This window comes from Pleurodeles waltl, chromosome 9 (assembly GCF_031143425.1).
Source record: "Pleurodeles waltl isolate 20211129_DDA chromosome 9, aPleWal1.hap1.20221129, whole genome shotgun sequence".
Classification (NCBI taxonomy): domain Eukaryota; kingdom Metazoa; phylum Chordata; class Amphibia; order Caudata; family Salamandridae; genus Pleurodeles; species Pleurodeles waltl.
In genome coordinates this window covers 1,148,802,949-1,148,875,037 of record NC_090448.1, presented here as the reverse complement: position 1 = coordinate 1,148,875,037, position 72,089 = coordinate 1,148,802,949, and the positions used below count along the sequence as shown (strand labels likewise).

General features: G+C 44.6%; 1 protein-coding gene across 1 annotated transcript; it reads left to right on the top strand.

Moving 5' to 3' along the window:
• Nucleotides 1–46,260: 46,260 nt before the first annotated feature.
• ERH (ERH mRNA splicing and mitosis factor) lies at nt 46,261–70,400 on the top strand. Its single transcript, XM_069208973.1, has 4 exons — nt 46,261–46,492; nt 55,750–55,837; nt 59,868–59,988; nt 69,856–70,400. The coding sequence occupies exons 1-4, from the start codon at nt 46,490–46,492 to the stop codon at nt 69,956–69,958; spliced, it is 315 nt and encodes a 104-aa protein (XP_069065074.1). The 5' UTR covers nt 46,261–46,489; the 3' UTR covers nt 69,959–70,400.
• Nucleotides 70,401–72,089: the final 1,689 nt, after the last annotated feature.

Genomic DNA, 72,089 nt, shown 5'->3' with positions numbered 1-72,089 from the left:
ATCCAGTTACTTTTCTTTGTATTGTCTTGCTCAATGTTCGAAACCCCAGAACCACTTGGAAAGACACCACTGGGCAACTGAATAGTAACGTGATGCTGTACGAATGTTAGAGTGGGTGCAGTACAAATGTCAACTAAAAAACCTTTCCCTACAAGTCCATACTTTAGTGGCTATCACTTTGCCTCCTTGATTTGTGCAGGCCCCATTAGCCTGCACCATAGGAGCATGGTGTTTTAGTTGAAGTCCAACAAAGGTTAAATTCGACCACTGACACCTAAAGGCCTCCACTCTCTCCAAACAGTGTGAACTACAACAAATGGTCTTAGCTTTAAGACCTTTGGCACAGAAGCTTCACTTTCGATTTTGCTGTTGTTAGTTGAAACGTCTTGAGCAACCATGCCATGTAAAAGACAAAAGGTCTCACTATTCAGTGCTTGAAATGGAAATATAAAAATGCAGGTACTCACTACTCCAGAGGTCATTTTGTTACTGAGAAGTGTTGCCAGTCTCCCATTAAAAGTACTGTACCCCCGCTGAAAAGTGAGGTACTCTCTCTTTGAAATTAAAGAGGTGTCCATACTCATTGCCTGGAAGGACCTCACGTTTAAAGAACCATCACTAGTCATTGCAGACTGCATCTTAAAAAAAGAATGGCGGATGTGCTGGGTTCCTGTTCTAGGACTGTCTTGACATGAGATGTTTGTTGAGTAATCAAAGAGTAAATATGTATGTTAATCAAAATGTTGTAGGAACATATCACTGTCTAACTCCCTTAGTAGACACTAACCATCTGGGCCAGATTTAACACTGGTTATGCTGTTCGCATAAATACCAATTATAATATGAAAATTAACATTTTCATACCCATTAGTATCCATGTGTATGAAGCCCCCAAATCAACTTATATTCACATCAAACAAAGTGGTAACCTTCACTAAATCCAAATACACGGGCACTGCTTAACAGTGCCATTTTGTGGGAAGGCGTTTGTATATTATCCACAGGCTCCCACAGAACTTGAACTGAGCATCACCTATAGCGCCCCTAGCTTTAGGCCATTCATGCAACCTCAACAGTAAGGTTTCTCAAAAAATTGTAACTGAATGAAGTAGAGAGACAGGGCCATTACAGTCTAATGTGATTTCATGTAAATAAACTAATACCATTCAGTAATGGGTTTCAGACCAGAATCAAATTAGTTGCTTTAAATAGACTGAGTTGGGTCCATGTGACACCAAACCTAGTAAAAACAAGAGTTAGTTAACGAGGCGATCAGGGATGTACCCTACAAATGTTCCAAAGGGATACTGAGGAACCAGTAAAGTCAGCATTGTTAGTGTCTCCCAATGTTTTGGCCTGCAAAATCAGTGGGAAATGAAGGTGATGTGTTGTGGCTTAAATGCAAACATCACCCTGTTCCCTGCATACATGAATTGGCGACTGAATTGACGTGTGCTGGTAACATAGCTTGTTTTGATTTAAAAGCTGTGTACCATCTGGCGCTTCTGCGTTATTCCCTATTGACACATCACTTGTTTCAAGATTGGTATTTGGACTGCCACCTCTTCAGAAGTCTTCATACCATGTATAGATTGTTCAGGAGTGTGAAGGGTGTGGCAGCCTTTCAAACTTCAAGTCATTGTTTACGAAAGAAGCCAGGAAGAACCCAGTGTGGCTCTATGTCAGATAATTTGCTTATAATGATATGGCACTGGAGTGTATTTTTGAGTCCGTAAGTAGAGCTTCTTTGACATGATATGTTAATGGACAATCCTATGCCCTCAGGAAGAGACTAATTGAATGGGATTTCAGGTGGCAAGACTAGTGAGAGTGCTAATTACTTAATTAGGTGATTTGGGGGGGGAGGGGATCACCTCCTCGGCCATGATTAGAAAGTTCTTGCAAGAGGCAGGGATTGCCCAGCACTGTACATCTCTTTATTTCATTCAAGCCAATGGTGTAGTGGAATGGGACAACCACTATTTTAAGGAACATATGGCTTATGAGCATTCTTAGTTCAATATCATACAAACAGTGTGAGGGCCATTCAGGATGCTATCACCTTCTGTTATGGCTATGTGTTATATGAACCCCTTCGCTGCCAGGGCTTTTTCCCTCCTGTACCGAGCCTTTTTTTGGCTATTTGGGGCAGTTCGCGCTTAGGCCCTCATAACTTTTTCTCCACATAAGCTACCCATGCCAAATTTGCGTCCTTTTTTTCCAACATCCTAGGGATTCTAGAGGTACCCAGACTTTGTGGGTGCCCCTGAAGGAGACCAAGAAATTTGCTTTTTTCAAACAAATGGGAAAAAAGGGCTGCATAAGAAGGCTTGTGGTTTTTTCCCTGAAAATGGTATCAACAAAGGGTTTGTGGTGGTAAAATCACCATCTTCCCAGCTTTCAAGAACAGGCAGACTTGAATTAGAAAACCCAATTTTTCAACACAATTTTGACATTTTACTGGGACATACCCCATTTTTACTATTTTTTGTGCTTTCAGCCTCCTTCCAGTTAGTGACAGAAATGTGTGAGAAACCAATGCTGGATCCCAGAAAGCTAAACACTGAACAGTAGACAAACTTCTGAGTTCAGCAAGGGGTCATTTGTGTAGATCCTACAAGTGTTTATTACAGAAAATAACAGCTGAAATAAAAGAATATTGAAATTGAGGTGAAAAAAACAGCCATTGTTCTCTACGTTCCCTGCGATGTCAGATTTTTTAATGCAATATACCGTTACGTCAGCTAGACTCTTTTGGTTGCGGGGATATATAGGGCTTGTAGGTTCATCAAGAACCTTAGGTACCCAGAGCCAATAAATGAGCAGCACCTTGCAATGGGTTTTCATTCTATACCAGGTATACAGCAATTCATTTGCTGAAATATAAAAAGTGAAAAATAGGTATCAAGAAAACCTTTGTATTTCCAAAATGGCCACAAGATAAGGTGTTAAGAAGCAGTGGTTATTTGCACATCTCTGAATTCCGGGGTGCCCATACTAGCATGTGACTTACAGGGCATTTCTCAAATAGATGTCTTTTTTTACACACTGTCTTACATTTGGAAGGAAAAAATGTAGAGAAAGACAAGGGACAATAGCACTTGCTGTACTGTGTTCCTCCAAGTGTCCCGATAAAAATGGTACCTCACATGCGTGGGTAGGCCTAGTGCCCACAACAGGAAATGCCCCAAAACACAACGTGGACACATCACATTTTCACAAATAAAACAGAGCTGTTTTTTGCAAAGTGCTTAGCTGTGGATTTTGGCCTCTAGCGCAGCTGGCCCCTAGGGAAACATAGCAAACCTGCGCAGTTCTGAAAACTAGACACCTAGGGGAATCCAAGATGGGGTGACTTGTGGGGCTTTGACCAGGTTCTGTTACCCAGAATCCTTTGCAAACCTCAAAAGGTTGCCAAAAAACACTTTTTCCTCTCATTTCGGTGACAGAAAGTTCCGGAATCAGAGAGGAGCCACAAATTTCCTTCCACTCAGCGTTCCCCCAAGTCTCCCGATACAAATGGTACCTCAGTTTTGTGGGTAGACCTACTGTTCGTGAAAGGAAATGCCCCAAAACACTATTTGGACACATCAAAATTATCAAATACCAAACTACCTGTTTTTGCGGGGAGGCACTTGCGCTTTTGGTCCTGTGCTCAGCAGCCATCTAGGGAAACCTACAAAACCCAGACATTTCTGAAAACTAGACACCCGAGGGAGTCCAGGGAGGTGTGATTTGCGTGGATCCCCCAATGTTTTCTTACCAAGAATCTTCAGCAAACCTCAAATTTAGCTAATAAATCAAATTTTCCCGCATTTCTGTGTGGGATCACTGCACCAGGACAAATTTAATACCACCCAACGTTCCCCTCAGCCTCCCGGTAAAAATTATACCTCATTTGTGTAGGTGGGCCAAGTGCTTGTGACAGGGAAGAGCCAAAAACATGTTGAAATTGAGGGGGAATCAAAGCGGGTCCAAAAGGGCAGTTTGAAACTTTTTTAGGCTGACAAGTGCAGCAGAATTTTTATCGGTATAGATGAGACAATGCTGGGTGGTAGGAATTTTGTGGGTTCCTGCAGATTCCGGAAGGTCCCATCACAAAAACGTGGGTAAAATGTGTGATTTCCAGCAAAGTTGGAGGTTTACAGGGCATTCCGGGTAAGAAAATGGTGCGGGTGCATGTAAAACACACCAGACTGGAATCACCCAGATGTTTAGTTTTCAGATGTGTCTAGGTCTTGTGGACTTTTCTACATGGCAGCGTCCCAAAGTACATAAAGTGCAGCCCTCACCATTCCAAGTGGGACGATTTTGAGAGTTAGCCAAGCTCTCATGGCCCAAATGTAAAACTAAAACCCAAAATAATCAAATGTCTTCTTGCTTGCTGTGGGATAAGATGTTTTAGTGTGCGGGGGAGAGCTGAAAGACTGTTACCCCCTTCAGTTGGGTGGTGGCATAACCAGGCCCATACTGGTTGGTAGCCACCACCCCACTATTGTTTTTTAACTCCCTGGCATCTAGTATACTTTCTGCCCCCCGGGGTATGGATCAGGGGTAATTGCCCCATCTGCCCACTGGTGGGCAGAACAACTTTGGTCCCATTTATTTGCGGTCTTATTTTGGAGAAAAAAAAATAACTTCCCTGGTCTGTGGTGGGCTTTCTGCCCACCCACCCCCCTTGGGGGCAGATATGGCCAATAGTAATGTGTCCCCATGGGGAGCGACCCTTACCCAAGGGGCTACCCCCCTAGAGAAAACACACACATACACACACACCAATCCCTGGTGACTAAGGGGTCGCTCACCACCTCTAAACAAAAAAATATATATATATTCCTGGCGCCTAGAGGTAACAATAGGCTGATCTGCACCTGGGGGGCAGAAATGGCCTAAAATAAATTTCCCCCAACCCCTCCGCCCCCCGGGAATCGACCCTTGCCTAAGGGGTCGCTCCCCTTGCGTGTAATTGGCACACAAAAAAAAATCCCAGGTGCCTAGTGTTTTGTTTTGGCCTAACAAAAATCTGGCAAATGAAATGGTCTAAATACAATTTGCCCCCCCCCCCAGGGGAGCGCCCCTTGCCTAAGGGGTCACTCCTCACCTCTAAAAAACAAAACAAAAAAAAATTATCCCTGGTGCCCAGAAGTTTCTGCCCCCCCTGAGGGCAGATCAGCCTATAAGAATAGGCTGACCTGCCCCCGGGGGGGGGCAGAAATGACCTAAAATAAATTCCCACCCGGGGAGCGACCCTTGCCTAAGGGGTCGCTCCCCTTGCGTGAAATTGGCACAAAAAAAAAAAAAACTTCCCAGTGCCTAGTGTTTTCTGCCCCCCTTGTGGGCAGACTGGCCTCATAAAAATAGGCTGGGGGCAGAAATGGCCTAAATATAATTTGCCCCCTAGGGGAGCGACCCTTGCCTAATGGGTTGCTCCCAAAAAATGATCCCTAGCACCAAGTGGTTTCTGCCCCCCCCCCCCGGGGGCAGATCGGCCTACTAACAATAGGCCGATCTGCCCCCAGGGGGGCCGAAAAGGCTTTAAAAAAAATTGCTCCCCTGGGGACCGACCCTTGCCCAAGGGGTCACTCCCCTTATGCCAATTTCCTTTTCACAATATATCCCTGGTGTCTAGTGGGCATTTCAGAAGCTGGATCGCTTTATGCCAGCAACCAGACCACCACTAGTTTGAGTAGTCTGGAAACATACCAAGAGCTCACAAGAATCCATATGCGAGGACTCTGAACTCATACCTGTTCTCTCCACATGAACTGCTGGAATCAATGGTGAGGCACAAAAAGTGCAACTGGTAAACATTGTTTAAGTCTTGTTGTAACATCCATTTGTTCTGTCTCAGTAGGTCTCTTGAAAGATGGATTTTCTTGATCTTGAAATATGTGTATACCAGACACCCTTTGAATTCCTTCAAAATTATGAGGTTTATCAAGGTTATCCCCCCCCCCGCACAAACACTTTTTTGTGCAGGGATCCTGCTAACCAGGCACCAGCACCAGTGTTCTTTCCCTCAACTGTACCATTGTTTCCACAATTGGCACACAGCTAAGACCCTTGTAAAAGGTACCGGTGGTACCAAGGGCTCTGTGACCAGGGAGGGGCCCTTAAGGCTGCAACATGTATTGTGCCACCCTAAGTGATTCCTCACCAAACACATGCACACTGCAATTGCAGATTGGGTGTATTGGTGGGAAGAAAAAGTCAAAGTTAACATGACATCCCTTTCAGGATGCCATGCCCACAAACCACTACCTGTGGCATAGGTAAGTCGCCCCTCTAGCAGGCCTTATAGCCCTAAGGCAGAGTGCACTATATCACAGGTGGGGGCATAGCTGCATTAGCAATATGTCCCTTCAGTGTCTAAGTCCATTCTTAGATATTGTAAGTGCAGTGAGGCCATATTAGGTACATGGGCTGGGAGGTTGTCATTACGAACTCCACAATTCCATGATGGCTTCACTGAAGACTAGGAAGTTTGATATAAAACTTCTCAGCACAATAAACCCACACTGATACCAGTGTTGGATTTATTGTAAAATGCACACAGAGGGCAACTTAGAGATGCTCCCCATATTTTAACCAACCCTTTAGTGTAAGGCTGACCAATCTGTGCCAGCCTGCCACTACAAGACAAGTTTTTGAGCCCATGGGTTGAGAGCCTTTCTGCTCTCTGGGGACAGGAACAATGTCTGCTCTCGGTGGAGGTGTTCCACACCTCCCCTCCTGCAGGAACTGCAAATCAAAGTTCAGGCCTCCTGTTATAGTGCCCCAGGGCACTCCAGCTAGCGGAGATGCCCACCCCCCTGGACCAAGCACCACTTTTGGCGGCGGGTCCGGCAGGATAATTAGGTAAAACAGGGAGGGGTGACCACTACAGCTAGGACCACCCCTAAGGTTTCCAGAGCTGAAGTGACCCCCCCCCCCTTGAAAAATCCTCCATCTTTGTTTGGAGGATAGGGACCAATAGGGTTAGGAATGTGCTCCCCTCCCCAAAGTGGGTGGGCACAGGAAGGGTGTAGCCACCCTCAGGGACATTAGACATTGGCTACTGCCCTCTGACCCTTGTAATGCCCCTAAATCTAGTATTTAGGGGTACTCCTGAACCTAGCTCACCAGATTCCTGACAACCTCAAGAAGAAAAGAAAGAAGCAGGAAGAAGGACTGCTAAGCTGACCCCAGCATGTGTCCACCCAGGGTTGACCCCTACTGGCCAACACAATAACACCTGCAGTCTGAAACCAGAGGACCCCCCAACCGCGACTGGATCAGGAGAAGATTCCTAACGCCTAACTGTACCCCTGAATCTGCAGCCCCCAGGTCTTGGGGAATCCGACCGACAGTTCAGCAGGCAGCCCTCCTTCTTGTCCGGCCTGTGGTTTTCCGGAACCAATCCCTTGGACCCAGCCTGCAGCATCTTTTGTGATCCCCGGGCCCCCCCTATTGGAATGCATTGGGCGCCCAGCTCTGTGTTGCCACCCCTGTGCCACTGAGGGTGTGTGTTTGGTGCCTACCTGTACCCCCCCCCCCACCACCACCACCTGATGCGCAGCTAAACCTACCCAGGTCTGCTGTCAGAAGATGCGGGCACTTACCTGCTAGCATATCTTTTCCAAACACCCCAATTTCTCATAGAATTGCATTGTAAACCCAACGCCAACTTTGACCTCTGCACTCAGCCGGCCCTGTGTTGTTGGTGGTGCACTTTTGGGTCAACCTAAACTTTAACCTATGGACATCCTAACCTCTGAAGACTGAAGTTGTAAGTCGTGTACTTACCTGTTAACTATACTAATACTTTGAAAAATTGCACTGTCAACTTTTGAAATAGAAAATTGCTACTTACGTGTAAACTGCTTTAACTGCTAAAACCAAACAAAGTACATTTGATACTTATGTTTGATACCTACTTACAACTGTACTTACTCGCAGCAAAGTTTTTCTGGTTCTAGTGATAAAGTAACAAAATATATTTTTGCTATATAAAAACCATTGGCCTGGAGTTAGTCATTGGGTGTGTGCCTCATTTATTGACTCTGTGTACAAGAAATGCTTTGCACTACCCTCTGATAAGCCTAACTGCTCGACCACACTACCACAAACGAAAGCATTCGTTTTATCTACGTTAGCATCTGTTAAGCCTCTGGGGAACCCCTGGACTCTATGCACACTATGGCGGTTATTCCAACCGCGGTGGGCGGCAGTAGCCGCCCGCCTGGCGGGAACCGCTGAATGACCGCACCGCGGTCAAAAGACCGCGGTGGCCATTTTGGCTTTCCCGCTGGGCCGGCGGGCGACCGCCAAAAGGCCGCCCGCCGGCCCAGCGGGAAAGACCCAGCAACGATGAAGCCGGCTCCGAATGGAGCCGGCGGAGTTGCTGGGGTGCGACGGGTGCAGTGGCACCCGTCGCGATTTTCAGTGTCTGTAAAGCAGACACTGAGAATCATTATGGGGCCCTGTTAGGGGGCCCCTGCACTGCCCATGCCAGTGGCATGGGCAGTGCAGGGGCCCCCAGGGGCCCCACGACACCCGTTCCCGCCATCCTGTTCCTGGCGGTAACAACCGCCAGGAACAGGGTGGCGGGAAGGGGGTCGGAATCCCCATGGAGGATTCCCTGGGCCAGGGGAAAACCGTCAGGAAACCGCCGGTTCCCCTTTTCTGACTGCGGCTTTACCGCTGCGGTCAGAATGGCCCAGGAAGCACCGCCAGCCTGTTGGCGGTGCTTCCGCGGTCGTTGGCCCTGGCGGTCGGTGACCGCCAGGGTCAGAATGACCCCCTATGTCTCATTTTGATATAGTATATAAAGAACCAGTTTCCTACAGGTCCGACATGCTTCTCATTCTTTTTACCAGCAAGTGGTTGCTGAAAAAGTAATTGTTTGAGAAAGGATCTCTAGATTACTCTTTTGTCCTTCAGTCTCTGTACTTCCTGGTCTACCACGTCCTATAAAAAAACAATGGGTGCAGTCTCACCATACTATACTGGGTGCCCTAAAATTATATTCTTAATTTCTGATCTGTCTAGAGTACTCTGGCATCCGAGGAGATTTCTCACCACTGGTCCAGGCGTTCTGCTATTTCCCCGCCCCCGTCTTACAAGGGAAGAAGATAGGAATCTCACCAGCAATATTTGGGTATGCTGCGCCACCACCACTGCTGAACTCTCATAGTCTGGACCTGGCTCAGGATGGGAAGAAGGGGTTACATTTCTGCTGGTCCTGCCAACCTCTTCTAAAGTTCCAGACCCTATGGGAACAATCCAAATGGAATGTTCCCGCCATGCCCAGCCTTTCCAAAAACCTTAAAGGTAAAAACCTTTTTGAGGGAGGACTTCACTTTATCTAGCACAGGGAATATCTAGACGAATTAGACGGATTTTGTAATATCTCATATGAAAGTATTGTAAAACAGATTACCCATTGCCTTTGGCACCAATATACGGTAAGTTTTCCCAACTTTGTGTCAAAACAGAAAATTGAAAATCTACACTTGGCAGAAATAGTGCAGTTTTCTTTCTGAAGCATGCAAATCGCCCTATTGGCCTATCCTGAGAGGATCTCTGGGTTCTGGCTACCTTGATTCCTTGGCCAGCTTAGCCACCTCCATACTCTTCGCTAGGGGTCCAGGAAGGTCTAACATTTCGGCAGACACGTAGGACCTTTCCGTACAACTCGTGGCATCTTTGGTAATCTTCCCTAGGAACATCATATTTGTGTCCAGTTCTGGTGTGACTGTTACTTTTGCCTCAATGTAGGGCCTATGGAATTACACCTAAAGGTGATTCTGCACCTTCTATCCTGTGTATCAGCACAGATCTGTGCTGAAAATAATAGGTCACATAGGGGAAGGTTCGACACCCAGAAGAGCAGAGGAGTCTAATGTTCTAGGGATCGAAAAGATAATTTGAAAGATACCAGTCCTCACAGTGATTTGCCAGCTTCTTCTTGAGATTTTCGTTGCACACTTCCTCCTGCCTGGGAGGGATGCCAGTTCCTCACTGTCTTGGATCCCTGCGCTGAATCCTCAGATGTCCCTGCATCCACATTAGGCGGCTCCTAAAGGGCATGAAAAAATCTTGGCTTGAAGAAAAGGAATTGTGACAAGATGCTCACATTTCGTCTTTTTGCCCTTAAAAGCCAGGAGCAGAATAGTACAGGCTTTCCCCTTTTGAGCTTTTATTTGCTCATAAATCCAAACAGTATTGGAGATACCTAGACAGGTACCTAGACAACACAAGGAAACCTATTTAAGAATATGTCGACCAGTTGAAAAAACACAAAGGGAAATTGCGATAATTCGTCAGAGAGAATGCAAAAAACGATCAAAGAGAATTAAAACAAGACTATGATAAAAGGGAAAAACTGAGACTGAGAGTTTGAGCTGAAGCACCGTGTGCTTCTCTTTCTTTCCTTTCCTGACAATAAAATGCTAAGTCAGTGACATTCAACATAGGAAAAGTTTGACGGATGGTACCATCAGCCACGATAACTGTCCATTTAACATTTCAAAAACAATTTTCCAAAGTTACAGTTTGTTTTAGAAAAACAAAAATAATGGTTCCAACACTCGGGGGTGGGGGTAATTATTGTTTTTGCTGTTGCATACTGGCAGGCTTGTCCTGGCAGTGACTGACAGGAAAAAAGACTACATTGTCTACCCTAAATAAAGCGGATGGTGTAAAGTCCTTCCTCTGATGGCCCCTACTCCCTCAGGCCATCGGAGGAAGTATTCCATGAATGGAGCCAATGGCGCTTCATTGGTGGCATACTTAGAGCCTGCCCAATTCTAAATGAGGCACACACACCAAGGTTTTAGTGTTTACAACGGAGTACAGAGTACACAAAACTCTTAAGCCCTAAGTCCAGTGACATATCAGCTAGAATATTCTGAAAGAAAAAAGAGCCACAAATTACCATATTAACTTGATGAAGACATGGGAAGGTACTCCACCCAGAGGTGTAAAATTGACTAGTTTTACCTCACCTCCGAAAGTGGGTGTTAATGTTGATGAACAATTGACAACTTCTGAAACAAAGGTAATTTAAAAACTTATTAAAAAGTTTTCTAGGTTTTCTATGAAATCAGGGTGTCCTCCTTTGATACAACACACCATAATTACAGAACCTGAGAAGGTTGTCACACAAAGACCTTTCAGAATTCTGAGGGAAAGGAGGGCAGCTATTCAAAAAGAAATCTGGAAAATGGTGGCACGAGGGGTGAGAGAGATGTCTAGTAGCAAATAGAGTTGCCCAATAATCCTAATCGTCCTTGTTCCAAACCCTGGTGGCTTTCAAGCAGGTTAATCAAGTTTCCAAATATGATACATATCCTTTCGACCCTAGAGTAGATTAAATAATGGGCAGGCTAGGAGAATCTTATATCATGTCTTTATACCTCAGTAGAGGGTACTAGCAAATCCCTCTAAATCCCAAAGATAAAGAGAAGACCGCATTTTTCTCCCCTGACAGGTTTTTACAATATATGGTACTTTCCTATGGCTTCTTGGGGCTCCAGGTACTGTCAAAAGCCAGAAAATACTCATCAGAGCTGTGAGGCTGCCTACATGCATGACATTGTTGTCTTTAGTTCATCCTGGTCACAACAGGATGTCTTTCCTACTCTTAGTAAGACCAGACTAAAGATCAGCACCAAGAAAAGCAAATTAGCAGCTCAGCAAATTAAGTATTAGGGTGGGTTTGAGCAAAGGTCTTATTGTAGCTGAAGAAGAAAAACTGCCCTATAAATGAGCTTCTTTTCCCTCCAGCTCAAAGAGGTATAGAGGTCTTTCTGGGTCTTGTGGGGTATTACCTTAGCTTGACCCCCAGTTTATCTCACAGAGCAGGTCCAATAAGGGGCACTTTGGAGAAAGAAAATCAAATTAATAAAAATTGGATTCAAGAAGCCCACCAGGCCTTTGAACATCAAAAGGAAATTATATTGTTAAAACCTGTTTTCCAATCGCTCAATTTTACTAAACCTTTCCTGTTATAGACGTACCCCTTTGGGTTGGGTGTGGGAGTTGTCTTATAGCAAAAAGATGAAACAGGAAATGAAAGGCCTAAACTGTGCACCAGTAGGACGAAAAATATTCAGTTATTGAAAATGAGTGCTTAGTGGTTAAACAGCTCATTGAAGCCATAATATATTATTTAGAAGGACATGAATTTATCCTTCAGCAACAACATAACTCTTCTATACCCACAGAATCACTCTATAACAGCACGCAGACTAGCACACAGTGATCCATTGATATTATATTTTACAGTATTCAAAATAAATATAAATAATTGGTCCACAAAATATTTAAATCATCATACTTGAAATAATGCATACAACTAACCGAAACCCATTTTTTTAAACAAAACCTATTATTTAACACAAACGGAAAGTGCAAGCGGTGTTACAGTGTCCTACCCCTTTTTCCATCAAAGAAACTCAAAGCTTCTTGGGATTTGTCAATTTCTATCGGCGGTTCATCCATAATTTCTCTGAATATTGTTCTCAGATTTCTCGATTACTAAAGCAGGGGAATATGAATACAGGATTTCATTTGGATCGGTCAGCAGAAGACGCCTTTCAGGCTTCTACGAAGGCTTTTACTTCAGCTCCAGTCCTAAGACAAACAGATCCAATGAAGAAATGTATAGTAGAAGCTGATGCATCAGGAAAAGCATTGGGTGCCGTGCTGTTGCAAGTTTGAGAAGATGAAGGCCTTGACCATCCCATCTTTTGTTATTCTCCTTCTTTATCACCTTCGGAACAAAACTATTTAGTAATCTAGAGACAGCTATTGGCGATGAAGGAAACTTGAATGGAAAGGAGACTGCATCTTCAAGGAGGTCAATATCCTTTTGAAATCTGGACGGATCATTGGAATCTGTAGGTTCTGTAAGATTTTCAGTGTCAAAACAGTTGACAAGTCTGCTTGTTCTCCCAGTTCGATTTTGTGGTTGCCTATATTTTGGGTTCTTGTAACACTCTAGTTGATGGTCTACCCCGTCAAGTTTTCCTTATTCAGGATACTCAACCATGAACCTTGTTGGCCCTAGAGAAAATAATTTCTTCAGTTACCTCCTTTCTGTACGAAGTCAAACAAGCATACCCCCCATGTAGTGTGGAACAATTAGGGCAAATTTGTGATGCATTTCATCTAAAGAAACAAGATGATCTATATTTTTCAAGAAAACCCTGTTTGTTCTGAAGCCCACATTGCAAAGAGCAGTCTTGAATCAATGGCATGACACTGTAAGTGCTGGTCATTGTGGCAAGAATACTACTCTGGAATTAATCCATCGATCTTTCTGGTGGCCTGCCAAAGATGTGGAAGAGTATCTATTTTCTTGTCAGACGTATAATCTGAATAAGGGTTCTCATGCCAAATCCTATGGTCTTCTTCGTCTACCTCCTGTGCCTCCAAGACCCTGACATACTATATCTACAGACTTTATCATAGGCCCACTGAAGTCAAAGAGGTGCACTGTGATCATGGTAACTGTTGACCTGTTTTCCAAGATGGCTAATTTTTCTTCATTTAAGAAAGTACCTACAGCTGTAGAGATGACACAACGCTTTATATCTGATGTCTTTCGCTTATGTCTCCTACCATCCATCATCACTTCTAATAGAGAGTCCCAATTCATTTGTCTGTTTTGGAAAGCAGTAGGTACAGCCCTTGGAATATCCAGAGCCTTATTTTCAGGTTTCCACTTCTAAACTAATGGGTGTACTGAACGCACAAACCAGATACTGGAACAATACCTTTGTTACATTTGTAATGCTTCCTATAATAATTAGCTTCCCTTTTGCCCTATGCAGAGTTCCCCTACAACAACAACAGGCATAGCGTTGTAGGGGTGTCACCCTTTTATTGTCTACAAAGTCTTCATTCCCTGACCTGTCTATAAATCGTTCCTGCTGATTCCCTAGTACTTGCTACTGCAGAGTTTCTGTAACATCTAGTATCAGTAAGGGACACTGTTAAACACAGTTTGGCCACAGCCAGTAACAGACTGAAACAGCAGGCAGATAAACGTCAGTGTCCAGTTCCAACCTTTTCAGTGGGGGATAGGGTATGGCATTCCTCTTGTTTTCCGTCTCTCCATGGGTGACATCCTAAATTTGGTCCCCGTTTCCTTGGTTCTTTTTCTGATATTCAGATAGTTAATCCGGCTGCAGTTTGTCTTCAACTTCCTCCTTCATGGAGGGTACACCCAGTGTTACATGTCTCTCAGCTGAAACCTTTAATTCCAGATCATTTCTAACGTGTGGGTTTACCTCTGCCTCCTGTCCTTGTCCATGGGGTTACTGAATTTGAAGTCTCCAATATTTGCGATTATTGTGTTGTGTGTGGGAAATTGTACTTCTTGGTTCATTTGAAGGGTAACCCTATCAGTAATCAATCTTGGGAGCCCGCTTCTGCAGTTCATGCCCTACAACTGATTTGTAGATTTTTTATGTTCCTGTCAAGTGCTTTATACGGAGGTATACTCTCCGGCGTGCACAGGGGCCACACCGTTGTTTAGCAGTGGGACGTGCTCAGCGGACACGTCCCACTGCTGGGCCTGGGCATGTCTGGTGACTGCGTCCGCATTTATCTGGGGATGCTGGCTCTGCTGTGGGTCCTCCATGATGCTGTCTGGTTTGGGAAGGGTTTCAGGAACTGCATTCCAGGGGTCAGCTTGCCATGCTCCCTGACAGGCGTGCACTGGTGTCACCATGAGGGGGCGGGGCTTCCTTATATTTTCCCCAATCCAACCTGGCCACTGTTCAATCTTTTCCTATGGAACTTTCCTAATTTACGATCCAGGGGTTTTACCTCCTCTTGACATTTAAGTTCTTCCAGGTCTTTTCTTTCTACATAAAGGCCAATTGTCCAGTGCATTGCAATGCTCACAGATTCCTGGATTCATGTTTTGTTTTCCTTCTTCGTTCCCAGCCTGCTGTTGTTGTACTAGTAAATTCATGAGGTTTTTGGTGACTTGTCACTTTTTCTTCCTGGCAGTTTCCTCATTCCAGCTTCGTTTTCCCTTCACTGGCTGGTATAGTGGCTTCCAGAGGTGATCGTCCTAGCTTCAAACCTTTTACCATCCAGACCAGGCAATCCTCCCTGCATCCAGCTCTTGAGAATCTCTGTTAAAAGCATAATCGACAACTCTATCAGCAGGTGTTTTAAAGAGGATTGAAGGAAAGCTTATGTGTGCCCATCACTCACAAAAATAATCTGGACACCTAAGAGAACAACAACTGCCGACCAATAGCTAATGGACATGGACCCTTCCTCAGCAAGTTAATTGACAAAGCAGCAGTGCTACGGATCTCACAACATGTAGAGGATACACACCTACTCTCAGATTACCAAATATGATTCCTTCCTGTTAAAGGCACTGAATCAACCTTAATCACGATTTAGACAAATGGTGTGACTGTACTGCTACTTCTGGACCTCTCAGCAGCCTTTGACACTGTCCATTATGATAACTTGTTGCCCAAACTCAATGAAACTGGCCCACAGGACATGCTCCTTAACCCCATTGTATCTTACCTACAAAACAAGACTAATAGGATCCACCCCCATTACACTCCAATCCCTCACTACAGAAAAACAGGTGTGTCACAAGGATCTATAATTTCATCCCTGCTGTTCAACATCTACATGAAACCACTACCAGAGCTAATCAATAACTTTATACTTTCTTCTACAATTATGCCTATGATTCTCAAATTAGACTGAAATTGGAAAACCTCAAGGACATAGGATCAAAACTCCTCAGTTGCCTCAAAGCAGTGGACAAATGGCTGACTTGGAACCACCGGAAACTAAATATTTCAAAACCAGAAATGCTCACCTGTGGCGATAGAAAAACCTATGATCAAACATTTTCCCAGCCAGACGAACTGGGACCTCAACCAGAAACATCTAAAGTAGTACAAAACTTTGGGTTTATTGTGGACTCACAACTCTCAGTGAAAGCCAGAGTGGCTAAACTAACTAAATCCTTCATCTAAATCATGAAGATACTTTTGACATGTCTTCTCATATCTAGATTCCCTCAAAGGGTTCAAGAAACTAAATCAGTCATCCTCTCAAAATTGGCCTACACTAATGGTTTTTACCATGGCTCACAACTGTTAATTATAAGAGGGCGGCGGAGAATCCATTACGCTACAGCAAAACTCCCTATACATGTAAAGATTTGTTCTCACATATCTCCTGCCCAGGAGGCTCTACACTGGGTACCCATCACAAGAAGATCATTGTTCAAGCTACAGTGCATCACTCACATAGCAATATATGGTAAATACCCAGAAGTCATTAGGAAACAAAAATCACCAAATACTCCCAGCCTAGGAACATGCATGCCAATCAACTCCATGGCTAATAATTCCACCATTCAGGAGAAAAAACATTGGAGGCACTTCCTTCTCTGTCCAAGCTGTCAAATTATAGAACTATCTCCCACCAAAAATAAGGGCAGCTGAGGACCATTTGAAGTTCAGAAGAATGATTAAGAGCTGGTGATTCACAGCGCAACCAATAGAAAGTAAAATATAGATTGATCCAGCACTCACAACATTAATGTCTGTATTAATTATCCATAGGTAACAAGTCACAGTAGACTCTTGATTCTTTTTTAAATAATTCTTTGTCTGTTTATAGATTTTTTTAATATAATATTCTTTATTGCTAGAAGAGTTTCCAAAACATGATTCTTGTGCATGTCCATAAATCATACATGATATTTGTAGCCTGCAGCCAAAATGTTTTGCTCTATGTGAACTTCATCAGGGCTACAACAAAAATATAAATGTACACATACCATTAACCCATAAATTAAAAACATCTACAGAACAATTTATTCTCAAGTGTAAATACATTGTAACCATACCATTTAGTGACACCGAGGACAATGGACTTTGCAAGTGTTGCTTAGAGATATCATGGTACATTGTGTACTTTGAGTGCTCTGTTTTTCATTATCATTCATCATTTCATTGCTGTTAATTTAAATGGTTCTCATATAGAAAATTTATAACAAGTATAGTATCACCATTGTAGGTAAGTGCCCCTTTTGGCATGGTTTCCCCCCACGTTTTGCCTGATACTGATACAAACTTGAATGAGTGTGTGCTGGGATCCTGCTAGCCAGGCCCCACCGCCAGTGTTCTTTCCTTAAACTGGTACACCCCTGGCACACAGCTAAGTCTCTTGCAAAAGGTACCAGTGGTACCAAGGGCTCTGTGACCAGGGAGGGTCCCCAAGGGCTGTAGCTTGTATTGTGCCACTCTAAGAGACCCCTCACCAAGCACATGCACACTGCCATTGCAGATTGTGTGTGCTGGTGGGGAGAAAAAGGTAAAGTCGACATGACATCCCTCTCAGGGTGCCGTGCGCACAAACCACTGCCTGTGGCATAGGTAAATCAGACCTTACAGCCCCAATGCAGGGTGCACTATACCACAGGTCTAAGTTCATTCTTAGACATTGTAAGTGCAGTACAGCCATATTAAGTTCATGGGCTGGGAGTTTATCATTACGAACTCCACAGCTCCATGATGGCTTCACTGAAGGCTGGGAAGTTTGGTATCAAACTTCTCAGCACAATAAACCAACACTGATGCCAGTGTTGGATTTATTATACAATTCCCCCTGTATTTTACCCAATCCTTTAGTGTAAGGCTGACCAATCTGTGCCAGCCTGCCACTAAAAGACAAGTTTCTGACCCCATGGGGTGAGAGCTTTTGTGCTCTCTGGGATCAGGAAAAAACCCTGCTCTGGTTAGAGGTGCTTCACACCACTCCCCTGAAGGAACTGTAATACTTAGTGGTGAGCCTCAATTGCTGAGGCCTCCTGTAACAGTGCCCCAGGGTACTCCAGCTAGTGGAGATGCCCACACTCGGAGCAAGCCCCACTTTTGGCGGCAAGTCCGGTGGGAAAATAAGAAAATTCAGGGAGGAGTGACCCTTCCAGCTAGGACTACCCCTAACGTGTCCAGAGCTGAAGTGACCCACTCCCTGCAGAATCTTCCATCTTGGTTTGGAGGACAGGGACCAATAGGGTTAGGAATTTACCCCCTGCCCAAAGGGAGTGGGCACAGGAAGGGTGCAGCCACCCTCAGGGACAGTAGCCATTGGCTACTACCCTCTGAGCCCTGTAACCCCCATAATTCTAGGATTTAAGGGCACCCCTGAACCTAGCTCACCAGATTCCTGGAGACCTCAAAACAAGAAGAAAGAAGAAGGACTGCTAAGCCAACCCCCCCAGCAGTGAGGACTCCAGATGACAACTGACTTCGACCCAGCCCTACCGTCCTGCCTGCAGCTTTAGAAGCCCTGCTGTATAAAAGCAACATATCCTGCAGAACCGGTGACTTCTACAAACCCCCAGAGGACTGCCTGCCCAGCAGAGGACCACAAACTCATGAGGACAGCAGACCTGTCCACAAGAAACTCCAGCAAAGTGCTCCATAGCCTCCCCGGATCCGCGAGTCCTGCCCACTCTGTACCCGACACCCACAACCCATGTTCAGGAGGTCCACTGGTCCAGTGAAGGCACCCAGAGCCCCCAGGCTTTGGAGAATCCGACAGACTGTCCAGCGATGTCCAGCAGGTGTCCTTCTTCCTTGTCCAGCCTTTGGTTTCCCAGACCCAACTGCCTGGACCCAGCCTGCAGCATCTTTTGTGGCCCGAGGCCCCCCTATTGAAAAGCATTGGGGACCCAACCTTGTGTTTGCAACCTGCACCCGGGCGCCCCTGTGCCGCTGAGGGTGTGTGATTGGTGCCTATCCTTGATATCTAGTTACAAGTGTACTTACCTGCAAATACGTTTTCTGGTTCTAGTAATAAAGTAACAAAATATATTTTAAAAACAATTGGCCTGGAGTTAGTCATTGAGTGTGTGCCTCATTTCTTGACTGTGTGTGTACAACAAATGCTTTGCACTACCCTCTGATAAGCCTAACTTTTTTGCCACACTACCACAAAAGAGAGTATTAGTATTATCTACTTTAGCCTCTGGTAAGCCTCTGAGGAGCCCCTGGACTCTGTGCACACTAGATCTCATTTTGATATAGTACATTCAGAGCCAGCTTCCTACAACTATCAACATGTAATTAGATGAAAGTGCATGGGAATTGTAAAAGAAAATGGGGAACAATAAATATTGTTGGATTCAATTATACCTTTTGACTGTTGATGAATTAAGAATGCTGTGTGCTTAATGGAAATTGTAAAATAAGGTGTGAGAAAGAGTAATAGGTACTCATCATGTGGTTGTTTTAAAGAATACATTGTTCTGTAAATGTGTTTAATGTATGGGTGAATAGGGACCACCTTAAATATCAGAAGAAAGTTTAAAAGGAAGCTATCCCCACATAGACATCAGAAACAATACTTAGGAGTCATTTGCAAGAATAAAATAATAAAAAAGGCATTAGGCATATATCAGCACATCTGTCTACAACAGGCCCTCTCCATCATCTCTTAAGTCACGAAGGATAACACAGGTGCTTACACCTTCCAGAATAAACACTGCATATACGTCAAAGAGAACTGTTCCAGATTGCACTACACAAGTTGTACAAATAGTCACACAACATCTGATTTTCCACTTGAATCTCGCTGCCGTTCCCCCATCACTCTCCTTAGCATGTGATCTACCATCACTCCCCTTGCATGTGCTTGGGAAGATCCTGATTAATGAACTTGCATCTGTAACAATAAAGATTCAATTTTAGTGTACCATCAAGGCACTTGACTGATTCTTCCAAAGTGCTCACATCTTGTGCTAGATAACTTTTTGATGCATCGGAAAAATGCTTTTGCAAAAATAGACACCTGTAGTGCTATACCTAACTCCTATTAATCAATCAAAAATAAACCAGAGTTACATTTCATGAGACAATAATTAGCAAATAACTAACTGTAACCGGAGCTAAGGATTATTCATTTCTTCATTCACCTTTATTAACCAGCAGACTTCAAAGAACATCATTAATAAAAAACAAAACATTACACTGCAGCTCCCATGAATCATTGGGACACAGGTATCCTAAATATCAGTCCTCCAATCATATAACAGCCCCTTGTATATTTATATATTCATAATGTCCCTTCCTGTTCCTCTTCTTCATGGGAGGAAGTTAGCCTGTAATGCAACCCGTATTTCAATTTCTGATCAGCACCTATGGGAGAAACAGTAAGAACGTTAATCAGTTCTTTGTAATGAGCTTGTATACCAATCTGTCAGATCACTGCATGAATTCACAAGGTTATTACATCACCAGAAAAAGAGCCAATGCGTCATCATACATAAAGCAACACCTATCCCTCATCATACATAAAGCAACACCTATCCCTCAAAGCAATGAAGGCATTCACGTTATTTTACTTACTGTTAAGTTGAAACTATCTAGGGGGGTGAAGAGATCTCTCCATGATATCTCCAAGTGGGATTATCCAAATTTAAACTTTCCTTTTCGATAGCTAGGACACTTTTTATTTTATGTCAGACCAGAGGCAAAGATTATGCATGTTTAAAGCTTACTTACCATAAAGCTGTGGTGTCAGAAATCGGTTTAAAGTAAAACATCTTAAAAGTAGACTCTGACGACCAATGTGCAGTGTTCATAATATCCTCCAACCTACCACCTACCTGGATTGCCTTGGATGCCACGACCCCCCTCAAAGTGCATGCTCAAAACCTTTGGACATCAATCTCTGCTTCCACCATGATCCATTTTACCCACCTTGCAAAGGAAGGAGAGGAGACGCCTTAAAAGGTTTCTTTAGATTGATAAGAAGCTATCTCTCCCGTGTCTGCCTTATCTCAGCCTTCATGGCCTCATATGCTTTAATGCATATAACTACACACAATTTGGGGTTATCAGTAAAAGCTGGATAGGATGCTTTGTTCTCCTAGAGATGGTAAATGTTACACCTGCTGTGAATACTCTTGCTGAGATATCCAATGCTCTCACATCTGAAACTCTCTTCCATTAAATCAAGCATAATAGCATAGCCAGCTTTGCAGAGAGTTCCTTTCTGAAAAGGTACTGATTATCCTGCCAACCCATAAGAAATTTTAGAACTAGATTCACATTCCACAATCTGGAATACCTGGATTCCGGAGGTCTCGTGAGTCCGATACCTTTCATCAGCTTACAAATCCAGGGATGTTCGCCCACAGGAACATCCTTAATGGAGGCATGGCAAGCAGATGTGGCTGACCGGAAAGAATTCATAGTGCCATAGGCTAGACCCGACTGCATTAGCTCCACCAAGAAATTCTGGATATCTTCAATTTCTGACCCCATGGGATCCAAATGTCTCTCCACACACCAACAAACCCATCTTCTCCATGCTGAGTGGTACCTCGTGATGGTACTTGCTGTCCATGTTGGTTGGATGAAGTTTTCAGTGTCTGAACGTTGGTTGTTTTTCCAAAGTCACCGGAAATCCTCCACTGCAGGCAAACCTCATGACCCCCTAGCTTCATAGGAAACAAGAGCAACGCTTTCGGAAGATCCCATAAGTGCTCTATAAAAGCTGGGAACTAGGCCTGCAACTTCCAGATTGGTGTCACCAACACCAACGATGCCTTCTGACACCTGACCTGAGACCTTACTCTGGGAATCATCAGAAAAGGCAGAAAAGCATACAGTTGGCTGCCCAACCAATTCCTGAAGGAAACCATCCACCGCTATTGCCTCCGGATCTGGACTCCAACTCACACATAGGGCAATTGATAATTCAGTCTGGACATGAACAGATGCAAATCGCATGGATCCCATCTGTCCATTAAGACTAAGAAGATTCTACGACTCAGTTGCCAGTCCCTGGTGTCCGTGATGTATATGGAGCGCCAGTCTACCACTGTATTCTGAATCCCTGGAAGATATTCTGCTGTCACCGAAATCTGTTGTTACAGGCAATAATGCTAGAAATCCTTTGCTAGCAGTGACAGGGTTTTCGAGCAAGGGCCTCCCAAACGATTGATGTATTGAATGGCCGACATGTTGTCCATTCTCAAAAGAATACAGCACAAGACCTTTTCCCTGGTGAGGGACCGGAATGCAGAGGATGTGGCCAGGAATTCCAAACAATTGATGTGCAACACCAGCTCCTCCTCCATCCATCTGCCCCCCATGGAGATGTTGCTGCACCTGTTTCCCCAGCCCTAAAGGTTGGCATTTGATTCTATGATCATATGCAGTGTGGATCTGTAATTCCACCGGCCATTCTAGGCTTCCATATGATCTATCCACCACTGGAGCTTCGTGCTGGTCTCGGGCGACATGGAAATCAGCTCTGAGTATGTCAGACCTCTCCTGAGATGCATTGCCTTGAGTTGTTAGAGTGCTCTGTAATGCAGTCGGCCAGGAAATGGCCTGGATCGACGAGGATAACAGTCCCACAACCCTGTCTATCTGCAGGAGAGAAATTCTGTCTTATCTCAATACTTTCTCCAGTTCTTTCTTTATCTTGGAAACTTTTGTTTTGACAGACTCGGAGTGTCCAGTTTTAAATCTATGAGAAAACCTAGAAAGGTAATTTTCTGAGAGGGATTCAATTTTGACTTCTGGCTGATCAGAAATCCCATTTACTACGGGAACGCAATCGTCATGTTCAAATTTGATACTAATTAATGCAGAGACTGATCCATTAACATGTTATCATCCAGATATTATTGATATACACAAAAATATTGAATACATTTCAGGAAGTCATGAGTCAGGATCTAAAAAAATTGAGAAAAGTTTGTACAAACAAGGTCATACCAACTTGGCCCCAGTACAGTTGAAAGCTATTGAATCTTGTCCTTCATCCTTCTGACAAGGGGGTGAATATTGTTGTGCTCAATAGGGGGATGTACATCAAGGAGGCATCAAGACAATTAAGTGATAATGGGGGTCATTACAACATTGGCAGTAAAAGCTGCTTACTGCCGTGCAGAAGACCGCCAATACACCGCCGCGGGAATCCGCCACAGCTATTATGACCCACATCTCGGAATCCGCCGAAATTCAGACACCCACACAAGTCCGCCACACCAAAGGTCAGTGATAAACTGGTGAAAACAAATCCTCCACTGTCACGCCAACAGAAACACGCCCATGTTATCACGACCCACAAATCCACGCGGCGGTCTTTCAACCGTGGTATTCCATTGGCGGTACACACCGCTGCGCTCAAAATACACACACATCTCCAAAACCCCACCACATTGGACAATTCGAATTACACACACCTGATACACATACACACACCACTCCCACACACCCAACACAATATAAAACACACACCCACATCATCCACAAACCCCTACGACCAAAACTGATTGACGAAGACCAGAGAGAGAGCACAGAATAGACAACCCCACCACACAGAGGCACACAACACCATCACCCACGCACAAAACACCACACACCACTACACATCACCACATACACCACCCCACACATCACCTACACCACCCCATGGCACGGCAAAGACACCCCAGGTTCTCCGAGGAGGAGCTCAGGGTCATGGTGGAGGAAATCGTACGGGTAGAGCCACAGCTATTTGAATCACATGTGCAGCACAGCTCCATAGCTAGGAAGATGGAGCTATGGCGAAGAATAGTCGACAAGGTCAACGCAGTGGGACAGCACCCAAGAAATCGGGACGACATCAGGAAGAGGTGGAACGACCTACGGGGGAAGGTGCGTTCCGTGGTCTCCAGGCACAACATCGCGGTACAGCGGACTGGCGGCGGACTCCCACCTCCTCCCCCACAACTAACAACATGGGAGGAGCAGGTCTTGACCATTATGCATCCTGAGGGCCTCAGAGGAGTCGGTGGAGGAATGGACACTGGTAAGTCAAATCTTAACTATCATATCCCCCACCCTACCTGCATGCTATCACATACCCCCACCCTCACCCCCTCCCCTATCACTCCAACTCCTCACTAATGTACTAACAACACCAAGCCCTGCATGACACAACAAAGCATGGACACCCCTCACTAAAGCATGCCCACTGCACATACCCATAACACCCCCCCAACCATCATCACACAAGCCCCCACACAGGAATGCTAGCACTGGGGTACACGCTCACCCACCCATTGCACACCATGACACACACAGATGCAATAATCATGCTTTTACACCCCTGCAGGACCACTACCTAACGTCACCAGACAGGAGGGTCCAGACATCTCTACCCCACCCACAGAAGAGGCCCACAGTGATGACAGCAGCTTTGGCCAACTGGATCCGGATGACCAGCCCGGACCATCGGGGGCCTCGGGACAGTCGGTACCCCTCGCACAGGCACAGCCCAACACAGAACTTTCACCCTCTGGAAACACCAGCACAGCACCCACCCAGCGGGCCCATACCTCCGTCCCCAGGACACATCAATCAGCTGTGTGTCCACCACTACAGGGAACCCAGGATAACCCACCACCCCAACAACAGGGACCTGGGGACAGTGGTAGTGGGCACACGGTCCAGGGGACGGAGGCCCAGGAACACAGGGGAACTGGGAGGGCTGCCGTGCGACAGGGGGCAGACAGGCCAAGGGAACCCACTCTCCACGAGGCCCTCTCCTCCATCATGGGAGCATACCACCACTCCCAGGAGACGATGGCTACGGTCCTGGACAAGTTTCAGGAGACCCAGCGCCTGCAGGAGGAACAGTATTTGGGCTTCAGGGAGGAACTCAGAACCATCAGCTCCGCCCTGGGCACCATCGTAGGGGTGCTGAAGGACATACAGAACACCATGAGGGACACCGTGGCACTCCAAGGGGCCACTGACACTAGCATGGACGATGAACTGCCCACCACCTCCGCCGGCGCTAGTGGACAGGACGCCCCACCACAGGACCACCACACTAGCATCCCACCCCCTGCAGACGGAGAACCACCCCGCAAGCGGTCCCTGAGATCCAGGAACAGGACAGAGCACGATGGCAAGACCCCCACCAAGAAATGAGACCACCCTGATTGTCATCCCATTGTCCCACTTTGTAACCCTGTCCATATTGGAACTGCCCCAGCTCCACTTCCTATGCCCATATGGGCAATGCAACTGTGAGACTAATAGACTGGACTCTGCCATGGACATTCCTCCACCATCACCCCTCACCATTTTACCGCCCCCTCCAATAATTAGCACTTCAATAAACACCCTTGAAGCACAAAACAATCTGGAGTCAGTCTGTGATTTAGAAAATGTGTATTAGCCATGACAGTGACAAAATCCGTTCTCAATAGTAATGTCAACATACCTATGTCACACATCACAAGTCCATGAAGGATGCAAGCAGATGACACACGTTGGTAACCACACCTGTGAAACCGTAATGGAAATGTACAACTCAGTTACCAAATACTAGTTGAAATTGACAGACAGGATAGAGGTAGAAATGTGAAAGTACTTGTAGTAGTCAAGAAAGTGTTCTCACCTGTGTGTCATTGGAAATATTGCTGTATGACTGAGTCCCTGTTGTCAATGTCTTCTTCCTCTGCTTCCTCCTCATCACTGTCCACAGGCTCCACTGATGCCACAACACCGTCATCTGGACCATCCTCCTGCAGAAAAGGCACCTGGCGTCGCAAAGCAAGATTGTGGAGCATACAGCAGGCGATGATGATCTGGCACACCTTCCTTGATGAGTAGAATAGGGAACCACCTGTCATATGGAGGCACCTGAACTTGGCCTTCAGGAGGCCGAAGGTGCATTCGATCACCCTCCTAGTCCGCCCATGGGCCTCATTGTAGCGTTCCTCTGCCCTTGTCCTGGGATTCCTCACTGGGGTCAATAGCCATGACAGGTTGGGGTAACCAGAGTCCCCTAATAGCCACACACGGTGCCTCTAGAGTTGACCCATCACATAAGGGATGCTGCTATTCCGCAGTGTGTAGGCGTCATGCACAGAGCCAGGGAACATAGCATTTACCTGGGAGAAGAACTGGTCTGCCAAACATACCATCTGTACATTCATCCAATGATAACTCTTCCGGTTCCTGTACACCTGTTCACTCCTGTAAAGTGGGACCAGAGCTACATGGGTCCCATCAATGGCACCTATGATGTTAGGGATATGTCCAAGGGCATAGAAGTCACCTTTAACAGTAGCCAAAACCTCCACCTGAGGGAAAACGATGTAGCTCCTCATGTGTTTCAGCAGGGCAGACAACACTCTGGACAACACGTTGGAAAACATAGGCTGGGACATCCCTGATGCGATGGCCACTGTTGTTTGAAATGACCCACTTGCAAGGAAATGGAGCACTGATTGCACCTGCACTTGAGAGGGGATTCCTGTGGGATGGCGGATTGCTGACATCAGGTCTGGCTCCAACTGGGTACACAGTTCCTGGATTGTGGCACGGTCAAACCTGTAGGTGATGATTAAATGTCGCTCCTCCATTGTCAACAGGTCCACCAGCGGTCGGTACACCAGAGGATTCCGCCATCTTCTCACATGTCCCAGCTGACGGTGCCTAGGAAGGACAAAAGCGACCACAGAGTCAAGCTACTCAGAGGTATGTACCCACAGCTACACAGAACACGAAAAATAATACAAAAAGTTGTCTGTAAGTGTGTTGAGTCCAGGCCTAGGTATGTGTGACGCAGTTGAAAATGAAGCCATGTGGGCCCCTGAAATGGCGGCTGCCTGACCTCTAAACTGGGACAGTTGGATGTGAGGTAACTGCGCTGGCGTTGTACACCGTTGCGGTAGGCGGTCGAAGACCGCGGCGCAATGCTGCATTGGTTAACATTGGACCCTATGGGTCACAGGAGCCAATGACGAAGTGCGCCGGCGGTGATGATACGCACCGCCGCGAACGTCACCGCCGCGGACGTGACCGCCATTTTCTATCTGTTGAATCACTCGATACCTGATCTTCGACAGGAGAAGACCTATATTGCAAGTGCTGCTGTGACCTCGGTCTGGAAGAGACAATGGCACGTGCGTCTGGGGAAAGGGCCCCTGCCTTCACTGTACAGGAGTTGGAGAAGCTTGTGGACGGGGTCCTCCCCCAGTACACGCTACTCTACGGTCCTCCAGACCAACAGGTGAGTACATAGGGTGCAAGTTGTATGGGCTAAGCCTGGGTGGAGAGGGCTGGTTGTAAGAAGGAAGGGGGCAGAGTTCTGCGAGCATGAAGGACTGTGAGTGCATGTGCCACATGGCAAGGGCAGGGATGTGGGCCACTCACTTCGACGGTACAGTTGGTAATGACTTCTCTTCTTCCCCTGTACATGTCATGTAGGTCAGCGCCCACCAGAAGAAGGATATTTGGCGTGCCATCGCCAAGGACGTCCGGACCCTGAGGGTCCACCAGAGACAGAGCACCCACTGCCGTAAAAGATGGGAGGACATTCGCCGCTGGAGCAAGAAGACGGCGAAGGCTCAGCTGGGGATGGCCTCCCAACGTGGGAGGGGTGCCCGTCGCATCATGACCCCCCCGATGTTCCGGATCCTGGCGGTGGCCTACCCTGTGTTGGATGGGCGCTTGTGGGCATCACAGCAGACACAAGGGGGTGAGTCAAACATCATTCTGCTGACTTTGCGCGCAGTGGAGGGGTCTAGGTGGGGGAGGAGGGCTGTGGGTTTCCCTAGGCCAGGGCGAGTTCCGTAGGCTAGGCCCCTACGTAATGCAGGCCATGTGCCAGTCCACCCCACCTCTGTAGAGTGCCAAGTACAGGTATACATGCCCCTATGTCATCTATGTGTGCAGATGTCCACCATAGCCATGTAGGCCATATCCCAGGAACTGCATCTGTAGAGCCCAACAGCGTGGCGTAGTGCAGGGGGCTGCTGTGTCTGTATTGTCCGCCAACGGTAGCTGTAAGCCATGCACTCAACCTGTCTTTCTTCTGTCGTTCCCCCCCCTTTTTGTGCTCTCCCTGTTCTTTTGTGCATCAGCATCATCAGGCTGAGGTACAGTGGCACCGGAGCACGAGGGGGCTGCATCCCACATGGCCATGGAGGGCCACACCACGGACTCTGAATACACCAGTGGGACCGGAGGGCGAGGGGAGCTTCACGGCGGTCACCGGATCAGCAACCAGCGACACAGACTCGTCCTCCGATGGGAGCTCCCTTGTGGTGGCGGCAACATCTGTGCCTCCCACTTCTACAGGTACAGCCGCCACCCCCCTACCAGCACCGCCCTCCCAGCAGCCCCTCAGCCTTCGCCCCGTGCCCGCTGACCCAGGAGGGTGGGCATCACCTTCGCCCCAGGCACCTCAGCCCCTGTCACCTCTGCTGCCCTCAGTGAGGAGGCCATTGACCTCCTCAGGTCACTCACTGTTGGGCAGTCTACCATTGAGAATGCCGCCCAGGGTGTAGAAAGGGAGTTGCAACACACTAATGCATTCCTGGAAGGCATTCATTCTGGTCAGGCTGCCCATCATCGAACCCTGCAATCTCTGGCCTCAGCACTGATGGCAGCCATTGTCCCTGTCTCTAGCCTCCCCCCTCCAACTTCCTCCACCCAGACCCAATCCCCTGTACCTCTGCCTATCCCAAGCACACCATCAGACCAGCCTGCACACACGTCAACACACAAGGGAAGCTCAGGCAAACACAGGCACCACACATCCCACAGGCACTCACACAAGCATCACCCACATACAGACACAGCAACATCCACTGCCTCCACTGTGTCCCCCTCCTAGTCGTCTCCCTCCTCCCTCCCAGTCTCGTCTACACTCTCACCTGCATGCACTACCACTACAGCCACTAGGACTCGCACCAGAACACCCACCACCACACCCCGCTTACCTGCACTCACCACCCCCACTACCATTTACACGTCCCCTGTGTCCTCTCCCAGTGTGTCTGTGACGCCCCCTCCCAAAGTACACAAACGCGGGCACACACACACCCAACATCCATCCACCTCACGACAGCCTCCAGAACATGCACCTGCACCTGCACCCAAATCATCAAAAGTTACACCTCCTTCAACCACCTGCTCTTCCTCCACTCCCAGACCCCCTCCCGCTACCCGTCCCAGTGTTCGTCAGAAACTTTTCCTGAGCAACGTTGACCTCTTTCCCACCACCCCCCCCCCCCAATTCATAGGTCCAGTACTAGCACCTCAGCCAAAAAATCTCTGGTACCAGTGGTGCCTGTTAGAGGTATGTGGAGTGCACCGGGCACCAGGGCAGCCAGTGTGACACGGAGCCAAAGCACAGCCAATCCCCCCCCTGTGAAGCACCAGAAGTTGGACAGTGCCCGACTGGATAGGGGGAAGTCTCCAGCCGACAAAGCCGCTCACAAGGGTCCCTGGGGGAGTGTCGACTCAGCTGTGACTCCTTCCAAGGTGGGGAAGGGGCAGAAGAAAGCGCCAAAGTCTGGGAAGAGCAGCACGGCGGAGAAGGCCGCCATCATCCTCGCTGCCCAGGAGGCCCGATCGTCACTGGCCAGGACGCCACCGCCAGAATCAGTACCCAGGAGGGCAGTCCCATCGTCACTGGTCAGTAGACCACCGCCAGAGTCAGTGTCCAGGAGGGCAGTCCCATCGTCACTGGTCAGGAGACCACCGCCAGAGTCAGTGCCCAGGAGGGCAGTCCCATCGTCACTGGTCAGGAGACCACCGCCAGAGTCAGTGCCCAGGAGGGCCCCGGCAGCCACAGCCCCGCTGGGCAATGAGGGACTGCCATAGCAAACACTGCTGCACAGGTCAGAGACAGCAAAGTCAAGCACCGCTGAACAGTGCAAGCACCGCTGAACAGGTCAGAAACTGCAAAATCAAGCACAGCTGAACAGGGCAAGCACCGCTGAACAGGGCAAAGACCGCCATGGCAAGCACCGCTGAATAGGTCAGAAACTGCAAAGTCAAGCACCGCTGAACAGGGCAAGCACCACTGAACAGGGCAAAGACCGCCATGGCAAGCACCGCTGAACAGGGCAAAGACCGCCATGGCAAGCACCGCTGAACAGGTCAGAAACTGCAAAGTCAAGCACCACTGAACAGGGCAAAGACCGCCATGGCAAGCACCGCTGAACAGGGCAAGCACCGCCAACTCAAGCACCGGTAGCCCATGTGCAGCAGGGGCAGTGACGGAACTGGGACCTTCAAGGGGAGAGTGATGTACTCTGGGCCCAGTCCCCCTCCAGAACCAGTGGAGAACAGCATCCACTACCTCAGTCCTTAACAGGATGAAGCACTCTGGGCACCAGTCCCCCTCCAGAACCAGTGGAGAACAGCATCCACTACCTCAGTCCTTAACAGGATAAAGCACTCTGGGCACCAGTCCCCCTCCAGAACCAGTGGAGACTGTCATCCACTTGAGAGACTGTGGCTTTGCACTCCCCAGGATAAAGCAGTGGGCAAACCACCCACTGAAGAGACGTGTGAGACTGGCTTTGCACTCCCCAGGATGGTACAGTGGGCAAACCACCCACTGAAAAGACTTGTGAGACTGTGGCTTTGCACTCCCCAGGATGGTACAGTGTGCAAACCAGCCACTGAAAAGACTTGTGAGACTGTGGCTTTGCACTCCCCAGGATGGTACAGTGGGCAAACCACCCACTGAAAAGACTTGTGAGACTGTGGCTTTGCACTCCCCAGGATACATCAATGGGCATGGAGCCCCCTCGTGGATCTGGCGTGGTGCTGTCATCCGGCTGAGGTGCCCCTCTCTTCCCTTCTCCCTGAGGTGCCTGTTGTATTTCAATCTGATGCCCCAGCAGTGTTCTCTCCGTTTTGCTCAGGTATCTGATGTGGGCCTCGCCCATGCATTTTGGGGCCAGTGGTCCACGGACATTGAATGGTGCATACCTGCGCTACTAATCTTGATGTATATTTTGTTGAATGTGTATATATATATATATGTATATATTAGCTTACTGTATTTTGATATATTACAATGGTTGCACTCATTTCCTTTTGTCTTTGCATTCTTCCAGGGGGGTTGGGGGTTGTTACTGTGATGTTTGGATATGCATTGGTGTGTGTGTTGTAGTGGGTGAGGGTCGGGGTGGGGGTGGGGGTATTGCGTGTGTGTGTCCCTGACTTTTGCCTCCCCCCTCCCCTATGTCGTAGGTGCAGTACTCACCGTTGTCTTCGGCGCCGCCGTTGCTGATGATCGTACAGGAGCAGGAAGACTATCGCAGGGAGTATTTGGAGTTCCGGCTCCATGATGCCCTCCTTCCTCGTGGAGTGTGTAGAGGTGGGCGTTTTCCCATTGAAATGGCTGTTTCCGCCGTGTTTTTATCCACAGTGAATCCGCCCCGGAAAAGGTGGCGGATTGGTAGGTTGTGATACTGTGGGCGGTACATTGTCTCCCGCCTGTCTGTTGGCGGTGACCGCCGCGCTGCTTGTCTGTACCGCTGTGGCGGTCGGAGTGTTAAAGTGGCTGTCTTTGTTGGCGGTTTCCGCCACAGTCATAATTCCCTTTTTTTTTCCGCCGGCCTGTTTGCGGTCTTACCGCCGCCTTAACACCGTCCGCCAGGGTTGTAATGACCCCCAGTATGTCTTATCAAAAGGTGAGTAGATCTAACTATGCAGATAGATTTGTCTCTCTTTGGGACAAACTAACAATGTGGAAAGATAAAGGGATATTAAGTTGGGAAGTGTATTGTTTTTTTTTTAAAAAGAACATCCTAAGTTACCGGTTCTATACCTGCTCCCCAAGGTTCATAAGGACCCTAAGAATCCCCCGGAAAGACCTAAAGGATCTTCTAGAGATAGTGCCACAGGAAATGTATCCAAATATGTAGATGAGATACTAAGAGATTTTGTACAAAATTTACCATCATAGGTAAAAGACACTAAAGATTTTTTGGGGAAAATCAATGGGATTCTATGGGAACCTATTTTTGGTCTCATGAGTTCAGATGTCAGCTCTCCATACACTATTATAGAACACAAACTAGGGATAGCAACTTGTAAATATTGTTTAATGCAAGACTCATTACATTCCTAGACCATACAGACACGATAATTGAGATGGTAAGACACTGTTTGGAAAATAATATATTTCAATTCAATTGAGAACTTTACAGACAGATTTGAGGAACCATGATGGGCAATTTTTTTGCCCCCAGTTTTGCAAATCTTTTTCTGGGCTGGTAGGTGGAATGGGTGTTCACCGACATGACCCTCTCTGGATACATGGAACAGGTAGTTTTATGGCTCAGGTACATTGATGACCTGTTTATTATTTGGAATGGTTCAGAGAACAGTGCAAGCAAATGTGTTGCCTGTTTGAATAGGAATTCTTGGAATTTGGTTTTCACACATACTTTGACTAAAACTAAGATTGAATACTTGGATGCCATGGTTGAGGTCATAGCAGGTGAGATCCATACTCAACTCTTCAGGAAACCCACAGTGGGTAAAAGTTTTACACGCAAGAAGTGGCCACCCTGAATTTTGAAGTGGAGTATCCCATATGGGAAACTCCTCAGAGCTAAAAGGAACTGCAGTACCGAAGCAGGCTTTAGAGAGGAACAAAAGATCATGCTAGCTAGATTTAGGGAATGTGGCTACCCTTTGTGGGTTCTTAACAAGACCGTGAAACATGTTTCTCAAAGTAGCAGGTAAACCGTGCTATTTAAGAACAAACCAGCTACCCCTGACATCATTAAGAGAGTCATTCTGACATTTAATAGGAATGCAAGTGAGATCAGGTGGACATTAATCAGACACTGGAAGGTTCTTAGGAATTACCCTGTTATTGGGAGGGAGGTTGGTGAAAGATCTTTGATCACATTTAGGAAGGCTAAATTAGTGAGAGACTCCCTAATACGTAATAACATCACATTAACTGAGGGTATCAGTGAACATGAATTGAAGGGCTTCTTTTCTTGCAGACATTGTAAATCTTGCAAAAACAGCTCGAATGTAAAGGCGTACAAGGTGATAAGTGATGGGAAACAGGAAATCAAACAATTTTTCACATGTAGGCCTCAATATGTGATATACCTTCTTACCTGTCCTTGTTCCTTAAGATATGTAGGCAGCACAATTTGTACAGTAAGAAGAAGAGTACAAGAGCATCTAAGAGCCTTCGACCATGGAGCTATAAAATATCCGGTGGACAGACATTTCCAAGAGAAACATGTCAGTGACCGTGATCAATTATCTTTTTTCACTGTGGAACAAATCACACAATCTAAGGGGTGGAAATCGGACCCTACGGTTAAGTCAAACGGAGCCACAACTGATTCTTGATCTTGAGACCTTAAGTCCTGGGGGTTTGAACTTGGACAAGGCATTAAGTATTAATTTACAGTAGGGATAGCATATACTATTTGTGAGAATAGTATCCTATGATGACAATATGACCAGCATATGTGTGCATCCTGTCCATAATAATTGGGCTCTCTGGGTACCTTCTCCTTTTTTGGCCATAGGGTATGTCGCACTGATTGTCACAATTTTGTCTGATACAATTTTGGGTTATACTCTATTTGGTTATCCTTTTTTTGTCATTTATCTTGTGCCACAGTACATAATTGATAATACAAGAGTAGTTTATTACTACCAAATTATGTCACATTAGATAGCTGTATTTCTCCCCCTTAGTATGTATAGTAAAAAATGAGTTTGATGGCAGTTATTTACATATTGTGTTTTTCTTTGTGTTTTCTTTTTACAGGAGAATAGGAAGGGGTCTTTTGATCCAGTGGGTTTTCCCTCCCCTTTCTTCTTCTTTCAGTATCCAGTACATTTCATCAGATAAGCACTTGGTGGTTTTATAATTTCTAGTTTTTGTATGGTTGGATTAGAGGAGAAGAGAATTGTCGCCCATTTGATTGTATATATTTTATTTTACTTTGATTTTCCCACTTGGGCTTGATTGATAAATGTAGTCCCGATTAGTATAAGGTTTCATTGGAGTTTGAGGAATTTGGGGTGAAGATGATTCACAATGTGTAGCAGTGTTTTGATACAATAATAATTATGAGACCGCCTTGCCATTTGTATGTTTAAATTGGACAATATGTTGTTTATTTATTTTCTGATATGCGATATACAAAGGGTTCAAATGTATGTGTAGGCGGGTGCAGATTTCAGTAACAGAATATGAATGAATTGGATAAAGGCTAATACTCTATATATTATCTGCTACTTTTCCAAATCCAATATGGCGACAATTTATACTTTTTGTTATTGGTCCTTTTTTTATGTTTATCACAAGTATATGTCACGGCGAATAAGGTGCACATGTCATGCGTTCAAGGCCGCATCGTCAGCCGAAACACATCAGTTTGAAGTAAACTATCACTTTCCACCTGAGTGGGAGTTTTGTCTCTGGATATTTTTCGACATTATTTGTCGTGTGCTCTGCCAGCCTACGATCCATACCCCTTGTGTAACGGGCCCGACTGGAGCAATTATTTTTATATTTACACTATTTTATATATATATACGCTAGAAGATGAAGGATCACAAGAAAACAACAGCCAGCCAGGGCAAAATCTGGATCCTAAAGGATACAATGAGTCACAAGAAAATGTGATATCCAAGAAAGAAGCGACTCAAGCAGATGGTCTCACCAAAGAACAAAAATATATTTCCACTGCAACGTTTCAGCTTCCGCCTTTCTCAGGTAGTACAAGATGGTTTGCTCAGAGGCTGCGCAGCTGACACTAACCTGTATCCTCCTTTGATCCGATGCTCAAGCCAGAAGCAACCACCATGCCAAGAACAAATCTACATCCTAGATATGCACTGTTCATCCAGGAGAAAATCAGTAAGTGCCAATTTACATTAGCACATTTACAAAATCTGTATGAAACTTATCATCTATCCCGTGGGGTTGGAAATTACATTTAAGTCACCTTTTAAACTAAGTAACTGTGAATGGTCTGCTTCATGGAATATTTTACTGCATAACTCATCACTGGCCCTACTATCAGTATATGTTAAAGTAACCATTCAAAAAATCCAGATGTTTAAAACCAAGCTACAAAAAGAACGGGAACTTTTAAAGAACACACAAAGTGACTCTGAAGTGGCACGCATACTACTGAGGATTGCAGAAGTAAAAAAGATCACAGCAAGGAATGACTTTAAAATTAAATCTACAAAACTGAAAAGAGACATGTTAAAATTTCATATACCTCCTCTCCCAACTCACCACTTCATAAATCATTCTGTTTTTGGAGATTCACTTGTCAGTGTATGTCCTGTGGGTAAACAGCATAACAAACAGAAGTTTCTAAACCAAAAAAGACTGCACAGCACCAGCCAGCTACAATCCTTCCAGTCATCAGATACAGTTCTTGACTTAACTGCAGGGCTGCTATCACCAGGTGAATTAAACATCTTGAGCAAAGGCCTCTATTTCTGTCCTATACCTAAGGACCATAATACAGCCAACATGACGAGAGACATAAAAACCTTTGAAAGAAGATGCAGACTTGCAGAATATTGTAACACTAATTCTAATGTTGATCTGCCAAGCTACCATCCAGATCCATTTAAGAAGTTCCGCCATCCCAAATCATGGTCTCCTCAATGTGGTAGAAATCCTGTTCTTGATACATACATTTTATCCATTAACAAACTCATCAAAGAATCAACACCTAAAAGGATTTTTGATATAATTACCAGAGAAGAAAGAAAAGCTCTCCACCACCTTCAAAAGAGAACAGATGTCATTATAAAACCGGCAGACAAAGGTGGTGCAGTGGTTGCCATGAAAGTATGTGATTATATTGAGGAAGGGCTGAGACAACTGATGGATACTAGCACTTACAAACCTTTAGAAACGGATCCCACAGAAGACTTGTTCATCCCAATCCAAGACCTGGGAGATTTTATATGCTTCCCAAAATTCACAAAATGAATAATCCCGGAGGCCCCATCATCTCTGACAATGATACATCCACCGAAACATAATTTTTATTTGTTGACCTGCACCTCCAGCCCATTGTCCAAGAACTTCATCATTTGTTAAGGACACCAGTCACTTCCTTCAGATTATTGAAAAATTAAACCAAACCTACACGTTTGATGATGACACTCTTCTGGCTACATTTGATGGTACATCATTATACACCAATAGACCACATGAAAATGATATTATGGCATTATCTGAAGCTCTTAATAAAAGAACTTTGAAAAAACCATCAACAAATGTGTTTACCAACTTTGCAAGAGTTATTCTTAAATCCAACAACTATACCTTTTATGGTAAGCACTATCTGCAGATACAAGGGCCTTCCATGGGCACTTGGATGGCTCTTTCCATTGCAGATATCTTCATGGACAAACTGGAGGACTATATACTTGCGTGTTCTAGCATCAAACCCCAGGCATGGCTACAATGCATTGATGACATATGTATAATATGGAATGCAGGAAGCAGGCGCACTTAAAAAAATAGGTGATAGAAGCGACCGTCCTACACCCACACGGTTTCTTAAGTTCCATTTTCCTTGTCAAAAAGAAAGGAGGAGGCTCAAGATTGGTTCTCAGTCTTTGAGAGTTCAGTGAGTGGATTGTCTACCGTCGTTTCGAGATGGATGGGATCCACCTATTAAGGGACATCCATCAAGGAGACTGAATGTTTCGATTAGATCGAAAGGATGCTTTTCTGACCATCCCTATTTTTCCACCGCACTGACATTTCCTTCAATTTTAATAGAACAACAGGTATTACGAATTCAAGGTCCTGCCCTTCGGTCTGTCATCTGCACCTTAGTGCTTCATGAAGATCATGAAACATGTAGTGGAGTTTCTGAGATCTCAGGGGGCACGCCTCATCATTTACCTGAACGGCATAACCATTATGTCCCAATGCCCTCAGAGAACCCTAATGCATCTGGAATGGACGATTGTTCTTCTCCTGGATCTAGGATTTGTTGTCAATGTCCACAAATCGATCTGAGTCCATCTCAAAGCCTGGAATTTCTGGGTTTCCAAGTGGACTTGCAATCAACTCAACTGGTTCTCCCACCTCTGACGGTGAATGTGGAGGGTAATTGGGTACTGGTCAGATCACGGGGCTCATAAGAAATTAAACTACCAGACAACTCTTAAGATATAATGGTAAAGTGGATCCTCCTTTATTTTTATTTTGTCAGGGTTCTTCTTTTTAATGGTTCTCTTAACAATTTGTTTCAACTTTAATTCTATCCTTTATAACTTTTCCTCTTGTCTCTTTTCTTTTCTTCTCTTTCTAATTGTCTTCTCCGTTGATGTCTTCTTTTAAATATCCCTCGTTTTCCTTTTCTTATGTATAACTCAGGGTCCTGGTGTCACCGTTCCAGCGGATGAAAAAAGAGAGGAAAAGAAAACAACGGACAGAAATACAAGAGGTAAGTGGTTGATGTGTCTGATACTCTCTTTATATCCTGGCAGAAAGGGGGAGGGGAGAGCGAGGGATGGTGCCTATCGGTGAACACACAGTGAATCCCGTTTTGTTTCCACTTAGTACTTTCGAGAGTTTACAGGTAAAAAGTGCATTTGAAACAAGTAAAAAGAAATTGTCTGTGATGTGCTTTTATGTGCACGAATCAGGCTGGTTATGGTAGTCCCTTTGTATGCAGAGGGACTTATAAAGGATTTGTCCCTTCCCCTCCCTTACTTCCCTCCCTGCCTCCCACTTCCCACTTCCTTCTTAGGAAGTTTGTGGCTGAACCCAGTATGCAGGCACATACCTGCGTTAGCAACGTCCCACCTGGGATGTGGCGGCTTGTTCCGTCTAGGGCCGGGATACCAGTGCTTCGCAAGGCTCCCTCGTCCCCGTGGAGCTCTCCTTCCCTCGTTGGTGCACAGATTCTCTCTTGGACATCAGGGGTCTCTTTCTCCGGTCCTCGGTTTTCTTTTCCACTCCCTCGTCGTGCGGCGTCCTCCTCCACTCTTCCGGCGTCTTCCTTGGCTCCTCCAGTGTCCTCCTTCACTTTCTCTTTCCTGACGCACGTCATCTCTTCTCCTGGGCGGATGTGCTGAAGTAGGTACGGGGCACCCTCCAGAGTGCCCCTGGGGCACTCTTCTGTTGGCCCAACCACCGTTTTGAATGTGGGGAAGGCGGCAGCCCTGTTACATATGCTCCCCCGTGCAAAGGGCTGATCGAGTCCTGCCTCTACAGGATGTCTGGACAAATAGTCTGCAGTGATCAGCTGTGACCCTGGGAGATGTTGAATCTGAAACATAAAAGGGAGGAAGTGCCATGAACCAGCGCAAAATTCTGGAGTTGGTATCTTTGTGCGGGCTAACCAGGTGAGAGGAGCATGGTCCGTAGTCAGCGTAAAGTGATGTCCCAGTAAGTAGTATTGTAAACTCTCAATAGCCCATTTGATTGTGAAACATTCATTCTCAATTATAGGATAATGTTTTTCTCTTGGTAGCAACGTCCTACTTATGTAAACTATAGGATGTGATATCTCGTTTTTTGTCTTTTGAGGCATCTGTTTGCAAAAAAAAAAAAGGTTTTGTAAAATCTGGGCAATGTACAACAGATTTGGTTGTCAGATAATTTTTTAGGGTTTGATAACTTCGGGTTTGAGATATAGTCAATCCACTGATTTTACTAGGCTGCTCTTTTTTAAAAGGTTAGTTAAAGGAGCATCGAGGGTGGAATAGTTGGGAATGAAAAGACGATAATATCCAACCATCCCTAAAAATGATTGCACTTCTTTCTTTGTTTTTTTTGTGGGGTTATTTTAGTGATAGCCTCGACTTTGTCGAGCTGAGGCCATATTTGTCCTCTTTCTATATGGTATCCGAGGTAGGCAATAGAGTCCCTTTCCAAATTTCATTTTTCTGGGTTAGCTTTCAAACCAGCTTCTAATAGAGTGTGGAAAACCTTAGAGAGATGGAGTAAATGCTGTTCCCATGTTTCACTATAAATGACAATATCATCTAAATAGGCTGCAGCATAACCCATTTGGGTTCTTAGTAGTTTGTCCATTAACCGTTGGAGAGTGGCAGGGACTCCGTGTAGGCCGAACGGAAGTACAGTAAACTGATATAATCCTGAGGGAGTAGAAAAAGCTGTTTTCTCCTTATCTTGTAGATTTAGTAGTATTTGCCAGTACCCCTTGGTGAGGTCTAGTGTGGACAGATATTGTGCTTTGCCTAATTGTTTAATTAATTTGTCCACTCTTGGTATCGGATAAGTATCAATATCAGACAAGTTGTTAAATTGTCTAAAGTCAATGCAGAAACAGACTGTTCCCTTGGGTTTTGGAACTAAAACTACTGGGGAACACCATGGACTAGTTGAGGGTTTGATTATGCCTATGTTTAGCATATTCTGTACTTCCTGTTCAACTACTTTCCTACGAGCTTCTGGTATGCAGTAGGGTTTTAAACGGACGACTCTCCCTTCTTTGGTAATAATCCTGTGCTGTATCAAAGGGGTCTTTGCAGGCGTTAGTGAAAAAAGCTTTCGATTTTGTTGTAATATCTTCAATAGTTGAGTTCGCGATTTATTAGGTAGATAGGGATTAATGTGGGGGAGCCATTCGCACAAGTCATTGGGTTTGGGACATAGAGTTATCTCAAGTGGTTTTATGTTGTTCACGAGAAAAACTGAATCTATGGTGCGGTCTGGGGATCATACTCTTCCCATTGTTTTTAGCAAATTGATGTGGTATATTTTAGTTTTCTTCGGTGTTTCTGATATTTGTAGTCAGTCCGTAACGGGGTTTATTTTTTCGAGTATTTCATACGGACCTTGCCATTTAGCCAATAATTTATTCTCGGAGCTGGGCAAAAGAACTAATACTTTGTCCCCTTTTTTTAGTTCTCTCAGAGTGGTACCTATGTTATAATACTTCTTTTGCTTCTCTTGAGCTTTTTCTAAGTGTATTCTGACATCATCCCATAGCGTTTGTATGTGGTTTTTCAACTGTTGATTATATTCTAAAATATCTTTACATTCTGTCTCTTTCTCCTCCCACTTCTCAGTAGCCATATCTAAAAGGGTTCAGGGTTGTCGACCAAAAACTAATTCAAATGGGCTATGCCCTGTTAAAGCCTGAACGTGAGTACAAATGGCATATCAAACTAAAGGTAACTTTTTGTCCCAATCTCTTCCTGAGTCAGATATTATCTCCTTTAATAATGTTTTGATGGTACGATTGTATCTTTCTACCAACCCAACTGTTTGCGGATGATAGACAGAGGTACAAATGTGTTTCAGCCCTAGTATTTGGCATATTTGGGACATGAGGCGAGACATAAACGGGGTGCCTTGATCTGTCAACAACTCTTTCGGAAATCCTACCCGAGAAAAAAAAAAATCATGGCATGAGCCACACTTCTGGTGGTCATACTGGTAAGAGGGATGGCTTCTGGATATCGTGTTGCATATTCTACCAGAACCAAAATGTACATATGCCCTCAGGATGAAGGGGTTAAAGGTCCCACTAGATCCATACAAACCCTGGAAAAAGGCAAATTAATAACCAGAAAAGGGTAGAGGGGAGCTTTCCTGGCCATCCCTGGGTTCCCAACTTGACACTTTGGGCATTGTGCACAGAACTTACGTATGTCAGAAAAAAACCCTAGCCACTAGAAACGTTGGAGAAGATATTCCTCAGTTTTTTCTCTCCCATAATGTCCCCCCCCTACTTTCCAGTGTGCTAAATGTAGTACCTGTATGCGATATGGGTTGAGTACCACTAATTGGGTTTTTTCTATGTTATCATGTTTTACAACCCTATATAGTAGACCGTTCTATGTAAGTAAATATGGACCCACCTGCCCTGTTCTTTCAGTAACTGCAGAGGCCCAAGCATGTTGTAGTGCCGGATCTTCCCTTTGACTGACCCGGAAAGGTGGTAGGGTTGACAAAATGGGTTCTTCTGTCTGGGATAAAGAAAAACAGTCAGAACTATTATTCATACGGAAAAACATTTATTGCTCTCTTTTGTCCTGTTTGCTTAATATTGATTTTCCCTTACTCGGACTAATGGTGGTCTGAGCAAATGGAGCTTCCTTAAGCCAGGAGTCGGTCTTATGGCTCCCACGTACACTGTCTAATAAATCAGGGAAATCAACAGTCAGTTCCTATAATGACATCTTCAACTAGACCAGGTATTAGCCCTACTAGGAGGGGTTCTTCCCGTCCCCTCCACTGTATACGGTTCTCAGCTATTGGGTACTGTCTAATTTCGCCATGGATACAACAAATGGATACTGATTTGTTTTGTCTCCATTGCTCCTTTGTTAATAATTCAGCTCTGATTACTCTCTGACTACACCTTGAGTCAATCAACACCTTGATGGGTTTATTATTCACTAACATTTCCCTAGTATACTGGAAAATGCTTCAGGCTGTACATAGTACCCTACCTCTGGTGATTCCTATTTCCATTGGCTCAGGTTTGGGTAATTTGTGAGGACAGTTACGGGCAATATGTCTCCACTCTGTACAATGATAACATTGGGGTGTTTGATTAGGTTCCTTTTCTGGCAACCGAGAAATAGGACCATCCTCTGGATTTTTCAGCGGTCAAGGCCTGGAAGAGGAGGCAGCTGATCTTCCTCCTAGGGGCTGTCCTTTTAGGGGAGCTATTCTAAATTCGGGAGCTCGTGGAAAGCACATGCTAAATCAATGGCTGATGTTGTCGTGACATTAAGATGTTGTTTAATCCAGTTGCCGGTTTGAAGTGGTAGAGTTCTAAGAACTGTTCTAGTAATATTATCTCTATTACTTCCTCCCTGTTCGTACTGATGGGACTCAACCAGTTTAGACCCAAATCCTGTACTCTATAGTACAGAGCTCTGGAGTTTTCCATTGGAATCCATCTTGTCTTCCTGAATTTTATACGATAGTACTCGGTGTCAAAGCCCACTCTTTCAAGAATGGCCTTCTTTATCTCCATATATGGTGTTGTTCCCCCAGGATTTACTACCTGATAGGCTGCTTGTAATGTTCCCATCAGTAGGGGCGCCACATACTGTCCCCATTTATCTTGAGGCCAGTTCGCTGATGCCGCCACCCTCACAAAATTTGTAATAAAGGCATCTGGATCTTCTCCCTCTTGAAACTTCTGTAGTACAGAACTGGGTACATTGGGATGAACCTGAGTGGTGGCTATAGTGTCAGTCAATTTTTGTATAGCCGTTTCATGGACCAGTTGATTGTTTGCTATTATAGTAGCCTGACTTTTTAAAGCGTTTTGTAGAGTTCCTCTATCATTCCGGGCTTCCCGTAGCTGTTCTTCCCAGACTAACTGTAACTGTCTTTGCCTTTCGGCAAGTTGGTTAATCATGTCTTCTAAGGAGGGTTTTTCCCCCATGTTCTCTCTGTCTGGTAGGGAATAGATCCCACTTCTGACACCAATATGTGGGGGGTAATTGGGTACTGGTCAGATCAGGGGGGCCATAAGAAATTTAACTCCCAGACAACTCTTAAGATATAATGGTAAAGTGAATCCTCTTTTATTTCTGTTTTGTCAGGGTTCTTCTTTTTAATGGTTCACTTAACAGTTTGTTTCAATTTTAATTCTATCCTTTATAACTTTTCCTCTTGTCTCTTTTCTTTTCTTCTCCTCCTTCTAATTGTCTTCTCTATTGATCTCTTCTTTTAATTATCCCTCGTTTTCCTTTTCTTATGTATAACTTGGGGTCCCGGTGTCGCCGTTCCAGAGAATGAAAAAAAGAGAGGAAAAGAAAACAACGGACAGAAGGACAAGAGGTAAGTGGTTTATGTGTCTGATACTCTCTCAATATCATGGCAGAATTGGGGGGTAGTGAGGGATGGTGCCTATCGGTACAGTGAATCCCGTTTTGTTTCCACTTAGTGCTTTGGAGAGTGTACAGGCGAAACGTGCAGTCAAAACAAGTAAAAAGAAATTGTCTGCGACGTGCTTTTATGTGCACAAATCAGGCTGGTTACGGTAGTCCCTTAGTACGCAGGGGAGCTTATAATGGATGTGTCCCTTCCCTTCCCCCACTTCCCTCCCAGCCTCCCAATTCCCACTTCCTTCTTAGGAAGTTTGTGGCTGAACCCAGTATGCAGGCACATAACTGTGTTAGCCACGTCCCTCCTGGGACGTGGCGGCTTGTTCCGTCTAGGGCCGGGATACCGGTGCTTTGCAAGGCTCCCTCGTCCCCGTGGATCTCTCCTTCCCTCGTTGGTGCACGGATTCTCTCTGAGACTTCAGGGGTCTCTTTCTCCGGTCCTCGGTATTCTTTTCCACTCCCTCATCGCAGGGCGTCCTCCTCCTCCTCTCTTGTGGTGTCTTCCTTGGCTCCTCCGGTGTCCTCCTTCACTTTCTCTTTCCCAGCACACGTCGCCTCTTCTTCCAGGCAGACGTGCTGACGTAGGCAGGGGGCACACTCCAGAGTGCCCCCGGCGCACTCTTCTGTCGGCACCACCATCGTTTTGAAGGTGGGGAAGCGGCAGCCCTGTTACAGTGAACAATATCAAGAAGGGATTGAGATCAGTTTTGTCCAAGAAGACTACATCCCTGCAGTCCATAGCCCCTCAAGTGTGCCTTCATGCATCCTCCATTCAAGCAATATTTCCGAGCCCCATATAGTATTGGGCCCTTCATTGCCTGAAAATCCAACTTCTGAACAAGGATCTTTCATATTCTCAACAAGTCTCACTTTCAGGGGATGCAAAGACGGAAAATTCTTGGTGGTTAAGCCACATGGAGGCTTGGAATGGCACACCCACTTTTGACTCAACGCCAGAGATGATCATAGAGTCAGATGCCAGCTGTTGGGGCTGGGGAGCCCGTTGTGGCCAGATCTCCACAGGCGGTCGTTGGCCCTCGACAGAGTTGAATCTGCATATCAGTTGCCTGGAACTTCTAGCGGGTTTCTTTACAATCTGGAGTTTTGTGACGGGGAAGACAAAATGTTGCATCCTCCTCTGCATGGACAATATTTCAGAGATCCGCTATGTGAACAATCTGGGCAGGACCAAGTCCAGACTTCTCACGGAGATAGCCAAAGATTTTTTGGCACTTCTGCCTTCAGAATCACAGCTCTGTGTCGGCGGAATATCTTCGGATTTATGGGATGTAAATTTAGTCTTGAGGTTTTTAGACTCTTGGCCAAGCAATAAATATCTCTCTCGGAATCAGTTGTCAGCCAAGTTGACTATGTTACTATGTCTCATTTCATGTAAAAGAGTGTCGAACGTGAAGGCTTTAGACCTGGCAGGTCATCAATTTTGACCTGATGGGGGTCTCATTTATCATACCCAAAGGTCTAACTCTGATAGTACTTGTTGACTGTGCTGAGAGGAGGGGAGGACCATGTTTATTTCAGGGCTTGTGTGTGGCTCGGTGGTGACCCTGCCCAGGGGTGACAGTGGGAGTTTAGTCCAGAAACTCAGTGACCCCTTCATGGAGTTCAGTGCCCTCCCTAGGTTCCCATCTCTGAGGTCTTCTTTTTTTATGGAATATATGTACTCCCAAGTATTTGAATGTGTCGAAGCACCACTTCAGACGGCCAGCCGTAGCATTCTCTTGTCTTGCCAGGGACCATTTAGTTAATGGAAATATACATGATTTGTCCCAGTTTACGACCAGCCCCGACATTTCCCCGAATTTGGTTAGCAAAGATATTACCGAGGGGATCGTCTCAGGCCCTTTTTGGCACGTATCTTAACGCATCATCTGCATACAGCGATATGCCGTGATGCATACCGCTCCTGACTACCCCCCAGTTCTTCTGCGCAGCCCGTATGCGAGTGGCCAGCGGCTCCATTGCCATGGCAAACAGCAGGGGGGACAATGGGCAACCCTGTCTTGTGCACCTTGTGATTGGGAAGCTATCTGATATGACCCCGCCTGTTTTCACCCTGGCATGTGGTTTGGTGTACAGTGTCTGCACCCACTGTATAAAATTCGGCCCTATTCCCATGCATTGCATTGTGGCAAACAGGAAGTCCCACTCCAGAGTATCAAATACCTTCTCGATGTCAAGCGATAGTACCACCTCGTCATGAGCCTCAGGGCGGGGTGTCCCCCAATACTCCCAAGAGTGCGGATATTTAAGAAGGTGTTGCGCTTTGGGATGAAGCAGTTTTGGTCTTCGTGTATCACAGTATGCAATAGCGGGACAAGCCTGTTAGCGAGGATCTTGCCGTCCATAGCCAAGATATTCCCTTTCCCCCCTTGATTTGTGAACTGGTAGAATTGCTCAGTGAATGATTTTATACCTTGAGACCAGTGCTTAATTTGTAAATAAAAATGTGCTGGTGCTCAGAGCTCTCCTCTGAAACACGCAGCTCCTGCAATTAAACGTGCGAACACAGAATACTGAGGCAGTAAAATCCTGAAGCCACCTTGGGCCTCCTCGATCTATTTACAGCCACTCCCTGCCCATTCAGCTCACTCTCGCAGCTTTCTACTTTCTCCTTTTGGGACGCCATTTCATTTTTCTCTTCCTCCGTCTTTCCCATATGTGTCTTTTACTCGCAGCAAATGCTTGAGGCAGAAGAATAAGCGCCGGCCCTCAAAAATAAGTGCTGTTGCCGAGCACCGGAAACAACAAGCACAAATTAGGCACTGCTTGAGACAAGGTTGATGGCTTGTTTTCTTTGTTCTTCTTCCTAGAACAAAAATACAAATGAGTGTGGTTCCTTTAATTCTGTGTTTTCCAGCATACTACTCGGAGACTTGATATGCATTTTTCTGCTTCTGGCAGTAGATCTACATTCAGAGACTGGTTTGCCTATAAGCCTCCCTAGTTTATGGACTTCCGTTACATTTTGAGATGGTTAACTGTCATGGAGCATAAGAAGAGGAAGTGTTTTACAGTCAGCAGGTTATATAGGGTTATACTCCATGGTTGGTCATGTGACTGTAAAGGTTTCTTGGGAAATTATGTGTTATTAAATTATTTTATTGGCTGCTGAGAAATTAAAGCAATAGAAAGAGAAGCATAATCCTCACCTCCGTGTCCTTAACAGAATTGAAAATTGAAATTGAAAATTCTTGTCACGACTGCTAGAAAGTTTTACATCCTTGCCTCCAGTACTGACAGAGAATCACAACCGCTGTGAGCAGCAAATAAATAATATAAAGTTCATTATAAGGCATTGTTATAGACAGCACTAGTGAGCTTTAATCAGGTTATCTATAGTAGACAAGTGGTTTTATGAGTTGTAAAGTAGAAATAATATTTCTTGTATTAAATAGTAAAAAGAGAGGACAAGCATAAACAGGTCCGCCCTGACACAGAATCACGAATATTCTTCGTTCTAATTATCTAGTGTTTAACATTTGGAATTTTTTACGGTCTGACCGTTATTACTGTACACCTTATTTATTGATACGTGAGTAAGCCCTAGTCTATCATTGGTTTGCAGCAATAGCGCACCGTGCACCTCGCCCCTCGTCCTCCAATGGCCGTCGCTTTATCATCGCCACAGACTGGCGCTGATTGGACGGCTTTCTACTACCTCTATTGGAGATGGACTCGGTATCCTTTTTCTCTTTCCATGTTTTCAAGGCGGGCAATGCGTCACTTCCTGTTTGGAGATCGTCGTTTCCGTTCGTGGTTCTCGCGCTTCTGATACCAACGACAGCGAGCTGCGCACCATGGTAAGCGGGGCCGCACCGGGCGGCCGAGTGCGGGGGGAGGGGGTATGGGCTGGGGAGGCGGCGCGCCTGTCGTTCGCCGGTCCCTCCCTACGGCGTGCGATACAGGCCGTAGTGGACTCCTGGAATCTTCCCGAGTCGTCATCGCTGCTCGCGGTTGTTCCGTTCTCCGTCTGCGGCCTAGATTCCTCCGCTGGCCGCAGCACGCGTCGTGCTAAGAGTAGATTCTTCGTTTGCCCGAGGGCGGTGCGTGTTCGCTCCCCGTGCCCTTCGCCTCTAGGATAGACGTGCTCGAAAACTCGCTTTTCTACTCGAAACGAGTACTCAGCTGGCTAACGCTCGCCGCTGACATCTGCCGTGGCCTGCGGATCACGAATTCGCATCCTGTGAGGGGCAGCTCGCCTTCTCGTCTCTGTGGCATGTAACGTGAATACCGTTGCTTTTGGTAATGTCTGTAATTTTTAGTGTTTGGAAATGGCAGAAGGCTGTAATGTGAAGCGCTATCCTAAGAGGTCAGTGTTTTCCACTGAGATGGATTACGGCGCTTTGAGTAGAAGGCTTTACTAGTCTATACCAGGGTAGCACTATTGACTATGCGTTTGGTGGAGTCCTTTCCAATAGGAAGTGATGTATCTCTTGACCAGGAATGGTGGGACCCCTGGGAGAAGAGCTACCGCGCTGCTTTCTCTCAAACTAGATTTTGGAGTCTCGTCATGGAGTATTTGCTAGTGGGGGTGGAGGGGAGTGGTCTATGGCAGCATTCTTTAAACTAGACTGGGCGCGTAGGGGTTTAAGCCTCTGGTAAGGCTAAAACTCACTGACTTTGGAATATATTAAACGTGGTGTTCGATAATTTATCTAAATTAAAATCGACATTAAAAAGGTAAATCGCTACAGGGCACCATTTATCCCAAAGAGATCAGATGCTTACGCCTACTTCTGCTGAGTTTATTTCAAAAGACGAAGAACTCTCCTGTACTCTGCAGTTCTCTACTGACTGGAATAGTGGCCTTATCTGATATCCCAAGCCTGCACGTTCAGGCTCCTGTGGTCCTCCCTTAAATTTATGTCGTTCTCCCCGTTCTGTTCAGGTCCTCTGGCTCTGTAGGAAAAGCGTGGTCGCTTTTACATGAGGAGGAGTGGTACTAGAGACGTGGATTTCATTAAAATATGTACTTGAGGGACAGGTTGCTTCGTACATCTGCTTGTTCCTTAAGTACATGTAGTGCGACAACAACTTACGGCAGCCATCTCATTATAAAAGAACTCTGATAATTTTCACTGATTACGCTAGGGGTCGTACTATAGTAGGCCTTGAATACTGGCAGATTACTTATTTTTCCACCCTTCTGCAGATCTACATACTGGGGCTGGAGATAGCAGTAAGCAATAGTTCCAGTTGTATGTTTAAGAATTGTCACCAGCGCTTTAATCTTTCCCCATAATGAGAGATGTTGGGCATTTACCCCTGACAAAGGTTTGAAGTAAAACATCTTCCAGGGTTGGAGAAAAAAATGTGATTGGAGAGAAATCGAACTAGTAAGTGCTCAACAGATTTTTGCATGAGCAAATCTATACACCCAAATTTGCTGGTGCTAAAATGCAGTTCACAAATAATTTCTAGCAGCACAATTTCCTGGTCTACTGTAAATTCTTATAAATTAATAAAATATGTAAATCTGCATTGATGTAAAGGCTCATACCATGGTGCACCTTTGTGACTTTCTTGGGCCCCTACATGGATCTGGCGTTAACCAAGACCTTTTTGTTTTTACTTAAAATTTCATTTGTCTCTATACATCTATCGATTTGCTTTACCGTGAGTGATCACAATCTGCTCTTTCACAAAGAGCATGTCAGCACACAAAGTGCCTTTTTGGTGCTAGAAATGAACTATTTTGGCAATGTGTGCTTTTTGAGACCAAAACATATATTTGATTTTTTTTTTTTTTTTTTTTTTTTTTTTTACAATAGTGAGGGGCCCAGCAGCTCCCACAGCAATGCTATTTTGCAAAGCCCATGGCAAACCAAGATGCACTTTAAAAAAAAAAAAAATTATTTAAATTCTAGCATACATCAACACATTTTTCTGAATGATGAAAACTTGTTGTCCTTGACCCCAAATAGTATGTCCTGGGTGTCTGGCTATACAAATTCCATGCCCCTGGGTACCCTGTTGCATAATGGAATGCACTTAAGTTTAAAGCTAGGGAAGAGTGGCACCTTGTCGAATGAGGAAGTGTCGGGAGGAGTGCTAAGTATGTTGTGACCTGAAGCAACAAGTTATAGTTGAGTGTGCTGAGATCAGTTGTCACTGTAAGAATGAGAAGTTTTAACAGCTGTATGGTACTGGAGGAAGCGTACATCAGTGTGATGAATAGTGTGTGTGTTTTCTTTCACCTGTCTGCTCTGGGACCCATTTTCGTTTCCTACAAATTGTAGGATTTAACACCATCACCTGCAAGGGCATCCTGGTGTTGAGCAGTTGTATGTGCATGGCCATGTCTTTGGTTGGCTAATTGAAAAGTCAAGTCTTCATCGTCCTGCAGAATTCAGGAAGATAGGAGAAGGCTCTGATGAGGATTGAGTGACAGTTCCACACTTTGGGAGCAACGTAAGAGAATACCCGTCCTGATCTGGGTTTATGTACGCGTGGGATGTGTGAGAATAGGAGTCCGGCAGAGTAGAGGTCTGATTGGTGGAAGAAGATGCGATTGTTGAGGTAAGTTAGGCCTGAGTTGTGTAGTTCCTTGAATGTATGTGAGAGGAGTTTGAAACGGGCACGTTTGTGTATTGGGAGCCGGTAGAGCTCCCAAACGTGTGATGTGAGTTTTGTGTGGGAAGTTGAAGATGAGTCTAGCTGCAGATTTCTGGATTGATTGTAGTTTTCTAATGAGGTGCTTGGTGATCCTGGTGTACAGGGTGTTCTGTAGGCCAAGTTGCTGGTGACTAAGGCATGAGTGACAGCTTCTGGTATGTGGAAGTGAATTGTTATTGTATATGACTGGTAGTATCTGTGGGCTTTAGTGTATGGGAGCTTCACCATCCTTTCACCGTATGTTTGTTTGTGCAGATGCAAACTAATTTTATGTACTGGCCATGTTTCTTTGTTTTGTCAGTGCTGTATTGCATGTTTTCTAATGCTAGTAATTTCATATGTTCTTGTGGGGAGGCTGTCATCGTGTCATTTGGGGGCTTTCATCTGCCTGGCATGTGGTCCTGTTGGTAGGGCCTGCAAGTGTGGCCTATTGAGCTTGGAGAATTGCTTGGCTGCTCATTTGTGTGTTGGGGTACATTGTCATTGTGTGCATTGCTTGTCGAAGATGGAGAAGGTGCAAGTTTGTCTAGCTTCTGGGTCATTGTTGAATTGGATCAGTGGGGTGTGGAATTTAATAAAATATCTACTTGTCCATGGGACAGGTTGCTTCATAAATCCAACAGTCCCTTTGGTGCCACGTAGTGACGACAAAGAATGGCAGCAGTTTCATTAGATAAGAGCTCTGGTTATAGCCTCTCCTATTGTGCCGGGCCCATACTAGTCTAAGGTTTAAATCTAGCAATTTCCTTATTGCCACCTTTCCACAGATCCACCTACGGGGGCGGAGGTAGTGATAACTTATAGTTTCAGGATTTGAATGATTTTTTGTGTGTGCAAACCTACTAACTTTCATGTTTTAGGTAGTTTCACCAGCTCTTCATCTTTTCTCATGCTGAGAGAGGTTGGAAATTTACCATTGTTTTGTAGGAGTACGAATTCCTGGCCTACTTCTGTAAATGCTTGTGAATTTGTGAAAACTGTAAATTTGCGCTAATGGAAGGATGTATATACCATTGGTGCACTTTTGTCTTTATTTAAGAATTGGACTGGTCTGGTGGTAACTAAGACTTTTGTTTTTAATAAAATTCCATATCTCTATCGACTGGCTTCACTGTGAGTGACATCTGCACACAATGTGGTTTTATTCAGAACCAGGAATACTGTGGCAATGTGTACTTCTTGAGAACAAAATTATTTTTGCCAATGTAATTTTATAATGGTCCGGCAGGTCCCACAGCTGTAAAGTTGTACAAAAATCATGTCAAAATAAAACCAGCATTAACAAAATCAAAAGGCTGACCACCAGTGTCCGAACTTGTGTATTCCATGATGGATATTTTCAGAAAATACTAGCATGCGTTAACACATTTTACTAAATGATGCTTCAAAGAAATAGTACCTACAATCTCACAGTAGTTTAGCAAAACATTTTTTTTTTCTACTTGCATTTTTTTGTGGACAGCTTAATCTGAAAGCATAGAAGAATTAATCTTGCTTTCAAGATTCTGCAAATATTTGCATCTGATCAAACCGCATTATGGGAGTGTTATAAGAAGCCTAATTGTTAAACTTTGCAAACACGTGTAACCTTTATTATACTGGAACCGCTCCATAGTATAGTCCAAGGCTTAGAACATTTCCTTGGAGCACTCACCCTAATGACAAAGGCTTTGCATTATTGAACCATAAATACATGTTTGAACAGCATTATCATATGAACAAAACAGGAATGTGGAATTCCTATCGCCCCTCTTTTATGTTTACTTTGTCCTTGGGACAAGTAGGCCCAACCCCCTGCAGCACAAACCCTTTGGCTGCCTGTTTACAGAGAGTTGAACTCTCTGCAGTTGAGGTAATGTGTTTCCTAAAGATAATGCTGTTCGAACTTGTATTTATGGTTCATTATTTGAAAGCCTTCATTATTAGCGTGCGTGCTGTAAATAAATGTTTTAAGGTCACACTTCACTACTGACGTTGGTTCCAGTACAAAAAAAAAACGTGTACACACATGTTTGAAAAGTTTAGGCTAAGTATAATGCTCCCAGAATGCTCTCTGATTATATGCAAATGAAGTGTCATTTAGTAAAATGTGTTGATGCATGCTAGTATTTCCCAAAAATATTTCTAATGGAAAATCAGTGTAGCCATTTTCAACACGATTATGGGAAGCATGAAAATAAACAAACACTGACAAAGCCAACTGATCTGACATATTTTTATAAGTCTTTTAGTTTCATCAATGCGTGTCTTGTTTTGACATGGCTTTTGTAACACTTTATTGTTGTGGGAGCTACCAGGCCCTCAACATTGTAACAAACATTGGCAAAACCCCCCCCCCAAAAGTTTTTGAACTCTTAAAGCACACGTTGCCACCAGTGGCATAACAAAGGCCCCGCAGCCGCCCTCCAGGGGGCCCCGTCAGCACAGCACCTGCCCTGAGTGAGTCTGGAGAGGGGGATCCTCCATGTTCTTTTCAAAGGGGCACCCTCCAGTTTCGTTACGTCACTGATTGCCACTGTAGTTCCTGACACTGAACAAAACTACTTTGTGTGGCAATATGCTCCTTGTGGAAGAGCAGAATGCGATCACTCACAGTAAAGCCAGCCGAAAGAGAGAGAAATAGAAGTTTAATAAAAACAAAATGTCTTTGTTAACACCAGACCTAATTAGGGACCAAGACCCACATGTAGGTAGCTTTTTGCATGTCGCAAACAGCGACTTTCACTGTTTGCGACGTGCAAAAAGCACATTGCGATGCACAAACCCAGTTTTGCGATTCAGTAACCTGGTTACCGAATCACAAAACGAGTTTGCGACTCGCAATTAGTAAGGGGTGTTCCCTTCCTAATTGCAACTCGCAGTGCAATGTAGGATTGTTTTGTGACCGCGAACGCAGGCGCAAACCAATCACAGTTTGCACCCATTTCAAATGGGTGCTAACACTTTCGCAAAAGGGAAGGGATCCCCATGGGACCCCTTTCCTATTGTGAATGTCACTGTAAACATTTTTTCAGAGCAAGCAGTGGTCCTGTGGACCACTGCCTGCTCTGAAAAAATGAAACGAAAACGTTTCATTTTTCGTTTTTGTTATGCATCTCGTTTTCCTTTAAGGAAAACGGGCTGCATTACAAAAAAATAAAGCAGTCGCAGACATGGTGGTCTGCTGTCTCCAGCAGGCCACCATTCGTGAGGGGGTCGCAAATTGCGACCCACCTCATGATTATTCATGATGTGGGCATTTGCGAAGCCCTTGCGCATCACAGATGGTGTCAAGGACACCATCCTACATTCGGATTTGCGACTCGCAATTTGCAGGCCACAAATCTGAACCTACCTACTTGTGGCCCCAAATTCTTAAAGAAAGTCACAAAAGTGCACCCATGGTATATGTCGTACCCCTATAAAATATTTGTGAACTGTATTTTAGCGTGGGTAAATACGATGTGTAGATTTGCTCATGTGAAAATCTATTGAGCATTTGCAAGTTCATTTTCCCTCCAGCCACTTTCTTCCCAACCCTGGAAGAAGTTCTAATTCTGCCATTGTCAGGAGTAAATGTCCAACCTTTCTTATTATGGGAAAATATTAGAGAGAAGCTGGTGAAAATCTTTAAAACATGCAGGTTAGTAGGTTTGCAGACTCAAAGGCATTCCAGCCCTGGAACTATTGCTTACTGCTTCCTCCAGCCCCAGTATGCAGATCTGCAGAAAGGTGGCAAAATAAGGAAATTGCTACAGTAGGGATTGAAACTCCAAGTATTCAAGCCCTACTGTGGTAGTAGCCCTGGCATAATCAGAGAGGCTATTAATTGCTGCCATAATTTGTCGCCACACTACATGGCACCAAAGGGACAAGTAGATCTTTTTACAGGACAAGTAGATTTGAGAAGCAACCTGTCCCCTGGACAAGTAGATATTTTAATAAATTCCACACCCCTGCAAAAATATTACCTTATATGAAGACAATGACATTTTTCTGATCCAGTGTACTTCAGACTGGCAGCCACAGGGTTTGTGCTGCAAGGGGTTGGTCCTACTTGTCCCAAGGGCAAAATAGACATGAAAACTTGCTGTCTTTGACCCCAAACAATATGTTCTTAGAGTCTGGCTATAGGAATTCCACATCACTGGGTTCAATAGTTATCATGTAGTAAGAAAAAAAAGGAATGCTGTGATGGTGTGGAATGTCTAGGCTGTTCCTTTATGTAAGAAATGGGATGAAATAAGTGACATGGTGTTTGTGCATGCTTGGGGCCAAGTGAGTGGCATGCTCTGGGGCAGTGGTCTTCAAACTTTTTAATGCTCCCCCCCCCCCCCCCAGAAAGATGGCAATGTTTAAATATGTCTAAACCTATTTACACATTGCAGTTAAGTACTGTTACCTCTTTAAAACTGCAATAACATGCTTCTGCTTAAAACAAAAGCATGTTATCTGTATAACATTTCTTTTGGCCACAGTTTAGCCTCCCCAGTTTGAAGACTTCTGCTCTAGGGTGCTGTGTGGATGGTTTGAGAATGTGATCATACAAGGAATGTTGGTGTCTGTGCTGGGTGAAGTGTGGTGAGAACAGTTGTAACAAAATAATGGAGCCCTAACGGAACCTCTGAGGCTGAATGTGTAAACATGACTCAAAAATGTCCGCTTTAACGCAGCTGTCTTAATAAACTAGAGCTGTTCTGTTTCTTTTAATTTCAAAGCGCAGGGTCAACTGGCTTACAAGGTTCCTTGATTCTGAATTTGTTGTCTCAAACGTAATGGAGGTGGGATGTTCATCTGCATAATGAAATAAGTCACTTAGAATGAACTGTCTAGGGGTAATATTGATGTCTATTTTTTTATGCTACTAAAGTTAGTATTTGTTAGACTTTCCTTGTCTAGTTGCACTCGAGCTCCCGTAACCCTGAGTTTGTTCCTCTTACGTTGGAAAGTCAGCAGACAGAAGTTGTACATGCTCACGGATGAGCGGAAGAGCCTTCTTTATTTGTATTGCTGTGTATCAGATTTTGTTCTGACAATTTTAACCCTGGAAAGTGGTCTCCTGCGCTGTATCTGTCGAGGCTCAAAGCATGTTTGGGTATACAAGAAAAATGCTGTTCAAAATCGACTTTGGGTAGCTGTGTATGGGATTACTTAGATGGACAGGGCTTTCGGTTTAGCTTGCTAAAAAGCACTGGACACACTGATCCAAAGATAGGTTTCTGTTGTGGGACCGGGTTCTGTCAAGTGAGAAATAATTCCAACTGGACCATTTCTAGGCACGCATTTAGATTGAATCAGTGTGTTTCCAAGGCTGTTTGGCGAGGTTTCTTAGTCAATTCGTTCATTGCTGCAGCCTGTCCTGTCGGTGGTTGGCATTGAGATGTACCTGTGGATCCTTCTAGTTTCTGGCTTAGCTCATGTTTTCAAATGATGCTTTGATGAAATGTTTTATTTCCTGGTTATTTTCTGTTCAGTTTCTTGTCAACAGTATTTCTGACTACTTAATTACTTTTGACTTTTGTGGATATTCTTGCTCTTTCTGAAAGATGTAGGGACGAGATCTCTGCCAAGGATATATGGGGAGGCTTTGTTTCCAAAAGTGCAGCCATAAGCTGGAGTTCTGTCGGCTCTTAACCATCACTATTTGAAGGTGTTTGGGCGTTGGTTTTAGGACCATGTTTTGACGTGTACAAGCACTGGGCAAGTCAAGCTTTTGCTGTCAAGGAGGTCACATCCCCGCTCTTTACACTGTATGACGCATTCTAGTGGTAGTGGTAATTTCTGGCGGCCTAACCACAATGTCATTGGTTGGATTCCATTCACAGATATATACCGTGATAATTACGTTTCTTGTTAATGGGTGATGTATGTCCCCATTGTTCCTCTCTTCAGCTGGAGACCCAGCTGTCCTGGCCTGATGCAGGCCATGCCCTGCTCTGTTCATCTTTGAACATGTTTTATACTTTACCCTAGAGTGCCATAGGCCCTTGTCTATATCATTTGTGCCTAGTGAAAAGTGGCTCCCAGTGTTCTTTTCGGCTTTCTTTCGTGTTTGGCATGGGCACCTGAGAGGGTGTGTCCTTGAGGGATAGCTGGTAATGGGCACTAGCAGCAGGGGATCTTGTGGGACTGAACAAGGGCTGTTGGTAGTTGAACATGGAAGTTTTCCATACTCTTATATGAGAAGCTGTATCTTACTGTACATTAACAAAGCAGTCACTCATCACTCTAAAATTACCACAGTTTGTTCACTAGTTTTTGGATGAAGTGTTGCGATTGGACACTTACTCGTTAGTGTTTGGGCTTCCTCTAATAATGACATAGAATTTCCACCGCTTTCTTAGCCTGCATGTTTTGTCCGTTTTAAGTGCATGTTCTTTATACTGTACTGTAGTTTTCATGTGCTCATAGTCCATGCCATTGTTTCATTGAAACGTTACTCCTCACTTTTCTTTTCCTACAGTCTCACACAATTCTGCTCGTTCAGCCCACCAAGAGGCCAGAAGGAAGAACATATGCAGATTATGAATCTGTCAATGAGTGCATGGAAGGTACGTGCTTCCCTGGGGCTGCAAGAAATGTAATATTGTTTTATACCATTAAGCGCAGCTGAACGTTTTCCCAAGTATGGGTAAACCCCTTTGATATTCCGGAACACATTTTTAAGAATTTGAGCTCGGAAGACTCTATTCTGCTTGTTTATTTGAAAGCAATATGCCCGCTTAATAATTTTTTGCTTTACCTATTCTTTAACTGTTTTGAAGTGCTTCAATTTCCAGGTGAGCTAGCGAGCAAGACCCTATAGAGAGGGTATAAGCTAGGTCAGAGGAGGGGTGATTCATGTGTGGTCTTGTGATAGAAGTCTCTGGGCACATGTTCCTTTAGACTTCTTCTTGGAGAGCATGGGATCTGATGTGATTTAGTTGAGCAGGGTCTTCTGCTGTTTTGCTCATTTGTAGGTAAATGCCGGACTGCCATTCTTGGCTTTGAGTATTTTAGGTGCTGTTGTATCCCATTGCTCTATTTTATTTAAGACATGGTTATTGCTCTGTTACAAATGTATTTTCTTTTTTGTTGTGGACGACAAGGCCAGTACAGATGTTTCCACAACGGACAAGCATAATACAGCATAATGTATCAGTTACACTTAGAAAAAAGGGATAGACTAATTTAACAGATCGTAAAAGGAATGAAGCATTGAACTTTTGATTAAAATCTGAGTTTAGCACGTACAACAAACACGTGGCCCTGAGGACATTCAGTGCTTCGATACAGGAAAGCAGTACATAAGCACATTTGACATTGGTTATCATAATCTTGTATATAAACACCAATGTTACATATTTCACAGAGCCACTCTCTTTACTGCCTGAGCATAAAAGGAGTCAAAAAGGGAAGAAGATATCCCTCAACAGTAAAAAGAAACAGCAAGCATTAACAGACATTCAGGTCCTATAAGGTGGCGATAACAGTGAGGACCTATAGATGCACGGCGTGTAAAACCAAGCAGCAGTTATGTGGTGTGATGGACGGGCCCAGTCGAAGGAGTGATGCGCATGCGGGCCTCAAGCTGTCACAAGAAGAGTTGTCGTGGCGTGTTAAAGCAAGTAAACTTATCTGAGAGGGATGACGTATCATTGGCTGCCAGATAGCCTGGAGCTTTGTCATCTGTATGAGTTAAGCCATGAGAGTGTCCTGACGTGCCAGAGATTGATGAGCCACTGAACTAAGGAGGTTGGCGTTTTCTGCTTCCATGCCGTGGCTATTGATTGTCTGGCTGCATGTATCATCTAACTAGCTAGAGTCCAGTCTGCGTTAGTAATGGCTGTCACATGGCTGGGCTCAAGACCCAGGATAACTGTGCAGTAGGTGGCTGGCAAAGGGAACCCCAAGACGTCCTTCATATGTTTCAGGACTTCTTCCAGAAGATAGTGATCGGCGTACATGTCTACAAAATGTGGGGGGAAGTCACCATGCTCCGAACCGCATCTCCAATAGAAGTCCAGGATATATAGAAGCCAACCATGTCAGGGTGTAGCAACACAAAAGGATGACGGACGGAGTGCTGAACAATGCAAGCACTCACCCCCAGTCACAGATCTGGGTTTAATCCATCGTTCTTTTGCTCACCATGCCACCCCAGTTTGGGCCCAGCCATATGCAAATCAGTCTTGACCCTGTTCCTCATGGTAACAGTCCAGCCCAAACAGCCAAGCCAGGTCCTCCCTGGACCAGAAACACCTCTTTATTTCTCCCCACCCCATGTCGACTTTACCATTTTCTCCACACCAGCAACACAATCTGCAATGGCAGTGTGCATGTGTTTGGTGAGGGGTTCCTTAGGGTGTGCACAAAATATGCTGCAGCCCTTTGGGACCTACCCTGGTCACAGAGCCCTTGGTACCTTTTACAAGTGACTTAGCTGTGGGCCAAGGGTGTGCCAATTGTAAGATTACAGCCATTTCATTTGCTCTTTTCGGTATCATTTTTAAAATCCTTCCTTGATAGTAGTCAATCATGCCCGTTAGTCCTGCTCTTTGGGGATAGGGACCAACTACTGTATAATTATGCTTTGTACTTTTTTATCTCTTCTTAAGGGGAATTTTTTTTTTTCTTCGTTTCCTGTCTGGGTTCCGCAAAGCTTCCCCTTTTCTTTTGCCGGACAATTGGCTGCGCTGTAAACCAGACTGTAAATCAGGCTGTTATCTTGGGTGCGTTCCCCGTGGTGGGAGGGATGACTGAGGTCCGTCCGCTTGTTTAATGACTTTTTTTTTTTTTTTTTAAACTTTGGAGGCTTTACCTGAGTACCAGCTACATTATACAAGGACTTTTATTTTGAGGCATGGGGGGCATTAAGTGATGTTGAGTCCGCTGTGACTCAAACCTGGGTCCTTAGTTTCAAAGTAGTCAGCTCTAGTCCTTGCACATCACCTTCTCCCTGTTCGAACATGTTTTCATGGAGCTTTTGAGGCACTCCTGTTCCTTCAATTGTTGCAGTGCGGCACGCCACACTTAGTTTACATATGGCAGCCGCGCCTTTCACTCTGCATGGCTCACCCACCTCCATTTGTTGTTTTAATTACTTTTGCTGGATGTATTGCTGGCACTTCTTGGTGCAATTCCAGTGCTATGAGTATTAGAATGTACAACTCGGCGCTTGCTATACGTTGTGCTGTTGTGGCTAGTTTTCTGCTTCCGTTCAGTAATTGCAAATGTGATTAAGTGTGAATTGAATTGTCATGCACAAAATTTAAAAAGGCCCCAGTGTACGTGCAACACAAACACGAAAATGTCACACCCAAGCAGACCAAAAACTCATCAGCCCAATAGTAGGATTATCATTTGAACTTTGACATGCTGCTGTGACTCCTTAGATATAGTATTTCAACTCTGTCCCTACAGCTTTACGTGCCAAAATGAAATAAAGGATTTCCCGCAAACACACAACCATAGTTTAACTTGTATTTCTTCCCTTTCTTCCAAACTGATGTGATGCATGATTGTATAGCAGCCAGGCTCTCGTTAGTAAAATGACAACGTGAGGCTTGAAACACACGGGCGGTGATTTGCGTGTGATGTAATGTGCTTGTGCCGTTTGTCTTTCCCAGCTCGCTGACTCGTGGTCAGCTGCCCGTACGTGGCAACAGGATAGAGTTGTGTGGAGTGAGAGTACTTAGTGCTTTTATCACTACAACATGGACATTTAGTTAGTGTGCCACATTCCTTTGCAATTTCGACTTTTATTTTGCATGCCTCAATTCATTATGCAGGGCCTCTGGAATTATGTGGCAGAGGGCCAAATTATGCAGTGGGGTGACCAATTTATGTAGCAAGAAAAGTCCAGTTATGCATTTACAAAGCCAATAGCTCTAACTCAAGCGGATGCAGTGTCGCAAGCTTGTGCTCCTGCTGTAAGCCCTCTGCATCTCAAGCATCCAAACTGTTTCACGTGAACATGAAAGTGGAGATTTTGTTATTTTGGTGTTGACCACATATAAAAAAGACGGGATGCAGTTCTGAAATGTTTCTTCGTTAAGCTGTTTCTCACCAAGACACCTGCAATCCTTGCTGTGACTATACCACAGTGTTATCCAACTCTACGCAGAGATATTTTGTATATAGTAGTGAACCTTGTGGACAGACGGTTGCATAGAAGGCATTTCAGACTGTTCTTTCCACCACAGTTTTGTGGCACTTAATTTTTTTTAAACCCCCGCCCCCATAAGGGGACGTCCGGAGTTATGCGCAATGTATAATGTGGACTGAGTTCTGCCTGAACAGAGCTAGACTGAAGCCGAATTCCATGAACAAGCCACAAACTGGTCACTGTCCACCTTATGGTTTCATGCGACAGGATGGTTGTGCCACACCGTATGATCATTCTTGGTTTGAGTAGACTGGACCTCGATATTTAAACATTCTGCAGTGCCAGCGTTGCTGGTGTGAATTATTTTCATTGAAAGGCATCACTGAGAAATGGTCACTAAGATTGCATTGCTGTGAGACTGGGGATTGCAGAGCAGATGAATTATGTCCTATTGCGTGTAGTGTTTGCTGCAGTGTTTGTTTTTGTCTCTGCAGGGGTCTGCAAAATGTATGAAGAGCATCTGAAGAGAATGAACCCCAACAGTCCTTCCATAACCTATGACATCAGTCAACTGTTCGACTTCATTGATGACCTGGCTGATCTCAGCTGCCTTGTGTAAGTATTGTGTTGAAAAAAGAACTCTGGCCTGAATTAACTGCCTTGTCCAGTCGTGCTAGGACCATTCTTAGAGTGTGGGTGCTGCCATTAATGTTACCTAACAGAAGTCACCTAGATTGTGAAAAACTCGAGCATTACACAAAGAATATGTATTTCAGGTGAGCATCGCTCATTCAGCAGGGAGTGGTAAGGGTGTGGTATGTAGCTGTTTTTGCGTTTTGTAAATACATTACTAAAGCAGACTACATATTTTTAATTGAAATGGACAGTACATTTGCACGGATGTCGCACACAAATTATAAGGTTGACAAATTATGTTACAGGGCTCGAAAAATCTACTTGACCACTCTCTATGCTGGGTATTATTTTATGAGTTCGAGCTATTTTTTTATTACCCTCGACCCTTCTGGAGAGTGGACAAAGAAGGTGTTCTGTTCAGTCAGAAACTGAATTGGCGATTAAAATGCCTTTAAATCTTATTCTTGTCACATTTGCTCTGTTCAGAGACAGAGGTCAAAAGTCAGTTTGTCTTCCTGCAATGCAAATACCTTTCCTTGTGACTGCAGAGTTCCAGGATTTTTGTAAGGTGAGCTGTCTGACCTATGTGAAATGAAAGGCTTTTGGTATCAGGTTTTTCCTAACACGCAGCATTTATATAACTAAGTCAACTTTACAAACATTTGAAAATATCTTTCAGTAGCTGTAAAAGACCATTTTTGTACTTCTGTGTGATTGAAAAAAACATTTTAATTGGATGAAAAAAAGTCAGTACACTTTACTTGGTGGTGTGTAAATGATGTTTTCTGAAACCCAATTTTCATAGATTGTTACTACACTATAGTTTTATTAGTAAAGCTGCAAGTTAGTAGAATGGTTTTTGGACATTTCTTGGAAATTTACTGTTGCGCTACCACGTGCTTTAGGCATATATTTATTTAAAGTGAGTGTTTAACCAAACTGAGAAACAATCCTGCCCTGATGGCAAATCTATTAGTAAACTAAGAGGCAAGTCATGCATTGATCATGTGTACTCTATATGTGGGCTAGATTTATTAAAACCGGAGCAAATGTTTTAGTGTATCTAATCAAACCAAACACAACAATAATGCTGACCTCACATATTTTAAGGTGCACTCACGTGGGAATGAAAAAAAAGGCAACTGTAAAACACAGTATTTGCCTAGAATCGCACAATTTGAGGCCTGTTTCCGGGTTAAGTACATCAGTTACGTTGAGTAGATTATTCAAGCTACTTGACCTGCAGGTCTAGTAACATTTTACTGACTTTTTTTTTCTATGCCTGTGTTAAGGGTGCATCATCATTTTTATTTAACTTTCTAAACATCAGCATAGATATTTAGGGGGTGCTGAAGTAAACTTCCTGCACCTATGCCTGTCTAGTCCTAAGTAGGTGAGAGTATGAGGCCTGGCCTCGGCACAGGCAGTTTTGTCTGTCCCACACTGATTAAAATATCAATCAATCAGTGTATTTGTAGAGCGCACTACCACCCGTGAGGGTCTCAAGGCGCTGGGCGGGGGCTGCTACTGCTCAAATAGCCAGGTTTTGAGCCGCTTCCTGAAAGTCAGCAGGTCTTCGGTCTGTTGTAGGGGCAAGGGAAGGGTGTTCCAGGTCTTGGCGGCGAGGTGGGAGAAGGATCTGCCTCTGGTAGTCGCTCTCCGGATGCGGAGAACGGTGGCTAGGACTAGGTCAGCTGAGCGGAGTTGGCGGGACGGGGTGTAGAAGGTGAGTCATCTGAGGTAGGCTGGACCAGTGTTGTGGAGCGCCTTGTGTGCGTGGGTGAGGAGCTTGAAGGTTATCCTTTTGTTGACTGGGAGCGTTGCAGTTGTTTGAGGAGTTTGGCCGGGGCTTTTGCGTAGAGGGTGTTTCCGTAGTTAAGTTTGCTGCTAACGAGGGCTTGGGTGACTGTTCTTCTTGTATCTGTGGGGACCCATCTGTAGATCATGCGGAGGGTGTTGAAGCAGGTTGAGGAGACAGCGCTAACTTGCTTGGTCGAGGAGAGTGAGTTGAGGATGATGCCCTGGTTGGTGGGTGTTGGGGCTGCTCCCAGAGCTGTCGGCCACCAGGAGTCGTCCCATGCTTTGGGGTTGGTGCCGAAGATTAGGGCCTCTGTCTTATCCGAGTTCAATTTCAGTTTGCTGTTCCTCATTCATTTGGCGACAGCCTTCATTCCTTCATGGAGGTTAAATTTGGCAGTGAGGGAGAGGATCAGTTAGGTGTCTTCGGCTTAGGAGATGATGTTGAGGTTGTGCAGCCGAGCGACGCGAGCGGGCCATGTAGATGTTGAAAAATGTAGGGCTGAGGGACGAACCTTGGGGAGCGCTGCAGATGATCTTGGAGGCTTCGGAGCGGAAAGGGGGGAGGCGGACGCTCTGGGTTCTGCGGGAGAGGAAGGAGGTGGTCCACTCCAGAGCCTTGTCCCGGATCCCTGCATTGTGAAGGCGTGCGCGTAGGATGCAGTGGCAGGCGGTGTTGAAGGCGGCTGAGAGGTCCAGGAGGATGAGGGCCGCGGTTTTGCCGTAGTCAAGCAGGGCCCTGATGTCAGTGGCGGCGATGAGGGGGGTTTCCGTACTGTGGTTGCTGCGGGACCCTGACTGGGATGGGTCCAGGGTGTTTTCTTCGAGGTAGTGGGTCAGTTGTCTGACTATCTTCTCGACGACCTTGGCCGGGAATGGGAGAAGGGAGATGGGGCGGAAGTTCTAGAGGTCTCTCGGGTCCGCCTTGGGTTTCTTGAGTAGGGGTTTGATCTCTGCATGCTTCTAGCTCTCTGGGTAGGTTGCGGTCTCGAAGGAGCTGTTGATGACTTGGCAGAGGTTGGGCGCGATGGTGGCGCTTGCTTTGTTAAAGGTGTGGTGTGGGCATGGGTCAGACGGAGATCCAGAGTGGATGGAGCCCATGGTTTTGTGTCGTCTTCGTTCACGTTGGCCCAGGACTTCAGCTCCTTGGCAAGTTCGAGAAGAAAGGCAGATGCCATGTTGAGTTGGGAGGTAATTCCAGGATTTGATGCTTGGTATGAGAATGATCAACGTTCTGCTTCTGTGTGTGTGTGTGTAAGGAATGATGCTGAGCGAACGTGTCTGGTGGGTTGATGGAAGTGAAGATGGTGATTGAGGTTTGTCTGTCCTTTGTTTTGCAATGACTTGAATGCATGTATGAGGAGTTTAGTGAAGCTCTGAGGTGTGGATTTGGTGCCGAAAGTAGAGGATGAGTCTGGGGGCTGCATTTTGGATGGTTTGAAGCCTGAAGATGGGTTGGTATGCTGGCATAGTGCCACCGTAGTCGTGATTAGGGCCAGGGTAATAGTATATCTGGCGTCCATGGGAGCTACTTGAAGATTTTGCATCAAATGCAAATGGACTCATGAGGAAGTGACAGCGGTGACCTGAGACTTCATGGTGAGGTTGGTGTCCAGGATGAGTCCTAGGTTGTTTGTGTGGTTGATTAGAATAGATGTGGATCCTAAATCTGTGAGCCACCATGGCAATATACACTGGTTTTGTCTAATGGTATTTTCCTAGCTGTCAAGATGTACAGTCGAGCGGTGACCACTTGGTGGCACTGTTGACTTTTTTTCCTGCTCTTCTAAGACTGGATCAGGGTTGAATGGGATATAGCATCTAGCTATCTTAAGATTTGATTGTTCTTGTGTGTCTTGAATTGCTTGTTTACCCAATTACTAGAAAGCTGTATGTCTTGATTTTTTTCAGGCCTGTTGAATTGAAAAAAAATAAAAGTAAAATCTCACCATGTTTTCTAAACTGATAGTTCAGGGGTCTTCAACCTTTTCACTAACGAGCTACTTCTGTTCAATGAAAATCATCACCATGAGCTATTAAAATTAGTGTTGTCATCAGACAAGATTACATTAGTGACCCTCATTAGCAAGATTATCAGCAGCCTAACTCAAGATAATCCATCCCACCAGGTGGACAGAGGAGGGGCACTCATTGTAGGGACTCTGTATGGCACCTTTAGAAATTCAATCTAATGTGTCCATGACCTCTTTGATTATAGCAGGCCTAAAAGGCAAAGTGGTGGAGCTGGGTTGGCAGGAATACCCTGACCGATTCCACGTTTGCCTCTTCCAGGAGACCTGGCTACTAAATGCAATGCACAAACTAGTGTATAAGGCTTTCTATACTAATGATATTCCCTCGCTAAAAGGTAAATCTTCAGGAAGGCTGTTGATATGGGTTAAAATATCTCTACCAGTCTCGGTAGAGATTGTTGACTTGGCCTCCACAGACATACTAGGAATCTGGGTAAAGGAGCGGGGTGGCTGGGAGTTTTTTTTTTTTTTTATGTTTATATCGGACGGTGAAGGCTTAGTGTTAAATCCTTAGTGGTCACTGATTTTGATAGTTTCAGGGGTACTGAATCCCAAAGCGCGTAGCCTTTGAGTGTGCAATGGTAGGATGGAGTCTGATTGCCCTAGTGCTTTCACGTATGTGAAGGAGGCTTTGTCTTCAAAAAATAGAATACGTATTGCTTAGTGCAGGGAAATGGGAATTGGCTAAACATTTTGAAGTAGAAAGTAGAGAAGATAGAGATCATAACCCCCTCTGCCTGTCCCTTCATGAAAGACTTTTCGATTCACGGCCTATACTTGAAAGCCTTGTCCAAGGCCAGCTAGTGATTGTGAACAATCGCAGGTCACTTAGGTGGCCTTCGATGCTGGCAAAAACAGATGTTTTGACCAGGATATATACAGCCTTTGCAGATGTTGACTCCCTATATAGGCCGGCCACCTTCTAGAATCCAGATTATGGCTGTACATTCCCTTTTAGCTGAAGAGATAAAGAACAAATGAATGAAAAATACTATGAACAAAAATAAGGGGAACCCATGAGTAAAGACTAGGACAAATCAATGGAATTCAGAAAAGTGTAGCGAGGCTAAAAAGCACTTTTTAATGGAGCTTAAGACCAAGAACAGCATGGGTATTCGAGAAGCAAGGGCAGAGTATAAGATTGCATTATTGAAAGCGCAGGATTGGGATGATGCTAATTGGAAAGAACTAATCAAAGCGGTGAAAAGAAAAAATAGCAACATGTTTTGGAAAATCGTAGCGCATGGTAGTACAGATGCCTGTGTACATAGTGACTACTATGTAGATCCTGAAACTTGGACTAGGCACTTCTCTGAACTGTATACAAATGCTGCCAAATGGGCTAGTGACATGTATGGAATAGACGATTACCTGGTTACAACAGAAAATGAGGAAGAGTGTCTGGTCAGCAGTGGGGCGGGGGCTACCGGGTCTGGTTCCTTTTACCATAGAAGAAACAACTCCGGCAATAGAGGGGATTAAAATCAGTGCTGAGCCTTGACAAAATTCCAGGTGATTTGCTAAGGCGTGCTAAAGATGTATGGGTGCCATACGTTAACCTTCTCTGCAGTGCAGTTGCTTCAGGCACACCAATTCGTGAGACGCGGAGAGGAGCTGAAATAGTTCAATCCACAAAAAAGGTAACAAGCAGGATCCTGCAAACTATAGGCCAATTAGTTTAAGATCCGTTTAGCATATATTTTCTGTAAAACATCTATCAAACAGATTGATTATCTGGATGGGTGATTATAAAGCACTTACGCCGTATCAGGCTGGGTTTAGGCTGCATGCAAGTTTGATCGACCAAGTGTTCAAATGTTGGTTTGGGATGGAAGTATGCTAAGAAACATCCATTTACATATTGCTTTTATTGATCTCAAAACAGCGTTTGCAGTCTTCAATAAATCATAAAAATGTTGCTTGATCTGCAAGTCGAGTAGCTTGAATAAACTACTCGACCCTAACTGTAATGTACTTGACCCAGAAACGGGACTAAAATTGTGTGATCCTAAGCAAATATTGTATTTTACATTCTCTTCTTCATTCTCACATATGAGTGCGCCTTCAAATATGAGTTCATCATTTTTTGCTGTTGAAAAATCTTCTTGTTTGATTAAATAGACTAAACGTTTGCTCCATGTATATTAAATCTAGCACACATAGGGTACACATTTGCCGTCAGAGCAGGAGTGTTTCTCAGTTTGTTCAAACACTCACTATTAATAAATATATTACTAAAGCATGATGTGGTAGTGCACTGTCATTTGCAGAGTAATTTTCTGGGAAATTTCCAAAAACCTTTCCACTAACTTGCAGCTTTACTGATAAAACTATATAATGTATTAAGAATGTGTGAAAATTGGGTTTCAGAAAACATTTATCATTTGCACATCACCAAGTAGTGTTCTGACTTTTTTTTTCATTTTATTAAAATATATTTTTCATCACAGAGAAGTACAAAAATGGTCTTTCACAGCTACTGAAATATATTTTGAAATGTTTGTAAAGTTGACTTAGTTATATAAATGTGTGTTAGAAAAAAGCTGACACCGAAAGCCTTTCACTTCACATAGGTCAGACAGTTCACCTTACAAAATCCTGGAACTCTGCAGTCACAAGGAAAAGTATTTGCATTGTAAGAAGACAAACTGACTTTTGACCTCTGTCTCTAAACACAGAGCAAATGTGACAAATAAGACTTTAAGGCACCTTAATTGCTAATTCAGTTAAAACAGAGCACCTGTTTGTCCACTTGCCAGCAGGGTCAAGTGGAATTTAAAAATAGCTCGACCTCATAAAATAAAACTCGTCACTGGGAGTGGTCGAGAAGATATTTCGAGCCCTGGTTTGACTTGGTGCCAAGGGGTTTATTGTTGGCCTCATTGAAAAAAGTTCTTAATTTTTTTATTTCAAATTATTAGGCTACACCAGGGCAATTATGCCAGAGTACGATGGGACCCACAAGGCCAAGTAACTTATCCCATCCCAGTTAGAAGAGGGGTAGGACGGGGTGTGTGCTGGCTCCCACGCTAATGTCGCTGTAAATGAATGACGTGGTAGACTTTTACAAAGTGTACATACGATGCACCAAATTAATGCAGCTCCCCTGTGACCGCATAATTATTCACTGAAGACACCATTCTAATATCACTGATGCCGAAGGGCCTCCAAAATCTTTTAAACTCATTTAGCAGTTATTGCGGAAGAAAAGGTATGATGAACATACAGAAAATTAAGTGCATGGCATTTAAACCCCATAGGGGCTTCAAACGGAATCTGGCTGATACTGGCACAAGTTGGAGTTTGTTGATCATTTAGTTACCTTGGTGTAACTTTGAACTCGGGTGTCCTGGTCCCCACAGATAAATAAATCTAAAGCAATATTGGCCCAGAATTCTAGGGCTGTTACAAAAAATAACTCCATCAAACTTCACTGTGCAGGGCAATTTCTCCTGCCCTTGAGATATGCAAATGTAAAGCACAAACAGCAGCCCTATTTTGGGCTGAACTGTGGGGGATCAATTGATTGGGTTGCAAGAGAAGTGAAGAAAATGAATGCACGTTGTCCTTGCTACATCTCCCTAAAAGTACCCCATTGAATCCAGTTTTTCAAGACTTGTCAATTAGGAGGGGAGACGATCTGGCCTTCCTTAGACCTTTACTTTTTTTGGATAAGGATGTGGGTGATGAAAGATTTAGTCCATTACAGGGGAGGTTTTGGTGGAAGTGATGAAAATGGACAAATGCAGTTCACTACCATGGTTATGTTATTGTTAAAAAAATGGTGGGGTGAACCAGGCCTGATGACTACTCACTGCAAGGTTCTGCTCGAACAGGCTTACTGGTCCTATTTGTTAAGGCGTCATCAGAACCCAGGAGTGAAGAAACTGTCCGAATGATTTTTGTCCAACAAAGTCTGTTTCAAACCAAAGCTAGATAGGTGCAGCCACCAATGGCTGAGATCTTGTTCATGAGATTTGATTTCTGCACTTTGTTTACTACTACATTTAATTCAAAATGAGGATTTGGGGGGAAGCAGAGGGTGGAGTAAATCGCGCTAATTGGACTTTGTGGCTACAATGCTATTAAGAACATTGCGCACGTCGTGTTCTTTTGTTCGGTTGTATTACTAGAGCAAAATGGATACGACCAATTTGCAGTAATTTAGGTTTTAGAAAGCACGTAGAAGCACAAAGGGTATTGCATAATCCATCCAAATCAGTTTTATGAGTTGGTAGATATTTGTACATAGCTTATGAGGAAGAAATCTGTTGCTTTAGGAATAGGACTAATTTATTTTATGAGGCAATTCTTTTTTGTTAGCTGGAATATTGCACGATGTTTTGCTTTACGTTGTGTTTTTATTTTTTTATGTGCTTTTATGGTTTTTAAGCGAAATTTAAGCTTGACTGCCAGCAGTAATGTAAAAAAGACTTAGTCAATTTGAAATGCCTCTACAAGGGGAATACATACGCACAGGTGTGATGACCCCCTGGCACCAAGGTGCATGATTCATCATTCAAATATCTGCTTTAAATCGATTCTAAATGTTTTGGCTTCTGAGAATACACACTTTCATATAAAATACATGATTTTCAGTTCTGATATACGTATAATAGTTCAACCAAACAAAAGCTTCTAATTTAGTAGGCTGGACTGCACACAGGATAACTACTCCCAGGTAGCTGGAGAGCTACCAGTAGCTCCCGAGCTACTGACTGCAGAAGCCTGGTCTAGTATGTCAATCTGAGCTTCGACGGGGCTACTGCCATTGTGATCTGCATCCCTGCTGTTCTCTGTAGAATTGTTTTAATGCACTTGCTCTCTAATCCGCCATCTACTGCATGCATTGTGGGTTTAAATATTAAATGTTTAGCTCGAACTCCTCAATTTGTCAAAAAGCCACACGTGGTGCAGCGATCCTTTTGTAAAGTTTAAGTGATAGCCTTTCATTCGCTGATGGCTTTACCCAGTAAACCTGCTACAGGCTTCTTTTTTTTTTTTCCCCCAGATAATGTTAGTGTGCTAAAATGGCATGTGAAATAATAGTGCCCTAGAAGGTACTGCCTGGCTGTCTTTTTCATACTGCTTAACAGCCCTAGCGGGAAGTCTGTTTCACAGATCCAGAGAAGGTTGCAGTGTTGTGACCTTGTAGTTCCCAGAAGACTAATGGCACGAAGTAGTGCTGTCAATTTAAAGTTTTTTTTTTTGGGGGGGGGGGGGGTGGCTGGAGGGGATCTTGCACATGAGCGAAGGTTGTTCAGGGTGTTTGAATATGTCTGGGGCTATCTTTGCATGCCCTTGTCTTTAGAAGACTGCCAGTCTTACAAAAAATAAATAAATAAGCCCCTATACCGGGTGATGTTATAAAGTATTTCGCGGGTACAGTGACCCATTAGTTTTTCAGTCTTTTTTTAATTATTTTTTTTATTATTTTTAGTAGTGCTTGTGCAACCAAGCCTACAGTTACAGGCAAGACATTGTGTTGTACTTATTAGTAGTTTAAAATAGTTTTGTTCCTGATGATTTTAATAATCTGTATACTTGGCTAGATCACTGTCTTAATAGGTGCTGGCGATCGGTGCTTTCTTGCCTAAGTTGGCAGTTCTTTTTTCCCCTAATGTGAGACAGTGGACTGGGAGTGATTGATTCCCTTGGTCTATAAACTGTTACTCCGTGTTCTCTAACAGAAATTGACGTTGTCTTTATAGGCGGTACACTATTCTTTCATTTATTTTGTCAACTTGAAAGAATGGAAGGGCAGAAGAACATGTAGCTGGCAGTGTGCTCTTGTATACAAAACCCTTTGGAAGTGAATGGTTGACTTCTAAATGCCACATGCCTTCCCTTGTGCCACAGCTGTTAGCTCATCACCCTCGCCTCTTTAGTTACCGGTCTATACCTGAATGGACCCCTTTTCCACTGATTGTTTGGCTTCTACGCGCCTAACCTTACTGTAAAACTGTAGATCACATATCCTGGTGTTTAACTCTACACCTTTACCTTTTTCTTGTAGGTACCGTGCGGACACCCAGACGTACCAACCATACAACAAAGACTGGATCAAAGAGAAGATCTACGTGCTTCTGCGCAGACAGGCCCAACAGGCGGGCAAATGACCTGGAGGACTGCATCACTAGCGTCCAGTGGGGGAGGTTTGGGGGGTGGGATTGGGCGGGAGGTTGAACCGGTATGTACAGCGCGTGGTAGTCAGTTTTGTATTATAGTAGTACGGTTTCCGTTTTGTTCTCACCCACGACTAAATTTTTTTTTTTTTTTTTTTTTGAGGGGAGGGTGATGAATGAATGTTTTGTTCCATTTTTATCTTTCTATATTTAAAAGTAAAAAAGGATTTAAAGTTTCAGCATGTTCCAGGTTTACCTGGGGATTTAGAGCAGCTGGCTTATATTTGGTTTGCCAACACCTTGTTTCCATGCCCTCACGCTTAAGTTTAAAGGTATTGGTTTTGTAGCTTGTCATCCTCTGAGTGAACCTCTTGAAACGTGTTGAAGATGTTTTGTGGGGGAAGGATAATAAAAACACTCGCTTAAAACCTTACAATGCATCTGGTTGTGGTGTTCTTTTTTTTTATATATATATATATATATATATATATATATATTTATTTTTATCATTGGTTTAAGGTTTTACACAGTGGGTGCACTTACTCCCCTGACAGTGTGCCCTTCGTCCCACCAAGCCATTCACCTCCCCTAGTCGTCTCCACATCCTTTGGTACCAGTTAAAACCTCAATGGTACAAGTTTGTAACCTATCCGCCGTAAGGGCAGACCTGTGAGTATGCTAGTCTTCACCCTGTGGAAGACCGAAAAATGATGCTGCCTTTGCTAAACTGATTTGGGCCAGGTACTAATAACATTTGATATTGCTTTTTATGCAGCTAGTGTTTAATTCGTACGCTACCACACCTCCTGTGGTAAAGGTAATATTGCTTGCTAATTTTATGCTTAATTTTCCTAATTTCAAAGACCTTTGCGATCAATCTGAATCTGCTTTGAATTTACTAGCCTATTCTGTTTCTTTTAAAGTCCTTGTTTGTTGCGCATCAATTCTTTATTGTTCTGGTGAGACGTTTCGTAGCCGTTAAGATTAAGCCTTGTTCTAGATGCCATTTTAGTCAGTGGCCTAGCTGTTTGAAAGAAGGCAGGATTGGTGGGGGAAGATTGGGCATATGAAGACACTTGCGGTGCAAATGCACAAAGGCAAGCCTTTGTCTTACCGGTGTCCAGCCCCTGCAGTTTAGGGGCCATAAAATGCACATTCCTCACCTCCTCTACCATCCAGGAGTGAAACTCTAAATATGATGCTCCGTTGCAACGATTTTCAAATCTGTCTAAAGTTGTTGGTCTCTTCTCCTTCACCATTTTGCAGTGAACCTTACATGCTGGTGCAAATTTATGACCACCATTCTAGGATTGTTACTTTGACTTTATTTATTACGGAGTCATGGCTTAAGAGTTGGTCCAATATGGATGTTGCAGCTTCTCTCCAATCAGGGTATTTAATTCTCCACTGTGCTGGCTCAGAGATAAGAGGTGGAGGCTTTGCATAGTTTTTCGCAAACCGCTTCAGTATTCATCGTTTGTAGCTGATGGCTTCAGTGTCTCTGCTTTTGCTTTAAATTGTCAGTCGTAGTCTTGCTGGAGTTAGTGGACCAACCCCTCAATCAAGAAGGTAAGAGCTGATTGATAGCTTTGTGGTGCTTGAACTCTGTGTGTTGCAAACTGCACTTATGTGGCTGGCCACACTTGATTTGGTTTTTACCAATCATCCTTTGCTGGTTTTGACGCACCTGAAGTGTGGTCAGATCATTCTTTTATTCCTTTTAACATATCAATAGGTCATTGGGTACCAGCTACTACATTTCTACATGTTCTGGGAAAATTGCTATACGAAAATGGGGAAAATAACAGGTAATAGTTTGATTAGCCATTTGACTCGGTATTCTCCACTTCTCACCGGAGACTTAGGCAAGGATTTGAATTTAATTATTGGATCTTGGAAGCAATTGATAAGCTTGCTAATATAGATAACCTTGGCTCGATAAGTGTAGTTAACTGCAACCCATGGTAACAACATCTTTGGCTAAGGAGACTTTTGTATAAGCAGCTTGAAAGAAAGTGGAGGACTCTTTCCGTTTTGGATGACAAACTGGGATATAAATCTGCCTTGAAGAGGTATCGCAATCAGATTGAAGAGGCTAAAAAATATGCCACCGGGGTTGTAGTCA

Coding starts and splice junctions, on each gene's coding strand:
- ERH (XM_069208973.1), top strand. Junction 55,838..59,867: donor TGTCAATGAGTGCATGGAAG/GTACGTGCTTCC, acceptor TTGTCTCTGCAG/GGGTCTGCAAAATGTATGAA. Junction 59,989..69,855: donor GCTGATCTCAGCTGCCTTGT/GTAAGTATTGTG, acceptor TTTTTCTTGTAG/GTACCGTGCGGACACCCAGA.